The sequence below is a fragment of the Cupressus sempervirens genome, chromosome 1 (genome assembly GCF_028749045.1).
Source record: "Cupressus sempervirens isolate cs-2001-9-10 chromosome 1, ASM2874904v1, whole genome shotgun sequence".
In the NCBI taxonomy this organism is placed as follows: Eukaryota; Viridiplantae; Streptophyta; class Pinopsida; order Cupressales; family Cupressaceae; genus Cupressus; species Cupressus sempervirens.
The window spans coordinates 242,685,463-242,757,551 of record NC_143118.1 but is presented as its reverse complement, the minus strand read 5'-3'; the positions used below and the strand labels follow the sequence as shown (position 1 = coordinate 242,757,551).

Here is a 72,089-nt window from a genome sequence, read left to right as displayed (position 1 = left end):
TAGCATCTTTGGCCAACCTCAGCAATATACAACAGGGATGCCACCCATGGGGCCAAGTAATCAACCTTTCATCACCCCCAGCTTGTTCACTGCAGCCCAAAGCACAATCCCATCATTTCCATTAGGTCTTGGGAGCTCAATACCATTAGCCACAGATCTAAAAGCTACTACCCTCACTCCACAAAGCTATCAAATCCCACAAGCTACTACCAATTTTTTACCAAGCTCCCAAGTGACCCCAGCCCCTGCCACCACTCTACCAAGCTTCCAAATCCAACCACAAAGCTATCAAACCCCATCAGTTCCATTCCCAAGCTTTCAATTCCCACCACCTCCTATAGGACCCATTTGTCGTTGCACCAAAAGCCATGACTGTTAGTGAACATGGAACACCACATAATTAACCACCTGTGGGCAGGGGAGCGAGTCGCATCACCCAACAATCTCCCCCTCGACGCGCATACCAGGTGCTTACGCAGGTCGGGAAGGCACCGGGGAGATTTGAACCCATGACCAGGCCAAAACTAGGCTCTGATACCACTTGTAGGGCCCACTTGCCGTTGCACCAAAAGCCATGACTGTTAGTGAACATGGAACACCACATAATTAACCACCTATGGGCAGGGGAGCGCGTCGCATCACCCAACACCTCCACCATCAACTAATCCATTACCTCCAATTACCAACTACTTTTCAATGCCACTTCTAGGAGGTAATCCACCACCCCAGCCAACCACCAATTATTTGCAGATACCATCCCAAATGGGGGCACAACCCACATATATTGGTCAAACCCCACAAGCCCCCCGATCCTTTCCCCAAGCCTCTCAACCATCTTATACCTTACCTCCACAAAGCAATCCATTTATCCCACAGCCAGCTTATGTTCCTCAATCCCAACCTCAAATCCCATATCAACAGCAAGCCTCGCAGCACATGCAGCAATATGCGCCACCTCCCCTCAGCAACCTGTCATCCACCATGCAGCTGCCCAAACAATGTACAATCCCTATCAACAAATCCCTCATAGCCATCCATATTCAGTGGCCCCATCCAGCACATACCTACCTCAAGGCACTCCTACATTGGGGGCACCCCAGCCATCACCTATCAATTCAGAATGGAAGGAAATGAAGATAGCTCTGAAAGCCATCCAAGAAGGGAATGATCCAAAGACATTCAAGTTTGAGAATGTGTGTCCTTACCCATTTGATAGAGCCATTACCATGAAACCATTTCCCAAACACTTTGAGGTACCCAAATTTGACAAATCCAGAGGAAAAGGAGACCCTGTCACACATATCAAAGAATTTTACATGCACTGCCAGGACATAGCATACAATGATGTCTTCTTCTTGCGCCTTTTTCCCAAAAGCTTGGCTGGACCAGCTCTTGAATGGTTTTATAGAATCCCCTATGGCACAATTAAAAACTTTGCTGAATTATCTAAGGCATTTGTAGCCCAATATGCCCATCTTCTTGAAACAGAGCTATCAATAGTTGATCTTGTCCACACCAAGCAAAGAGGTGGAGAAAGCCTTGCCGAATACCTGCAAAGATGGAAAACCCTTACCACTCGCATATCCTGCACCTTGCCAGAACGCCATGTGGTGAAAATGTTTATTGATAATGCCCATCCTAGCTTGGCTCACCACATGACCATGAACTGTTTGCAGACCTACAAAGATATCAAAGAGAAAGGAATGATCCTTGAGCAAGGACTCATTAAAGATGGTGTGGTCAAGATTTACAAGGAAGCCAACCAAAATCAATCACATTCCAATGACAAGTCTAGGTATTGGAACAAAAACAAGCACATTGCAACAGATGGTGTCACTGACACCAGACATGTGAATATTGTTGGTCCTTCTCACAACCAGTCCAACCCACCATATCAACCAAACAATCAACAAGCTATCAACTACCAACAACAGAATAACCAAAGCTATCAAAACCACAATCCAAGACCCAACTTCCAAGGGTCTAGCAATCAAGCTAATGCCATCAATGTAGCTGCAGGACAAAAGCCTAGATTCCAACCTACACCTAGAAACTATACACCCCTTGGTGAGCCATTGGATGTCATTTTTGAGAAATTAGTCAAGGAAAACCTCATCAAATTTCCTCCTACCCAGCAAATTGACCCAAGCCAATCCAAAGCTGCATGGTACAAAGATAATGAGTACTGCAAATTTCATAGGGTAAAAGGTCACACTACCCTCAGATGCATGAAACTGAAAGACTATGTGCAGGACCTCATTGATCGGAAGGAAATCACTGTTGGTGCCCAAACCTCTCCCAATGTAGGCTTATAGATCTATCAAAATGCTTTTCCTCCACACCACAACCAAAATCTTGGAAAAGCACCTATCCAAACCAACAACCGTCAACCAAACCAACAGCATGGAAAGAACAATGACCACACTTCATCCTATATAGACTATGGTAGCCTTATAGGTTGTATATCCGAGAAAGAGCCTTCCGTCAATGTTATCAATATCCAAGGACCAAACAATGAGTGTGCAGTCACCACTCAAAGAGCATGATTTAACATTGCAGGCCCACCTGTTACACCAACACCATCATCTCCATCAAAAAGCCAGTACAATATCTTGGAACACCTTGGGAACATGCCAGCCCAAATCTCTATTTTAGACCTTCTTCGCACTAGTCCTGTGTACAAGAACATCCTTGACAGTGCTCTCATAGAATCCTGTGTCCCTTCTGATATCAATGCTACTGATTTTCGTAATCTTGTTGGACACCTCTCACCCTCATGTGCCCTATCATTCAAACCCACCGACATACCCGTGGTCGAGCCAGATCACACCCTTCCGCTTCGCATAGCCATCATGGTATCCAACTTTGCTGTGAAAAGAGTAATGATAGATAATGGATCAGCCTTGAATATTTGCACCCTAAAATTCATAAAACAAGCTGGGTATACTGAGGCAGATATCATCAGTGAGGTTATCACCATCAAAGCTTATGACAACTTGGAAAGAACCACAGAAGGAACTATTTTGCTGCCAATCAAGGTTGGGCCAGTCATCCAAGAGACACTCTGCCATGTTATTGATCTAAACCTACCATTTAACATCCTCCTCGGTCGCCCATGGATTCATGCCATGAAAGCCGTTCCATCCACTTACCATCAGTGCGTCAAATTTCTGCATCAAGGCACTGAGGTAACCATCCATGTCGATCCAGAACCCTTTGCTTACTGCAATGTGGTTGAAGCTTCATATACAAACCATTGCCCTGGAATTGATATCGGCACATCCATCGCCAGCTCATCCCACACTTATAATGACCCAGAAACCATCCTCACCTCTACCCTGTCTACCGTGAAGATCAATAACAAAGGTTGTGGAGAGTATAGTCTGTCAGATGCATTTGTTGTTGGGGCACTCCCACTTGATCCACATGCCCATGGACGACTGACATATCACAAAGCTAAGGAGATTCCACCTCCTTGATACAAACAGTTTGGCCCAACAACCTTTGTATCCTCAAAAATCCCTCTTCATGAGGAGCTCACTCCAGATATCAACAAATGGTTACATAAGGATGCACCTCAAAGAAATCAAGCATGCCTTGATCACTTCAGCCAAAAGTATCCCCAAGAACATAAGCTCATCACTGACAAATGGAACTATCAAGGTGGTGGTCTAGGACCAGAAGAAAGAGGCATGCAGTGCCCCATCGACGCACACAAGTGGGAATCGAAGTCAGGTCTTGGCTTTGGCATACCCACAACTGGGGGCACCAATGAGAACGGTCACATTTTTTCGAACATTCACCCCAACCTTGTCGAAGTCGAAGACATTCCTGAGGAAGTTGAAAAGAGAACCTACGACGATATCCTAGACCAAATCTCCCTCGGAGACTCTGTTCTCCAAGAACTATCCATCCACCTCATTGACCTACCACTCGCCCATCCACAACTCATAGATTGGGACCAACCAAGTGTCATACACATCGATGAGTTCACATCAGAGGAGGCACTTCTAAGATTCATGGGAGCTGAAACTCCTCACAAGAAAAAAAAGCCAAATTCTGCCTATATCTACAAGCTAGATCCCAAGGGGTATTTTGGAGAAAATCCCCAACCTAGTTCCAATACACCCAAAACTGGAACTAAGGTGAATCTGAGACTAGCTAAGGCAATGAAGAGAACCCCTCAGCAAGAAAATCCAGAGCCACAAGAAGAACATGAGGATTTAGCATTGCCTCCTCAAGATAATCGACCAGAGGTGTCTTCTATACTAATTGAGGATACTCGAGAAGTCAACATTGGTTCTTCAGAGATCCCCAGACTTGTTCACATTGTTGCATCCCTATCACAAGACCAAGCTGACCTCCTCTTTGAGGTCTTAAGAGAGAACATTGGCCGATTTGCATGGTCATATCAGGACATGCCAGGGCTTGATCCAAAGCTTGTAGTTCATCATCTTGCAGTTGATCCAAAGATCAAGCCCGTTAGACAAAAGCTTAGAAAAATGCACCCCAAGCTGGTATTATTGGTCAAAGCTGAATTAGAAAGAATGTTAGCTGCTAAGGTTATCCGACCTATCGACTACTCAGAGTGGATCTCCAACATGGTCCCTGTCACTAAACCTTCCGGTGACATCAGAATCTGCACTGATTTTAGAGATCTTAACAAAGCTTGTCCAAAAGATGATTTTCCCTTGCCCAACATAGATATGATTGTACATCTTACAGATGGACATGAAATTTTGTCCCTCATGGATGGATTTTCTGGGTATAATCAAATCAAGATTGCAGAAGAGGATCAGCATAAGACAACATTCACTACCCCTTGGGGAACCTTTTGCTACAACACGATGCCTTTTGGCCTAAAGAATGTTGGGGCTACCTATCAAAGAGCTATGACAGCCATTTTTCATGATCTCATCCATAGCATTTTGGAGGATTATGTGGATGATATCTTGTCAAGTCTCATACCTTCATGGATCATCTTGCTGACCTGGAGAAAGTCTTTGATAGGTTAGCCAAATATCATCTCATGCTGAATCCCAAGAAATGTGTCTTTGGGGTCACATTTGGCAAGCTTCTAGGCTTCATAGTTTCTAAATGAGGTATAGAGATTGACCCCAAGAAGGTCAAGGCTATCTTAGACATGCCTCCTCCCCAGACACTGCGACAGCTTCACTCTCTTCAAGGAAAGCTCCAATCTGTTCAGCACTTCATCTCCCAGCTTGCAGATAAGTGTACACCATTTTCACATTTACTGAAGAAGGATGAGAACTTCAAGTGGGATCCTTTATGTCAGCGTAGCTTCGACCATCTCAAGCAGTATCTCATCAATCCCCCTATCTTGGTTCCACCAGTTCTTGGTCGTCCCCTGATTTTGTACATATCAGCAACACCTACTGCTCTAGGGGCACTTCTAGCACAGCTTGATCACTACAATAGAGAAAGAGCCATCTACTACATCAGTAGAACCCTAGTTGGTTATGAACTCAATTACACTCCTATGGAAAAAGCTTGTTTGGCAGTTGTTTTCTCAACTCAAAAGCTTCGCCATTACATGCTAAGTCATACCATCCAACTAGTCTCCAAGATTGACCCTCTCAAGTATATGCTCTCTAGAACAGCACTTACAGACCGTTTGGCCAAATGGGTTATGCTCCTTAGTGAATTTGACATCCAGTATGTGGATAGAAAGGCAATCAAAGGGAAAGCTATAGCAGATCACCTAGCTGATGCACCTCTAATAGATGCTTATCCATTGATCACAGAATTTCCAGATGAGCATATCTGTCTAATTGAAGAACAACCCCCATGGAAACTTTATTTTGATGGCTCATACACATCTCATGGATCAGGGGCAGGAATATTGTTGGTCACACCTGAAGGAGATTACATTCCAAAAGCCTTCAAGCTATAATTCCCTAGCACCAACAATATAGCTGAATATGAGGCCCTCATAGCAAGATTAAAGATAGCTGCAGAATGGAACATTGTTGAGCTACAAATCTTTGGCGATTCTCAGCTCATCATCAAGCAAGCCCTAAATGAATATCAAACCAAAGATGAAAAGCTATTACCCTACAAAGAGCTAGTTGATCAGCTAACCCAACATTTTACAAAGCTTTAGTTTACACAAGTGCCTCGAATACAGAACAAAGCAGCAGATGCTATGGCTACTATAGGCTCGCTCTTGGAAATTCCCCAAGCAGCTACACAGTATGAGTTTTTAGTGGAGCAGCTCCTCACACCCGCCTATGCAAATGAGGATTCAAACCGTGTTTGTATCTTGGTTGGTCCCCAATCCCCTTGGTACCATGAGATTCACTCTTACCTTAACGATGGTATCATATCCCCTCACCTCATACGTACCCAACGCCAGAACCTCATCTGAAAATCATCCCGCTATGTTATCATAGCCAATACCCTATATCGTCGGGGTTATCACGATACTCTCTCTCGATGTTTAGACCAAAATGAGGTTGCGATGGTGTTAAAGGAAGTACACTTTGGACTTTGCGGTGCCCACACGAGTGGTATTGTCCTAGCACGACAAATCCTTAGAGCAGGCTACTATTGGCCTACCATTGAAGAAGACTCTTGTGACTTTGTCAGAAAGTGTCTCCCATGTCAACAGCATGCAAACCTTGTTCACGCTCCAGCACAGGATCTACAGCCTATTGCACCACCTTGGCCTTTTGCTTGTTGGGGCCTTGATCTAGTTGGAACTATCACACCCCTCTCATCTGATGGACATAAATGGATAATAACAGCTACAGACTATTTCACTAAATGGGTGGAAGCAGTCCCCCTAGTCTCAACTACAGGAGTTCAGGTCTCCAAGTTCATCTTGTACCACATTGTTTGCAGCTTCGGCATCCCATCCACCATCTTCACCGACCACGGAGGTAACTTTGAAAATCTCAACATGGAAGAATTATGCACTTCCCTCCGCATCCATCACCGCTTTTCTAGCCCATATTTCCCACAAGGTAACGGCCAGGCAGAGGCAACTAACAAAACCCTCCTCAAAATTCTAAAGAAAGTTGTCAATGATTCCGGCTGTGATTGGCACCTACAAATAAATCTAGCCCTATGGGCCTATCGAACTTCCTTCCGTACATCCACAGGCACAACTCCATACTCCCTAGTCTATAGTGCCGAAGTGGTACTACCTATAGAGGTTGAACTTCCCTCCTTGCGCATATCTTTGCAAGGGCAAATATCAGATGAAGAATATAGAGTAGCTCGACTCACCCAGCTAGATCTCTTAGATGAGAAGCGACAACAAGCCTATGATCATCTCACAGTCTATCAAACTCGTCTCAAAAGGAATTTCAACAAGAAGGTGCTTCCACGACACTTTCAGCCAAGTGACATGGTCCTCAAAGAAAACATGAAAGTCCAAGTAGATCAAGAAAAGAAAGGCAAGTTTGAACCTACATGGCTTGGTCCTTATGTTGTCACCGCTTCCTTTGGCTCTGGAGCTTATCAGCTATCTACACCAAAAGGAGAACTCTTGAATGATCCTACTAACATCATTCATCTCAAGAAGTTCTATGCTTGAAGATCCTTGGTATACCCAGCTTTTGAAAAATACAAAAGAAAAAAAAATAGTAAAGAGAAATAAGTGTCCAATGCTGAAAACTTGGCAATTCAAGCACCTTGGATAGGTACCTTGGTGAAAACCTGGTAATTTAGGCGCCTTGTGTACTAAAGACTAATCTATTATCTATCACTATCCTATCCCTCATCCATTCATCCACCATCCCATAAGACACACTTGCTTGTTCCCTTGGTGTTCCAACCAAATATCCAAAATCTGATGAAGCTTGTAAATACCTCCTGTACAACTTGTAAATCTTGTACCAAAGCTTGTATTATACCTTGTAAATCTTGTACCATACCTTGTATATCCGAATCTTGTCCAAGGTTTGTACCATATTCTAGCCTATAAATAATCCTGTATCCTAGCTTGTATACTATCACATGCACACACAAAACCCCATTTTCACTTAAGCTTTTCGCAAACCATCTACCTATCCATCTATCACCTATTATAGACATCCCATCCTTCACAAACATTTCCATCTCACAAAAACCAAAACATGAACAAACTTGTACATTTGTAACATATCTTGGTCCATCAGCTTGTACATCCTCTTTAGCTTAGTACCATTGTATCTATCTAGTGTTCGTGTCAGTTCGTCCTTGATCAGCATCTTGCACCCATCACACATCTTGGTTAGCTATTCCAACGCATCCTTTAGCTAGATTTCCTGTCACCAAAGTGTTATCTTTCTTAGTTCAGCTTTCCAGATGCATCACTCATCCAAATCCACCAGCTTCGGTGCTCTCCGATAGGTCCTTGCAAGATATAGCTTTCCTCATGTCTGATCTTGGTCCGTTAGTACCTTGTCCTACCCATCTCGTTGGCAAACGGCTCTCTTTTGGATTTTCACTTTCTTTTGATTTGGGATCTTCCCTTTTGGGTCTTGAAGTATCTTTTCCAAGCAATCTCCTTGTTCCCTCCTCAAGGTTGCCACGATCTTCCATATCATGGTATGCTGCGAATGGGGCAATTAGAGCGTAAGGTCTTGGTCAGGTCTTTAGTTTGTTTTTCTTTTCTTCTTGTGGGTTCTCCGGTGTTGTTTCCACGCTGCTTCCTCTAGGACTCATGTGTGATGTTGGGGCAATCCTTGCGTGTTTGTTTTGAGTCATTCCGTCAGTCCTCTGGACAGTTGGTGAAAAGGCCTTGATGTTCTTGGTAACCTTGGCAATTAACCAATAGTCCTATAGCAAATCTAGTGCTCAACTACATGGTGGTACTTCTCTTTGAAGTATCCCCCCACTCAAAAAGCTTCAATGGTTTTCCTTCATCTCCATTATCCTCCATCCATATCCAGCATTTGTCTCGCCTACCCCAGCTTATGCATCAGTATCTCTTTGAATCACTCATCACTCTTAGCTTTAGGGATCCACAATCCTAGTCTTAGGGATCCACCAATCCAAATCAATCCACCAAGCCTCATCTTTCGAGATCCACAATCCTAGTCCTAGGGATCTCCGAAACCCATCTTCCACCAATCTGACTCTTTGAAATCCTGTTGCATTAGCTTTATAATCCCCACATCCATCTCCCTATCCTGGATTCTTTTTTATAGCACTCCACTCCTTCATCCTCTACAATCCCTGAGATCTTAAGCTTGCTTCCTCTTGTGCCTCTGATTCTCCCTTTATCATTCTCCCATAGTGAGAGTTTGAGCTAATTCAGCCCCTTCTCTTTGCCAATCTGAGTTTCCTTGCTCATTCGAGATTCTTGTACTTTTCAAAAAGCCATCGAGCCTCGCTTTCTCTCCCCGCTACCTTCTTGAGGGGGCATCTCACAGTCCATTCTCTCCTCTTCTGCTCTAGCCTTGGGCATCTTATTTTCTTATCTTTGATGCCATGCCACTTGCGGCATCACATCAAAGAGGGGCAAAATGTAGACACCTAAAAATCCTTTAAAAAATAAAGTATTTTTATTTTTTGAAAAAATCCCTGATGACATCATCATTTATTAATTAATTAATTAATTAATTTTTATGCCATTAAATCAATTTATCTTAATTAAAATAATTTAATTAAGGAATCCCTCCCAAAAATGTTTAAATCTTATTTAAACATTATTTCCTTATTTATTAATTATTTAATTAATAAATTGACCAAAAATCCTAAAATAAATAAATAAATTATTTTTTGCCCAACACTTGGCCAATTTCCTTAAGACCACTAATCTCTTCCAAAATCTTCTAATCCTTCTTTAATTTTGTTAGATTAGGTGAAAAACTAATCTCCCAAGAACACTTGCATGCATAAACCTGTCACATGGATGAAGCAAAGAACAAAGGCAAAGAAAAATCAAGGAGGCCAAAAAGCCAGATCCATCTTATGGACATGCAAAGAGCAATATCTCATATAATCCAATAAGTGAATGTATAAAATACAAAGAGGTGAATCCTTATAAAGGAATCATGAAACCCGAAAAGGGAAACTAAAGCCTAAAAAAGCTAGGGTTGCACAATATAATTAATAGAATATTAATTATATGCACCTACAAGATAGCTTAAGAAAACTAGAGTAATAGGCAACTTAATTAATTAAATCAAAGTGATTTAATTAATAAGTTAGAACAAATAATTACTCTAACAAATTTTAATTAAAGGCTAATCCCATCATTTCCTACCCCTAATCCCAACTCAAAATATTTAATTAAGATTAAATATTAATCCTCATGTTTATTAAAAAAGTTTTAATAAATATCTCCTCAACCCAAACCCTTGAAATAAATAAAACTTTATTTATTTCCTAAAAATCTAATTTATCCTCATCCTAAGAAGTTCTAGACTCTTCTAGAAAGTCTTCATCCTCATCCTAGGAAATTCTAGACTATTCTAGAAAGTCTTTATCCTCATCCAAAGTCTAGACTCTTCTAGAAGATGTCTTTAAACCTAATCCTAATCCCCTCCTAACCTTGTCACATTCCCTAAACATGGGTTAAGAATTACTAACCCAAGCCAAAGTTAACAAATATCTCCTCCTTCACCCACCCTCATTAAATGCCATCCACTTGCCTATCCCTAAGCTAATCCTAAACCATCCTAATCCATCCTCTAATCATTTGCACAAGCCTAAACAAGCTTAAAACCTTCCTAATCAAGTCCAAGTCGAAATTGCTCTCATCACCCTCAAAATATCTCAACCATAAAACTTTATGAAGTCCACTAGGTCATAAATGACTCTTACAAGCCCTTTTATTGCTCTTACAAGTCATTATGAGGGTCTTTATGAAGATTTTATCCCTTGAGCCTCCTTTGTTGACTCATCCTTCCCCTTTCCTCCATCCTCTCACCATGTGACATGTGTCACTCCTTGATTGGCTATAAGGAAGCACAATCCATGTGCTCTCTTCTCATGCAATCTGAGCCCTCCATGAGCTTTTTCCCATCCTTGCATCTTAGCCCTCAATCCCTCAAGCCTCTTGCCTATAAATTGGATCCTTCCCCTTTGCAAAATAACACAATCCATGAAGTAAAGTCATAATGCCATTTTGAGAAGCCATTTTACATCAAAACCATACACTCACACCCAAATTCCAACTCCATTTGAAGCCCTTTTTGAAGCATAAGCTTGAGCATACATCCTATCTATTTAGACAAAGCTACTCAACAAGAGAGCTTCTCATTGAGAGAGCCCATTAATGGCTCATATTCTCAATTGAGAGTTCATCTTAGTCTATCTTGAAGTTTATGAATTTTGTTTAGTTTGTAGAAGCTTTATTTAAATTTGGTTTCTATTAGCATACTAACATTGCTCATATACAACTAGAGCTACTTTCAAAAACAAGACATATTCTACTATTGGAATTTTAGATTTGGTTCATACAAATATATTGTTAGAAAGTGTTTTCGTTACACCAAAAGACAAATCTATTAGTGCCCAATATAACCACTCATTTATAGTACAAGAGAGGTGGTCAAGACCTTGTTATGAATCCCAAGGAAATTGATGAACATTTTCCCAACTCCCTCAATATTACCCCAAGATTTGAAGATTCAAACCTATGACCAAGCTCTAATACCACTTGTTAGAGTGGGATTTATGTTACACCAAAAGATCAATTTGTTAGTTCCTAATACAACTACTCAACTTATAGTACACAAGAGTCATTAAATCCCTTGCCATGAATCTCGAGGGGAGCACTAAACATTTTTTCAACATCTATATGTTTTGACTAAGACAAGGACTTGGTATGGTGAGAGATATTTCATTTTGTTCATTGATGATTATTATAGAATGAAGTGGCATCATTTTTTAAGGAATGATCAAAAGATTTTTCAAATTAAAGATATTTAAAGCTAAAGTTGAGAGTTCGACAAGAATGAAGATGAAATGTTTGATATTAGATTATGGAGAGAGTACTTATAGAGAGTTTAATGCTTATTGTGAAGAACATGGAATAAGAAGATAGATAGTTGCCCCTTGAACCCCAAAGCAAAATGGGATAGCAAAGAAAATAAATAGAATGATTATTGATACAACCAAGGGTATGATGTTGGAAGGAAAAGTACCACAAATATATTGGAGAGAAGTTGTTTCTATTGCAATTTCTACATTGAGAAAAGTTCACTTAAAATATAGTATCAGTAAGACGCATTGTAAACTACAGTATGGACATGTGCCTACAATTAAGTATTTCAATTTGGAAGAAAATGTTAGGTTAAGAGAGATGATTAGATAGGAAAGTTTAATCCTAGAAGTGATGAAGGATTTTTTCTTAGTTATTCTACTAAAAGAAAAGCATATCGATGTTATAATCAAGTATTAAAGAAACTTCTTAAGATTTCTAATGTGAAAGTTGATGAAATATTATAGATACAAGAAAGAACATTCAGTAATGACTTAGGTGATGAGGAGAATCGGTTACAAATCATGAAAGAGAAAAATCAAAATCAGAATATTGTTCCAGAAGGTTTGGTTGAAATTATTGATAATGATATTGACGTTAAATAATTTAATGCTCTAAGAACCATGAGGTATGTAAAGCTTAATCATACTAAATATCATATATTGGTAATAAAAATTAGCGAATTGTGATGAGAGGAAATATTTCTAGACATGAAATTTGTTTGATATCACAAGTTGAGCCTAAAATGGATAAAATATGATAATTAGATTAAGACTATGAAAGAAGAACTTAATTAGATTGAGAAGAACAAGACATGGATTTTAGTTATCAAACCTAAAGATAAGAATGTCATTGGAACTACATGGGTTTTTTGGAACAAACTAAATTGGAAAGGTGAAGTGATCAGAAAAAAGATGTATTGGTTTATAAAGGATGTTTATAAATTGAAGGTATAGATTTTGATGAGACATTTTCCCCTACTGTTAGTATTGAGGTGTTACATTGTATCTTGATTGTGTTGCTTATGAGATTTGCAAGGTATATCAAATGGATGTTAAATTAACATTCCTTGATGGAGATCTTGAAGAAGAATTATATGTTGAGAAACCAAATGGATTTAGTGTTGATAATTAGAAGGACATGGTTTACTGATTGAATAAATTTTTATATGGATTAAAAAAAACTCTTAGATCCTGATATGAACGGTGGGATAAATATTTATTTGTATTCAATAAAGGTACTGTAGATAGTAATTTATACTTTAAAGTTGATTTCATAGATATTATAATTGTTGAAGTCTTTGTGGGTGATATTAATTTTGGAGGTGATGTTGAAGATAAGGTAGTTGTGGTAAGATCAACTCGTCTTATTATATAAGATAAACAAGATATCGAGTATGCCTTCATTTTAAAATGATTGAGATACAAATCAATCTGAAGTTGAATTGCTAAGAATTAGTTAGTCATTACTCACTAACTAACCGCATCCTTAATGGAATTTTTACTTAGTAAATACTAACTGATCTAATAAAAGTGCAATCCATTTGCAATGAAAGGACATGAACATTCTAATCGGTCTATAAGATGATATATATGTACCAAACAATGATGGAGTATAGGCATTGAAATTGATAAATGTTCTATAACTTCCTATTTCAAAGACCATCATATCTGCAAAATAATATTTATCCTATTAGAAAACTTTCAACATTAACAAGTGATGATGAGACGATTATAGAATTTTGTAATGATATACAAAAGGAATTTGAGATGTCTATGATAGGTGACATGAAAATTGCTCAAATTAAGACTAGAATTTTCATATCACAAAGCTAGTATGTGCAAAATACGAAAGAAATTTGGGATGGAAGACTCAAAACCAATTGCAACACCCATGGTTATAGGTTGTAAATTGAAAAAAGATTATGAATCTAAGATAACTAATCAAACTAGATATATATCTATGATTGAAGGTTTTTAATATCTAACTCATACAAGACTGGACATATCTAATGTAGTTAGTATCGTTGCTAAAACTGAAGGAATCACATGTGGTTTCTATCAAAAGAACATTCATATATTTGAAAAGAATAATGGATTATGGTATGATAGAGCTAATGATTTTACACTTCATGTATACATTAATGTTGATTGGGTAGGTAATATTAATAACAGAAAGAGATCTAGTGAAGAAGCATTCTTTTTGGGAAAAATATTAGTTTCATGATTGAGTATGAACATGGATTGTACTTCACAATCTACTATTGAAGTCGAATATGTTATTACTGATATCAATTTACACAAGTTATCTAGATGAAGCAATTTTAAAGGATATTATAGTTACTTGTGAGGAACCAATAACTATTCAATGTGATAATTAAAGTGTCATCAATATTTAAAATAACCTTGTATTACATTCAAGGACTAAACATATTTGAGTCAAGTGTCATTTCTTGGGAGAGAAAGTGAGTGAAAAAGAAGTAAAGTTGGAGTGTGTGGCTACTACAGAACAAATAGCTAACATCTTTACAAAAACCTTACTGAAGGATGCCTTTGAATATCTCAGATGTATGCTTGGTGTGATGGCCCCTCCTTTTCAAAATTTAGTGATGCATAAGCAACACAATCAATCAAGATAAGCAACTCAATCTAGAAACATGTTTTGACTAATTTGATTATCTATTGGAGTGCTAGTGTGTTGATTATTGTTCTAAGGGTTCTATATGTGTTCTAGCTGACACTTATGGGATCACATTGGTTTATGTAATTCATTTTGGTAATATATCTCATATTGAGTTGACCTAACATGTGCTTGAAACTTGTATGTGTAAGTGAATTCATTTGTGAACTTGGCATGTTTATGGTTAGATGCGATTTTGTGGATACAAGGCTTGATCAAAGCATAGATTAGAGAAGAGGTATGAGTGGAATGTAATGTGGTGCTTCAAAGGAATCGTATTGGCATAGTTGATGCTTTCAATCGGTTCATTTTAGTAGATTGTTGTCCAAGATGAATTTTTATTCACTCTCTAGGTTGTTGCCCTTATTGTAATTGGATAGTTGTCCAAGTAGGGTTGTTGTCTTTGTTGTATTAGAGAAGTGAGCTCCAAATGAGTGCTAGAATGCATGTGCATTCCCCATTGTATCTTAAACAAGGTTTTATATGTGCTACTACATCATCTTGTGGGTTTGATCTCCACTGGTGTTTTACCCTTTCCTAGGGTTTCCTCAAGAACAAATATTGGTGTTATATGTTATGGTATTATTTTCTTTGCATTGCTATATATTTCATATATGATTGGTAGTGGATAGTTTAATATTTTAATCTACTCACAACTGATTCAACCCCTCCTCTCTTAGTTGTGTATCGTGTATTGTTATTCCTAACATATCATACATGATAGGCTTACCAAAATACACACACACACAATAATTCTCAAATACCATTGTATCCCATAGTCACCATCTACATAAAGCAATATCTAAGTTATCAAAAACTATATAAGGATGAACTCGATTAATCCATATATCAAATCCATCATTCCACATAATTTCCCCTCAATAAATCCACAAAAATCTATATTTTACCAAATCGTAAAAATTGCACAAAACCAATCCAATCTTAATTCCATCAGTGAAGGTTGTCAAGAAAACACAATTAAATCTTCAAGAATGAAAAATGTGAGAGAATGCATTGGTTCCTCATAGAATAGCATTCCAAGAATTTTAATCCATGTTTCACTAAACCAAGCAAATTCGGACAACATATCTCCATCAAAACCCTCATTTTTCACAATCTATTCACACAAATTTTAATAAAATGAAATTAGCTATTTGAATCGATAGGAATGCCTAACAATAGTCCAATAGTTATTTACCAACAATAGAAAGAAAATAAAATAAATAATAAGAGGGGAAACAAAGATCCTATGACCTTAATATTGTTAAAGCCCTTCACAAAGAGGAGAAATCCACACACACCAAGAGATGGAGTAAAATTTGAACCACCAGAAGGAGCCACTCCAACAAATCTTTTAAGTCAATACCCACAAAAGTTTTCCAAGCAATCTCCACTAACCATCAAAACAATTTTCCAACCACAATCATTTGGAGTGAAAAGGCAAGAAAAAGAACCATCTCCACAAAAATGAATTCTCATTTTCTCTTAAAAGTCACTTTTTGGAGAAAACTCATAATATTAAATTAAATATCTAAAACATCTTGATTTCCATCAATTTTTTGCAAATGCTCCCATTAAAATTATTTGGATTCCATTACTTTAATATAATTTATACAACATATTTGTCAGCAACTCCATTTTAACATAGTGATATTGAACTCCAAATAAACACAAAGAAATGCATTATTCAAACACCAACTCATCCACACAAGATTGTTAAATTTTTTGTTGTGACATTTTCACACATCACCTCATTTGAAATGGGAACCTGATATTTTTTTATTTTGGCATTGTCTTTTTGGCTTCTGTTCTTGGTAGTTATGTGCTCAACCCCCTAAGGTTTCCCATAGAATTGGCAAAATTGGCCAAGTCTCGAAATATGGTATCCACCTTGCGCTTAGAATGGAAGCTATGTGTTTGTATGTTAATTAGGTCAAGTATGAATGAGACTTGATCTTTTGGAAAGAATGTTAATGAAAATTTGAATGTCTTGACCTAACAATAATCCAATAGTCATTCCAAGAATTTTAATCCATGCTTCACCCAACCATCCAAATTTGGACAACATATCCCCATCAAAACCCTCTTTTTCACAAACCATTCATACAAATTCAAACAAAATGAAATCAGCTATTTGAATTGACGAGAATGCCTAACAATAGTCCAAAAGTCATTTTCCAAAAATAGAAAGAAAATAAAATAAATGGGTAAGTGCAAGAAGTTAGGTCTCACTTTTGGGCAAAAAGTTGAAGTGTTTTTCCTTTTTTTGTAATTTCTTGCCAATTGATGTCAAAATTTGAGGCATCTAGAGATTGAATATTTTAAAAATTTAGAAATAAAAATTGTAGTGCTCGAAGTCTACTTTTTGAATGTCATATATTTGTATACTCATATGATAGAATTTTTCTTTTTTTGGATCTTTAAAATCTATTTTTTCAAAATGCTTGTTTCAAGACCATACCACACACGTGTACGGACACCATAATTTGACACAAATAAATGAATTCTTGTAAATTCTTTTAAGGAAAGTTACCTAACACGCCAAAGATTGATGAGAATATTTTCCTCAATTCTTTATTGAATAATTTATTTTTATTAATTTTTTATTGGCTATAAAGATAAATTTTAAAACCTCTCATGTACGAACACCATAATTTGATCAAAATTTTACTTGTTCCAAAAATTCTTTTTCTTTTAACATAAAAATAATTGTATGCAGATTGATGACACGTAAATTAAGTTAAGAAAAAACATAAAATTAAAAATTTATTAAAGTTTTAGTGCACCTCACTATTTTACGTTTAGGTACCACCTTTGATTAAAAAATATTAGGACAGTAAGAACTCTAATGAGTTTTTGTTTTATCAAAAATATTGATCGAGAAGACCCTCTAAAAATTATGGCAACGCTTAAATTCGTCATTTCAATGCCTTGGCCAAATCTTGAGAGGTCAATGCATATCCCAACCCGAAATTTGAAGTGAAAGAAAAAGCTCCTGCCCCAGGTTGTAAGAAATGGGTGCCCTAATATTTGAAATTCAAAAAATGGGCACCCATTTTGAAAAAGTAAAATCGACATTTTAAAACACATTTTAAATGCCCTAAAAAAATTATTTTTTCCAAAATGAGCACCTAATTTTTGAAAAACAAGTGCCCATTTTCAAAAAAATTAAATTTTTCATTTTTAAAAAAACAGGACCCATTTTTTGAAAATAAAACATGGGCACCTAATTTTTTTTAAAAAGAGCACCCATTTTTTGAAATTTGGATCGAGTGTCTGAGCTTAATTGGAGCGCCTATTTTTAAAAGAGTATGATCTCAATCCATGAACTTTCGCGGTTTTGAAAGCCAACTTCTTGCTTCTCCCCAAACAATAAGAGGGGAAACAAATATCCTACGACATCAATATTGTTGAAGCCCTTTACAAAGAGGAGAAATTCACACACCAAGAGATGGAGTGAAATTCAAAACACCTGAAGGAGCCACTCCAACAAGTCCTTTAAATCAATACAAACAAAAGCTTTCCAAGCAATCTCCACCAAGCATCAAAATAATTTTCCAACCATAGCCATTTGGAGCAAAAAGGAAAGAAAAAGAACTATCTCCCCAAAAATAAATTATCATTTTCTCTTACAAGTCACTTTTTGGAGAAAATTCAAAATAAAAGAATTTGAACTAAATATAAATTAAAGCTCTTAAACATTTTGATCTCCATCAATTTTTCTACAAATGTTCTCACTAAAATTATTTGAATTCTATTACTTCAATATAATTTATATAACATATTTGTCGACAACTCCATTTTAACATAGTAATATTAAAATCCAAATGATAAACCCAATACAATTAAATTATCTTTTAAAGGTCTCTTAACTATGGCAACCTTGCCCAAAATGTTAATTTAGGAAATTGAACATTTGGGCACAACCAATCATACAGATAGACCATTGAAACCCAAAGAAATGTATCATTTCGAACACCAACTCGTCCACACAAGATGGTTGAATATTGTGTTGTGACATTTTCACACATCACCTCATTTGAAATGGGAACCTACTATTTTTTCTTTTGGCATTGTCTTTTTGGCTTTTGTTCTTGTAGTCTTGTGCTCAATCTCGTAAGGTTACCATAGAATCGTTGAAATTAGCGAAGTCTAGAAATGTGTTGTCCACATTACTCTTAGAATGGAAACTATGTGTTTGTCTATTAATTAGGTCAAGTGTGAACGAGAATTGATCTTTTAGAAAGAATGTTAGTGAAATTTTGAACGTCTTGACGTAATGATATTTTTGAGATTTTATGTGTTTAGTAAGTTTCATTGCCTCCCGAAATGGCCTTATTTTGACTTTGGATAAACTTACTATTTTTAGTAATTTCACTACCTTCCAAATTGACCTTATTTTGACTCTGGAACAACTTACTATTTATAGAAAGTTTATTTTTAGTATATCTATTTATGACAAGAGAGTTATGGTTGATAAATAGATAAAAAGGTATCGAGTTCTATATCCAAAAGAATGAGCAAGTGAGAAAGTCAATTAGAAAATGATTAAGTCAGGAAATGCCCTTGAAATATCCAAAAGTGGAAAGACATGCAAACATTAGAAAAATGGCTAATTTTGGAGGGAGAGAGAGAGAGAGAGAGAGAGAGAGAGAGAGAGAGAGAGAGAGCAAATGTGGATTATTAAAATGAAGGAAAATCCTTCAGAACAAGAAAAAGTCTACCTAAAGCCCAAAACCATGCCCGAGCATGGGTTCCATGAAATAATGAAAAATCCTTCAAATCAAGAAAAAAATTTCCTAAAGCCCAAGATTGAGCCCAAGTACGAATTCCATGGAATAAAGGAAAATCCTTCAAATTGAGAAGAAAAGTTAGCCTAAAACCCAAAACTATGGTCAGGTGCAAAATTTAGTGGGGGGAAATCCATCAAAACAAGAATAGCCTACCTAGACCTCCATTATGCGCTCAAGCACATTTTGTAGAAAAAAATTTAAAAATCTCCTCTATGAAAAAGATGCTTGTTGGAAAATTTCTCCTTCGTGGGGAAAAAGTGGTTGTGCTGAAAAATCTCTCTTTCAAAGATTGAAAAATGGTTATGTTGGAAAATTTCTTCTCTATGGAAGAAATCACAAGGAATAGATAACATTTGATGAAGTATGAAAATCCTCTTTTCAAATCTCAAATTTCACCCTCTTCAAGTGTGCACCTATGGGTTGTGTTGATGAAGATAAACAACAAAAGGGAAATTCTTGGAGAAAAATGAAAAAAATGTGGCAAAGTAAATTTCAAGCATGAGAGGAGGAAGGTGTGGAGTTTTGAAGAGAGAGTTTTTTTAGAGAGAAAATGTCTTTCTAGAGAGACAAATTTTTCAAGAGTTTGAAGAATCAGAGAAAGAGACCTAGGAATGTCAGTGATTTTTTTAAAGAGATAAAGTTCTAGAGAGAAAATATGAAAGATTTTTTATGCGATTCTTATGTCAATTATTTCATTTTGCAGGAGGAAGAATTCTAGTCCTGCTTGATCAAGGATGATATTCAAGTTCCAGAGCTCCAGTTGCAGTGGTGAAGACACCCAAGTTTCAATTGATCTAGTTCAAGGCATCCAAGGTTCAAGACTTTAAAAAATCAAAGTTCAATCAAAAAATCCAAGAGCAAGGCCAAGGAAGTTCTATGTGAAGAAACTCTAGAATGACATAAATATCAATCCATAAATTGTGATTCAAGCATGAAAGAATGGAAACCCTCAAACGAAGAGAGACTTAGAAGAAGCGTTCAAAATTGGATGTGGGTTACAAAATGATGCAATTAGAAAAGAACTAAGCTTACATGACACCAAGCATGTTGACAGTGACTAGTCATCACCACTAGCTAGTCAAAGATCCCAAAGTCAAAGTTCATTGCATTTGACTTTAGAGGATCAAGAATGTACTACTCTAAGAAGGCATGCATTTGATGCATATTGGTCATTCATTTACCGCTCTCATCCTGGACAGACATGCATAATGGGCATTTATTACCCACTAAGATGGTGGATTCCTCTTGATTGGTCAATATGGACCCTTGCATTAATGTAGATTCTTTTTCCCTTGTCCTAACACTAATTAGGGTTGATGTAGCAAAATTTAGATCATCAATTAATTTTGATCTAGGTCATTTATTGTAACGAAGGACCTATATAAAGGCCTTATTTCTCATTTGTAAGCAGTAGAACTTTTAAGACTGATGCTAAGAGATATTGAGATAATAGAATTTTCATTTAAGTTTGGTGATCATTTAATGTCTCTTAATGCTTGCTCGGTTTCATTATTCCCTTATTAAGGTTGTTTAATAAAGTGTTGTGATTTAAATGAAAAATGCAATTGTGTTTAGATGAATTCCAAATTTCCTACTTTTGACAATTTATTGATTATAAGTTGTGCAAAGTTAGCTAAACCCACTTTTATGTATGCTTAGCTTCTATCATTCAATGCATGTTGTTCACTTGTTGTAGTTCAACAAATCACATCAACCATTGACATTATCCATGGTCAACACGACACAGAAGGAAAGTTGGAGTAACCTATATGATATTTTCCAATCTTAACATACACACTACTTTGATCACAAGAGAATAAGATACCTTGGTACTTTGTTCTACTATTGGCAAGTCATGAAACATATACATCAACGTGTTGACATGAGACAATTAGCGAGTGTCTAAGGGAAAATTTGTCATCCAAAAGTTTGAATGACAACTTTGGCTTAGTGCAAGATTGGCAATGTATTATCTCCAATTTCCATTATCGAGGTATAGACACTCAAACTTGCAATTCAAGTGGAATGATGTATATCTATCTATATTATGATAACCGAAGTGTGCGCAGGCACACACATACACACGATGAAGATGAAACAAGACATCATGTACATCTCGCAAGCAACTACAACTTTGTTCATTTTGATGCAAGCACGTCATGAATATATCCTCATAAGCATGTAGCAAAAGCATGTCAATAACCCAAAACATCTTCAATAACATCATCTAATCATTTACCCAATAATTTTATATGAATAGTTCTCATTGAAACCATAAATCTCTTTAATCAACATTGAAACATTACAAGTGCATTTTCATTTAACTTACATGTGTACCATCATTCTCTTGAACATACCATTAGCCACACAAAATAAATCATAAAATGTAATAATCAATAATGTTAAAGCCAAAATATCTACATAGTAAATATATTTGAACATCATCATACAACATCATGGTGCATACGCACAATCATCATGCATACACGATCATCATTGAAATTAAGGTATAACCACTATCCACATCCACGGTGAAACACATGACCAAAAGAATATAACTGTAAAGGGTGCATCTCACAAATGCCAAAACAAAAGAATACTATACGAATAGTCAGGGGTGGAACATAACCTAGTCCAACTCAAATCAAAATAAACAATGACAAAATGCAACCACAAAAGGCACTACAAAGATGAAGTTTTATAGCATTTATATAAATCTCAAGTGTTCCTTGCATACTACATGGTGTGATAGGGAAAAACAGGCATTACAAAGTTGAATTCCTATAGCATTTCTATACATCTAAAGTATTCCTTGCATACTACATGGTGTGATAGGGAAAAACACGTGTGATGGGAAAAACACGAGTTTCTAATCTAGAAGCTTCATAATCAAAAGCTATAACCTTTCAAAGTAGCTCTTTGTAATAGCATGAGTCATTGGATATAACTACTTTTTTGGAACTTTGTGCTTAGTTTGCAAGTTGACTTTACAAATTGTATTACTAAAATGTAACATTTGATTATTATTTATGCACTATGAAGACTGTTCCGAGTTCTATGAAGAATATTAGTTGCAGTAGTTAGAGTTCCCAAAAAAAATCCCAACCTCAAAAGATTCTTCTACTGCAAAACTCCAATACAGCCTCCACTTTATTGATCTCCCTTCTCTGTAATTCTCTTTTGCCGTCGGCTAAAAAACATAACACGTAAAAGTGAGCAATTTAGCTGAATATTTCTTCTCACAATTTGGCCAAACTTGTCTGCTCACACATTCCTTATTTCTGTTGGATTAATTTCTATAGAGTGAGGACTTTTTGTGGTCTGGCTATAACTAATCTGTATCAATAAGATATGTATTGCCTGCCAATATTAAGAGGTTTCAACATGATAGTCAAATTATTACATTTGCTCTCCATCAATCCTGATATCAGATCATGGTGTGATCTGATATTCTGATATGTCAATGCAAAACAATTCTACACAGTTGAATTCGGAAATTAACAGACTAAACATTATGGACAGGAAATCTGATGCCCTCGGTCAAATTCCCATTAAAAATAGGATTTCCCATGATAAATATAATATTAGAGAAAATTTGAATACAAGATGCATAAGTATACATTAAAAAGTCAAAACTGTTCTATACAATGCCATTGAAGCTTCTTGAGAATTTTAAACATTAAAAACACATGGTATATTGCAATTCCTGAAATAGTATCAATTTCCCTCTTCTTATAAAATGGTTTATGGAGATTGAAAATGCTGGTGCTAAGCAATATCTTTACGTTTCAGAGATGAAACAATATCTAATCAGGTGTGGAATAGCATATACAATACAACCCCAGTTCAGAAGACTTGACCGAATTCTAAATGAAAAATATTCTCTGTCAAATTCATCATTTTTCCTTCAGAAGACATGGGATAGAAAGCACCACCAAAACAGAACTGCGAAATTAAGTTCACATATCAAGAGAAAGACGGTATGCTTTGTCAATAACTTGGAAAGTTTTGCAATTTTGAACCAATAAAATACAGCATCAAAAAGAATGATGTGTTTTTATGAGTCCCGATGTTCCAATGGAGGAACTTCTCCAAGCTTCATTGAACTATGATCAAAAGTGCTAAAAAACCCACTATTCATCAAATTTTTTACTTCATCATACAAAACAAGTACCAGAGCAGCCCCTGTACTCCTGAACATGTTTGATAATGCTCCACGATAGAAAGATGTAACACCTTCCATCTTGTAAATTTTTTTCCAACACTCCAAAGTATTTCTATATACCCGATGTTCAAGACCTGATTGCATCATCATTCTTCTTCTAACAGTATCTAGTGGATATGAAAGCAAACCAGCAGAGGTAGTTACAGCTTGAGCAGCAAGCCACCTCTTCCAAAATGCCGGGTGGGAGGCATCCTGCAACATGATATCTTTAATGGTATCGAACCCCCCAAAGTATAACCCGCGATGGACTATCATTCCATGCAATGAAGCAGGAAGACCCCGATAAACTCCTCTGAACCCATCCTTCTGATGTATTGTTTTCAAGAAATGAATGAGACCCTTGAACTGCCTTGTTTCAGTCTTACCTATGTCTGCTGCCAAGCGAGTGTGTGCAATGTCCAGGGGATAAATGATTACTAAGGTTGTGCACCCTGCAGCTGCACCTGCTAAGAAATTACTTGGAGCCTTGGCCAAAGGCTTCTCATGGAGCTGACCAGATATAAGCATAGTTCTGTAAAAATCCTGCAAGAATAAACTTCATTGCGAATACCACCATACATAACTACATGCTAATGATTTTTCATTTGACAAATCCACCAAAACAAAAGTTCATTTAGATCCACTGTTATGTTAAAGCAGATATGCAACAAAGTGAAAATGCCTGATAAATCTAATACAAAATTCAAATTTGTGTACATAGCATAACATATCACTAAATGCCAGCCTAGGGTAGAACATACACAATTATTGATGCTCCATTTGTGTGTACAGAAGAGATATACTCAATCTACTCATCATTCATCAATGGTGATTTTATGTTTTGGTGGTACGTATCTCCGGGCATATATTGCAACTGAAAATTGCACATCTCATAGAAGTCAATCTCTTTCTTACATGAATGTTGTAGCCACAAGCTTCATCTCCACTGTCACTATATTTGATATCAATATCATTATTCTTCATTGATTGTTCTGATGGATTATTACATTTAAAATTATTGATAAATAATCTAAGAGAAGAACATTAACTTCTAACTGATTGTAAAGTAAGCCGATTCACCATTTTAAAGAAGGTTAAATGGCTCTAGCAGAAAGAGAGTGGTTAGACACCTCGATTAGCAAGATTTATTTATGATAATCTGATGCTTTTCAATATGTATCAAGGATGTTTGAAAAAAGATATATATGCAGCACAGAATAGGAAGTAAACATTATTACTCTCTGCTGTAATCATATGTGCGGAGGCTTTGGAATATATTACACTCCTAAGGTATCACGGACTTGAAAAAATTTGTGAAACCTTGCAGAACTAACAATACAGTAAGCAATGCAAACCTAATTCCCTGAGAGGGAGCATATCTTAACCACCCATTATTCCCAGAGAGGAAGCATATCTTAACCACCGATTAAGGAAGAAGACAGCAGCTCATCTATAATTTAAACGCACTATTCTCAGGTTATTCAAAGCACCACCGATTCTCCGTTTTGTTACCTGATAAATTAAAAGGCGAGTTCAAAGATAAAGGAATTATGAAAAGGGCCATGAGACCCATATGCCTGTTTAATTTATCTCACATAGACTGTCCCTCACTTAGGAATTGCATCAATGCCACAGTCCAGAAATTAATTGTATTGCATATAACTACTGAGAATGTAAAAATTAATAAGTAGCCAAGGTACCAATTCAGAAGTGGATGCAGGATGCCGGAAATTTTTTTTTTGGGGATACAGATGCATTTGGAAATGTCTATATATATATGCAAAGAATCTAAGAAACTTATAAATACATGAACTTTAGAAACTGAGAAATATACAAACATGCATCATTTGATAGTATCATATGATAGATAATTCACCATTGATCAAGATTCAAGATATCTCATAAGTCAATTAAATGGTCCAACAAACTTCAAATTAGAACTTCTTAGGCACAAATATTCACATTGAAATTTACTCAAGTTCTAGACTCCAAACTAGAAAATCGAAAACATAGTCCATGATTCAATGTTTGCTAATCAGAATCATAAGGATAAATCTAGATACTCCTCATCTCCAACCGCCGCAAGGTTAATATCATTTGAACCAAGAATGGTTTCACTTGTTCTAGATGCACCATGTGTCATAGACCTATCATCACCACCATCTGTCATCGTAGTAAGATCATGAAGTGTTGCATCCAAGTTTGCACACTCGGGGGCTACATCCCAAAGTTTGTCTGCCCCATGGATAAATGCTAAAATGGAAGCCAAATGAGAAGAGTAAACCCAGCTGCAAACAAAATAGAGATTGAATGGAAGAAAGGTCTCTATTAGGGCTTTTTTAGGGTTTGGCACAAAAAATATATTAAAATGTGCAAATAAGCATGTCTTTTAAGTCTTTTAAGTCAAAAGTCATTTTTTTAAACTTTTTTTGGGCATCAGCTCGTGGATGCACCTGAAGCGCCAGGATGCCCTGTGGATGCCACCCAGATACCACCCACAGGTACCCAGATGCCAGGTGGAACCTGCAGGGCATCCATCTGCCTCCAACATCCATCCATATCAGCTTCTGCCTCCAGTGTTTTCCTGCAAGTATCGTTATCTGAGATAAATAGACTTGGTTAAGTCCGGGGAAATTCCAAGGCAATAACTAAATTTAATAGCAGTCAGAACTCAGGCAGAAGAGTCTGCACCAAGACCTCAAAACTCAGTCTCAGGTGGCATAGGTAGGGCACGCATGCCACAGTTCAGGAATCAATAAACATAGTGTATATCTTGTGCCACCAAGATAATATTAAACAGGTTGGATTAGTTTAAATGAATACTCAAGAGGCAAGATCTAAATCTAGTAGGAGTGAAGCAGGGAAGCAAGAGCCAGGATCTCAATAAAACAAATTAGAATAATCCAATGAAAATTCTGAAGGCAAGAGCTAAATCAGGAGTTTGAAATAAAGCAAGGAAGCATGCACCAAGTCTTCCATAACATTCAGTCTTACATGTCACCTAGATGTTCCAAAGAAAATGCACCACAGAATGGTGCCAAAACATAAAGAAGCTGACACCAAATAATGAGAGTGCTGCATATGGAGAGGCTAGTACCAATTCAAATTAAATGCCAGAGAGAAAATGATTCGGTCAAACCAAAAGAACTGCACCCAAACTACACATACAATAGAACCATCAACTAAGCGTAGCTACAAAACAGTGCAAGGCCAACAAGAACAGCACAAGAACAAATGCCAATACAAAGACTAGCGCCCGATACTGAAGATTATGCCAAATGCATCACCAACCTTATACCAATACTGGATTAAAAAACACAACTCAAAAAATGGAGCCAAAAGGCCACAGCACCAAGCAACACGGAAACTGGCTCCAAAGAGCAGTACCAAGAGACTAGCTCCAAACCAACACCCAAAATTATTACTACACCAACAATTTTGACAGTCTCTTAGAGGAGAAAAAAGTTAACACCCTTTTGGCAGCAAACAAGCACAGCACAAAGTATTGTCTAAGCTTAGGGAGGTAGGGAACAGACAATTGCACTCGGAGCATCAATTTAGTTTGGCATGAGGTGTGATAAAAAGAAACATACAACGGCCCTTTAAATCCCAACCAACTAAAACAAATAATGCAAACTTTGAGGGAAAATTCCATCATGAAGTAACGCATGCTATGTTGGTGACAGGAAACATGAACAGTCGAGTTTCACAATTCTGTACTTAATATCCATCATTTCAGTCATATTTCATCATGCAACCAAAATCTTGGTAGAGATCAAAAGTAGTATTTTTCCTAGCTCTCTAAAACCACCTCGGCTAAAACCTGTTGAATTGAACTGCCAATAAATCCAAAGGGCAGTCTTGTCCCCTTGCATACCACATAACCATGCCTATGAGGGTGGAGCAGATACTGATGAAAATTAAGTGCTGTTGTTGTCAATGTTTAAATATAAACCCTCTGTTTCACTGATATTTTTTAAATTTTACCACTACTGACCAAATACTCTAAGCTGAAGTAAGTGGTCATGAAGTAAGGAAAAGAAGAAAACAGCTAGCCAGAAAAGGAATTTCGCAAAAACAACAATGAAAATGATAGGAGCTCATTACTAAAGTAAGTGGTCATGAATTAAAGAAAAGGAGAAAACAGACAGCCAGAAAGGACTTTCACAAAACCAACAAAGAAAATGATAGTACATTATTACAGAAAAAGCCTCAAGGCTACACACAAAAAGGAGGTGAAATCTAACAAATTCAGAGCAAACGAAGAGCCATGGAGAGGAAGCACAAAGTAATACCAAGGATGAAGGTTAGCAGCACACCTCCGGATGATGTTTTTACCTTCATGCTCTAGCCAAGACCTAAGTTACACTTTTCTCAGGCAGTTTCCTGGATCCAGGCTCAGTTCATTTCAGGTCCAGATTCCTAGTCTGATCCACTGTGCATGCAGACAGAAACTGCAGCCCTTTTTACTTTTTCGGTTACATTTTTTTGAGGGGCTTCTTGTTCACAATCTAAGTTTCCTTTCTCATCATATTTCAGAGAAATAATAAACAAAATGCTCATGAGCTTTTCTGATACATTTATCAGTTAATAGCACAGATACTGTGAAAAAGGTGTAGTGACAGCATGTTACTCTCCTACCCTTAATCATTTCCATTATCTGAGATTGAAGGATGCCAAGAAAAATGTTGTGAGGCCATCAATCCCTGATGGCTTCTCCTCCTTAATTTTCTGTCCAATGATGGCCAATGAATATGTGCATAATAATGTTACTACTACTATTTTGGCTGTATATGATCATATAAATTTAAAAATTAACTAATGTATTATTATAAAGCCATTCATATTGGTTGCATAAAATGCATTATGAAAAATTTATGCAGGGCATGGAGCATGATTTCGTGACTGTACATTAAAACCAAAACCCAACTTCAAAATAACACTTCAAGTAAATGAAAATAGCTCTTCAAACAAAAATAAATAAAAGAATATAAATAAAATTAAACTATTCTTAAATAATTGTAAAGTACTATAAAAACAACTCAAGACTGATATCTCTCAGCAATTTTCAGATAGAAGTATTTAAGATGTATATACTAGTAATGTATTAGTTTTAGAATAATATAGCAAGTTATAATAATAACCACATAACTTTATTGCATTAAGTAATGTATGTTCTGATTATCAGAACTTAATCTCTGTGTATACATGTATATGTATATGCACATGCACATGAATATACATATACATGTGTATGTATGTGTTGAATTTCATGGATCACTACAAATGTACCAAGCACTGCCATGTATTTGATATGTGTTTCCCAATTGCAGCCACCTCTTATATTCATAAGAGAGTGAGAGAATGTACATGTCCCATGATGGGACATGTCTGTTCATTAACATAATTAATATCTTATATATATAAACGATGGTATATATTTCTACTGCATCTTTTATTTCTTATATTTACAACTAGGCTTTGAGACGATGTTGAATTTTATGAATCGCTGCAAAAGTACTAAGCACTGCCATGTATTTGGTATGTGTTTTCCAATTGCAGCCACCTCTCATATTTATAAGAAAGTGAGAGAATGGACATGTCCCTTCATGGCACATGTTTATTCATTAACATAATAAAAATCTTTTAGTTACACACACACACATATATATACAAACGATGGTATATATTTCTGCTGCATCTTTTATTTCCTACATTTGCAACTAGGCTCTGATACTATGTTGAGTTTCATAGATCGCTACAAATGTACTAAGCACTGCCATATATTTGGTATGTGTTTTCTAATTGCCGTCACCTCTTATATTTATAAGAGAGTGAGAGAATGGACATATCCCTTCATGGGACACGTATCTATTCATTAACATAATTAAAATCTTTTAGTTATATATATATATATATATATATATATATATATATATTTATTTATTTATTTATTTATTTATTTATTTAAGATCTTTTAATATAAATATTATATATGTATATATATAAGTGTGTGCGTGTGTGTGTCTTGATGTAATTTATACAAGTAAAGCTACAAAACATCAACAGTGTGTGTGTGTAATTTCTATATGACATATCTGGAAAATAAAAGGATTAAGAATTCCCTCTCATAGCCTACAATATATTTTCATGACATAAGATTTGAACACCCCCCTCGAAGCCCCATCAAAAATTTAATGAAAACAAGAGCCCAACAGTAGCAACGTTATTTAATTCCAGCTAGCTCATAACCTCTTCTTTACACTTTTCCCAACTTGACCCTCCACAAACATGAGCTGTAACATATCTCAACCAAGACATAGCCAACTCAAATTAGCATACCCATAACTAGCATTTTGAATACAAAATGAAGGCATAGAAATCAAGATATCTATAGAGAGAGCTAGAAAGCAACTACAATAGTGAGAGGACATGTGAAAAAAGCAAGAAAAAAAGGAAAGAAAATCATGGGCTACCTCCTTGGTTGAGAAATTCAACCATTACAAGCTTCATACCACAATCAATATGCTCAATCGAAAGCTAAATCCACCACAAACTCTTAAAAATCTCTCATTCAATGTCTTGTAAAACTTCAATTTTGGAGAAAAAGCTGAAACTTTCCTCTATGTGCCACAAACTAATAGTCAATCTCACAATGAAGAAGAAAAAATTTCCTTCTTCTATACAAGATCATTTGCCAATGTAGAGTAATATCAGTTATGGCAGTTTATATGGTTAGGAGTGTTAGTGTTGTGACCTTTGCAAATGGAGACCCCCTCTTCTTGTTTGGTTTGGTAGTTTTGGTTGCAATTATGAGCTTCAGGGCTTGTGCAAGAGCCCTCTTTGGGTCCTAGGTTGAAGTTTACGATTGATTGCTAAAGATTTGATTTGATCAAGTTGTCCATCAGGTGAGAAAGTTGAGTTTAAATGATTTATCAATACCATGTTGGTCGTCACCTTTTCAAGAGTCTTCCTTGCAAGGTTGTTTTTCCACCATTCGAAGGATAATTGAAACCAAGAGTTGAATAATGAAATTTTGCTTCAAGGTGTGAAAGAGAAGGGTGGAATTTCATGGTCAGCCACAAAATTCCACCTTTTGTGAAATGTTCATAATCATGATCAATTTTCCACTCCCAATGAAAAACTATGAGTAAAAATTAGAGAGGAGTTGAATTTCAACATCAACCATGAATTTCCATCCTTTGACAAGTTGAAAATCAAAAACATCCTTGTGCCCCTCATATTTCCACTACCAAAGGTTAAATGTTGATGGAAAATGAAAGTGGAGAGTGGAATTTCATGATCAACCACGAAATTCCACCCTTTGTAAATTTTCCTTGCCATGGTTGGTTTTCCACTATTGAGATAATTTTACAAGTAAAAATGAAAGAGAAGAGTGGAATTTCATCATCAATCACAAAATTCCACCCATCATAAAATTTCATGGTGTGGTTAGACTTTCCACCCTCCATACAAGATGTTGAACAATGCAAGTAAATAGAATGAAGTGTTAGGATTAAGGGCAGATTGTTAAGTGTTAGGATTAAGGGGAGATTGTTAAGTGGTTGGCACTTGGATAGCATGTCTATGTGTTGCACTGATGACAGGTTTGTCATTGATGTCAACATATATGTGATTGGGTATGTGACAGACAGAGATTTTGTACAGCATTGTGGTTGAATTAAACAGCAAAGTTGGGAATCGGCAAGATAAGTTATGCGGGCTTAGATTCATTTTCAGGGATGTGTTCAGATACTATATCAGTGTTTGCGTATGTTTGTATGAAGGATTGGATGAGTTATAGTTGTTTTGGTAAAAACTGGTAGCAGGCCAGCATATAGGAAAATAGTTAACTAGTAATTTGATTATATATGTTGAGCGAGATGGAATAAAGGTGAGCAAGCTTAGAGCATGGTTGAAGACATGTTCATGATGATATGTTTGTGTTAGAAAATACTAGAGATCATTCTGGGAAGGTCGCTGAAGTGTAACGTGTGACATGTTCACTGGCAGTTGACTCTTGTAATGGGAATTATTTTGGAAGTTGTAAAGTGTAATGTAGCGTGCGGAACTTTAATGTAATATATTCATGAGGTCCTCTGCAATTAATTGTTCATTGGGGAAGCTCAAAAGGCCAACCTAATTATTACAATAATAGATAAGACGTCTATTATTAGTTAATGGTTATCTTGTAAATATCTTTAGCTTTAGTTTGCTTTCGTTTTTTGCTTTCTCTGGAATAGAATGTTTCTATTCTTTACGATCGTTTCCTAAGGAAACATCGTCTCTTCCTTTTGTATAAATTGACCTTTCGGTCTCTGTTATTAACAAGCAAGTATTTACCAATTACCTCGTAATACTAATTAGTTCTTAGGACAAGTTATAAAGGAAAGATTGTTTCCTTGGGTTGAAGTGTGATTTGTGATTAGTAGTATTGTGTAATTGATGTTCGTGTATTGAGGATGTCAATTTGATCAGAACATAGCGGAGGATTATGTTGATGTTGGTTTGAGAACTTCAAAGGAACTTTATTGCAGATTTAGTCAATTCACTACTTGGATTTGTTATCCTGAAGATCTGTTTGTATAACAGTTGCTGAAGCAATTTGGATTGTGGGTTGAGTTGTCTTCCTTATTGCTCCTAACAAGGCTAAAAATCTTCTAATAGGGATTCAAAGTCTCCTAACAAAGACTAATATGCTGATTGTATTGTAATTGGCTCCTAACAAGGTCACATACTTTCAAAATGAACTTTTATATTAGTACATCATTTTGTGGGTACCATCCTCACCAGGTTTTCCTTCTAATCAAGGGTTTTCCTAGTTAACAAATCATTGTGTATGTTTTATCTCTTGGCATTGTTCACTATATTGGTTATTGAAGTTGGATTTAAGTTATAGTTGGCAAGATACAATTGGGAGTTCTCAAGCAAGAGGAATTTGCGAAAAGGAAATTACAAGCGAGGAATCCCAAAGTAAGAAGCAAAGGTCTCATGACTCAATCTATCATAAGCATTTCATCCAGCAAGGAAATAGATATGAAAAATGCTTTTGCTATCAAAAACAAGTCAAGAGAAAGGTCTGAGACAGAGCTTCTACCTCAAGGAGCCCATGATGATCATAATCCCAACGTAAGAAGCAAAGGTCTCGTGACCCAATCTACCATAAGCACTTCATCCAGCAAGGAGATAGATATAAAAAATACTTTTGCTATCAAAAACAAGTCAAGAGAAAGGTCTGAGACAAAGCTTCTACCTCAAGGAGCCCATTAGGATCATACATAATTGCAGTTAGTGGAGCAAAAGGATCAAGAAAAAGGTCAAGCGTTTCAAAACATAGATTCTAAGATACAAACATTTGTTCGAGAAGATTTGGGAGAATTTAACATTCCAAATGCAAATGAGGGAGTAGATGAAAGTGTCATTTCCACCTTAAGAGGAATCAATAATAGCAATCAGCTCTAAGATGGAATAGAGTTGTCTACAACACCCAACTCGTTGAGAGAAAGAATGAATAAGAAGTTAATGGAAGAACTTCACCCTATTGAGGATATAGAAAATTAATTTGCAAGAATTGATAAAGCTAAGGACAAGAAGTTCTCCCATATCAGAATGACAACCCAAGTTCTCATACTTTGCATGTGGCAATTCCAAGAGTGGGCAAGCCAAGAGAGGAATAATGATGTCAACGTACTTGACTTGGGGCCATCAACTGAGGCAAGATTTAACAAAGTTGAAGAGAAGATGAGTATGCTAAAATTAGAGAACATGAGACTGACAAAGTACATACAATGGTTAATGAACCCAATAAGCCAAGAAGATGATACATTTGTCCTATTGGTTTCCATCCCACAAGAATCATTTGAAAGTTTTGAGGACATGAAGAGTACAAGAAAAGAAGGAAATGAATTGAGGGTACTCTAAGACAAGTTGAGAAGTTCTTACAAGGATTTATTCATACATGTGATGGGACAGTATTGTTTAAAGGAAGGATCCAAAGTGTAGAGGATCAGTGGGAAGATTTTCCAATGGCACAAGATAAAACAATTCCTCACCTTAAGGTGTTCATGAATTCCCATACAAACATTCATCCAAGAGGATGTAATTGAAGGAAATATGGGTATTGCTCTTGAGTTTAGGATTTCAATCATGGATACTGTTCTTTGATGATGACATGAACAACACTTGACAGAATGAAAAAAGATTGTGAGAAGAACCAATAATGGAGACAATTAAATCCTTGCGTCCTTAGAGGAATTATTTAGCGAAAAAAAGAGCAAAGCTAATGGTTTGAATTTGGAAGAGTAGAACGAAAAGGTGAAAGTCACTTACTTCCAAGGGCTAGGGTCTCTCAAAGAAAATCAGTTGGCCGATCTTCTTTCTTTCATGATTTCAAAGACAACAAGCAAAAAGGAAGAAGACCATTGAAACGTGTAGAGAGGAACTGGATGTGATAGAGTTACAACTTAATGCTCTGCCAGATGTCACCATGGAGGAGCTTGAATTGATTATGTCCAAGTTCATGATTATGCCCTCAGGGAAGAGAATAAAGGAAACATGCTTCTAGAAGAAGATTTTTTATGATCTCGAGTGGCAAGATGTTTTTCTATTAGCCCTATTGTAATGTTATCACACATCACCCCATTGCAAATGGGAACCCCCAGTTTTGTGTTTTATAGGGTTTGGCTAAGGTGTTATTGTTTTAGTCTATGGTCTCTTACAACTATGAAGTCTACGAGTTCAATCAAAGTTTAGAGTTTTGCCAAGTTCAGTAGTGTCATAAAAAAGTGAAAGGGAGAGAGCATGACCAAATGCGTATTCTAATGTCACAAATGTGTTCAGAATGGCCAAGGGATAAAGATCAACATTGCTTGGGATTTTGCTTTTTTATTGCTTTCTTGCAAGTTGCTTTTTTGCTTTTTCAAAGAATCTTTTTTCAGAACTTCCTATTTTGGGGAAAGCTCGCCTACAGCTGCGAAAATTGTGATAATCATAGATTTCAAGAATTCATGGAAATTTGTGGAAATTTTGATTTCGAATACCACGTCTACCTAGGTTTTGAGGATAACTAAAACAAAATTGTTTAGTGTTTGGGATATCTCTATTCAACCCAATGTAAAATGAGAAGTTCAATCAAAAGAAAATCCTTGTTCCACCCAAAGCTAAGATGAGGAAATCCCATAAGAAATGAAGTTTACTCAATTTTGAGGATAAATGACAAAAAAAATTGCTAAAACATATAAACTATTATTCCACCCAAAGTAAAATGAGGAAATTCCACATATGAATAAGATGTCCACTCCAACACAAAAAATTACCAAGGCATGGAAGAATCCTCAATTCAATCCTTATTTCACCTTAGGTGAAATGAGGAAAATCCTCAAAACCATGTGAAGTCTAATCAAGGAAAGAACTCCTAATTTTGCTTGAGGTAAAAAAGGGAAAAATCATAAGTAATTTGCAAAGACTGCTCAACTTTGGAAAAGCATAAAATTTGCATAAGGCATAAAATCCTCATCCTACCCAAGGTAGAAAGAGGAAAATTGCTCAAGCCATGTCCAAGTCCGCCCACAAGGAGAGAAAGTAGGTTTTTAAAACAGTATGGAAATTTGCTTGGAGTGATTTAAGAGGAAACAGACTTAGAGAATTCTAAAAGAAAGCAAAGAGTATTTCAATGGGAAAGAAAGTCAATTCAAAGAAAGCAATCTGAAAGAAAATGAAGGAAAGAAGAAAGAAATCAATTTAGAAATAAGAAGAAAAACTTGTGCAAAGAAAGAAATAGAAAATAAAACACTTCAGAGCAAAAGAAAATCAACTTGAGGGTTAAAAAAGAGACAAAGGGAAAAAAGCAAGAGTTTTTTGTAGAAAAAGAACAAGTGGTGTCTCAAGGGGATCAATCCCTAGAAGAAGGTGAAGTGTTTTTAAAAGAAATCGACCAAGTCCAATAAAACATGCTTGAATAACGAAGCAATATCTTCAAGAAAGAAAACAACCAAGTTTAGAAGAGAAATAAAGAAGTGAAAAATTAGGAAACAAAAACAAAGGAATAATGGAAATTTCGATCTCTCCATGGACATTCATGACTCCTATAAATACATGGACTTAATATTTCATTCTTCACAAATAAGAAAACGCAGCTCTGGAGTCACTAATGTTTTCATGATTTTCAAGCAACGTGAAGGGTTTTGGGGAATTTTTGAAACTTTAAAAAAACAGAGTAATAATTGTATTAACAATGAACCCTTAAATTAGACAAGCCTACAACACAATGGTAAATTGTGAGCCTCTTATATGGGAGGTCTTGGGTTCGAGTCTGCTCAAGTTTCATAAATAATAATAATTAATCACAAAACATAATAATAATAATTAATCTAGGCTTCGGCCTCTTGCCGATCAAAAAAAGAATGCACTCTTAAATAGAGATTACAGATGCTATATAAAGTGTTAACCAAAAAGAAAATTAGTCCAAGTAAAGACAACATCTAAAAATGAAAAATAAGTAAGAAAACTAAAAAGAAAACCTAAATGACCATTAACCAAGGTTCTAGAAGAACAAGCTAAATATAGAAAGAACCTAAGATACTAAAATAATTCAAATACCCTCCCTTACACCTCATTTTATCAACTACCCTACAAAAGATGGTACATGTCTTGTAGTCACAAATACTGCAGAACATTCTACTATTGCTAAGACCCTCCCTGGATCAGCAGAATGTTAGTGACCAAGAGTAGCCTAGAAAAGAAAAGAGAATGTTGTCCCCTTCATCAAATTGGTTTGCAACAAGAGAGTAGAGCCTGCCACTGACTCTCCCAGAATCTGCAAGATTGTTGACCAGAAATCATCATAAAAACATCCAACCTAACGTTGGATAACTGAGTTGCACTTTCCTATAGAAAGAGGCAAAATTTGAGAACAGCTGCCATGAATTTGAAGAAGAATAGGCAAACCCTCCAGAGTATTGCAGGTGATCAGAATGCTCCAAAACAGACTGCAAAAGACCATGTTTTAAAGTTTACACAGCATCATTTTTTTGGAAAAAAGGGTAAAAACCTTGAATCGGAGCTACCTAACATAACATCATACGCAAACTTTGCGAATAATAGAAACTCAAAAAGATTCTTGAGGATAAAATGAACCAAAACCAAACACAATTTTTCAGGTGAAAATTTGATCAAAACCAAACACAATTTTTTAAGTGAAAGATTGATCAAAACCAAACACAATTTTTAAGGTGGAAAATCAATCTTGTGGTGTGAAAAATCTATCAAAACTAAACACAAAATCTGAGACATGAATTTGGGAATACCCAACAAATAATTGAGTAAATTTGTTAAATTCCAACAAAAAAAAATAGAGGAAAATTTATTAAAGCCCTCTACAGTTTTTTTCATGGACTCGGGCTCTCCCGTGAGAGTGCCATACCCAGATCAGCTCCCCTCTCATAACATGAAACATTAAAAAACAGAATTATAATTGTATTAACAATGCACTCCTAAATAGAGTTTGCAGACGTTACATAAAGCATTATCCAAAAAGAAAAGTTGTCTATGTCAAGACAAGATCTAAAAATAGAATTGATTAAGCAAACAAAAAAAGAAAGACTAAATGACCATTAACTAAGCTTCTAAAAGAACGAGCTAAATATAATGAGAACCTAAGATACCAGAATAATTCTAAAAAAATTCAATGGAAATTTAATGCTTGTTGAAGTAATTCCTAGCCACAGATCAGATATATCTGTGAAATTGTCATGATTGTTGAAGGCTTCCATCGAAGAATTTCCATATAATGATTAAAGGCATTTCATATGCTAAATCCCCTGGTTTTTAAAACATTTTTCTAATCTTATTTACAGGTTCTAAAATAAATTGTGCAGACTTGAAGAGATTTTCAATCCATGTTCATAATTTCAATACAGTTTGTGCAGAACTCGTTAATTTAGGACAGATTTTGGACAAATTCATCATTGTTTTTTTATTTCACAGTCCTGATTCTTGATTGAAAATTCAAAAGGACATAAAAAGTAAAGTAAAATCAAAATTGGAATTAGACTAAGTATAAAATTCATACATTGCATTCTCAATAGCCTAACACCTCCCTAACTTAGATTATTCTTACAACAGGTAGATGATAACTCAAGGGGGGATTTTCAGGAAAGCGCAGATGAATTTCAAGAACAAGGGAGCACAGTTTGATTCCAAATTATCATCGAAATGGAGAAGGGTTGGACATACCAACCTTGCCCATGTGGACCTAGTCCATTTCAAGAAAAGAATGTATGCTCTTGACAAACATCTTCCTGCATATATAGCTTAAAGAAATCAAGGAATGGAATTGTCCAAGCAGCTAGAATCTTCCAGCAATACAGTGCAATGAGTTGATTGTGGAATGTGCCAAACATTACAAAATCATAGAAAGGCAAATCATAGCACCTGGTGGACAAGTCTTGGTGTATCTCAAGAAGTGGTCATCAAAGAACTTCTTTTATTTTGGAATAAAACAAGACTAAAGAAGAGGCTACAAGAATTCATCAAGCATGGCCTGATCTCTATGTTGAAATTGTCAACAAGCAATGGTTAGCCAAGAGCTCATCACAGCAAAATGCCCAAGGAACTTTTCAAGGCAGATTTCAAGCAAAAGCATGGTGACCTTGTCTTCTTGCCTAACCCAGTCATGGGTAAGCGTAAGTCCTCAAGCCTAGCCCTTGAACCGTGGACGTTTTATTTAATTGAAGAAATAACAACTAGAATTAAGATGATCAAATGGGCTAGAATTACCAATGATGATTTAGATGAGCAACTAAGAGGGTTGGAACATACAAAAGCTACCAGTATGAGCTCCTACCCCATCTACATGTTGGCAAGATGTTACAAGTATCTGGGCTTGGATTGCATAGGCAAAGTAGGACATCGGAAAGGTCAAATCGAAGTATACAATTGCTGGCCACAATTGCATTTAGAGAAGTCCCGCATCAAACGAGTTAATGATGCAGTTTGAATGCATATCACTAGGAATTTGCAGGGAGGCACTCACCAGCGGTTATCACCAAAGGCCAAGAAGTTGATAAGCAGATTTGAGTTTTGGCATATCCAAGTCCCCAGGTTCATCTTGTTGAAGATAGTAGCTACGATAGAGATCTTTATCTCTAGAAATATGAATGTTATTACCGTTATTGTCATCTTCAGCTGATAAGGACACTTAAAGTTTAATTTGTAATATTATAAATGTAAATGACATGTGTCATTCACTTGCATTGAGGCATGAATATTCGAAGAGTCATATTTAATTATAGGAGTTATGAGAAAGTCAAGAGATCTTCGATTAGAATATGAAGAGTCTCTTCTATTGTTATATATTCGCATCATGCGATAAGCATTGTACACTTGAACATTTCATTATCAATAAAGATATTTGTGTTGTGTGGCTGGGTTTTTCCCTTCATTCTCGAAGGGTTTTCCCAGGATATTTCTGGTGTTCTCTTTTCAGTTTTGTCTCTTTATTATGTCTGATTATTTTTCATGGATTTCTGGGCTCTAGTTTCAACACATCTATGTGAGAATCTAAAGTTTGCAGGATGTCCTTATAGACTGTCAGTATATCCCCCCAATAAGATAATATTGTTTGGAGTCGGAAGACGATTAGAGACATTTGACAAAATTCAAAGAGCCAAAAAGAAGGTTGGAATTTCCTATCCTCTTTTCATGGAAAATATGTTGGAGTCATGTCAATCACCACAAGCAGCAAAGAAAGCAGATCTAGAACTGCGATGGTATCCGCTCCAATTTTACATGCCCGAAGCTAACTTTGATCCTTATCACCACATTGGAATGGTAAATGGAAAGAAATGGATAACGAGGATTTTTGGGCCAACTCAACAAATGAAAATGATACAAGGAGGAGAAAGTGGTCAAGGATATCAGTGAATTTAATCAGGACATCCCAACTTTTCACTGTACCTGACCAGCTAGAAGATGATGGAGAATGCACCCAACCACGCTATGGAGAAGAAAAAGATAAGAATTTTCCTCCAATAAAATGATACGGTTCTGAACTTGCAGATTTGACAACATTATTGAGGCCAGCTACCCAGTATACCAAGTGGCAGGTAGACCAACAAGTCCACAGACTAAGGAAAGGAATCTTGACTTCATCTTATGATTTGATGAGTGACATGGAAGATTATTTCTCCATAATAATGAAGCAACCCACATTGCTGAGAAACGTGAGAGCACAAACTCATAGAAAAGGAAAGATACGGCTGAAAGTTCACCTGGAGCAGAAGGAAAGAAGGTTGTACATGAGAAAAAGAAGTCAATTCCTATGCCAGCAAGCCCAGCACTTCATCCATGAGGGAGATTGATCAAAACAGGATATCAATTGCTGAAAATGAAACACAAGTGGAGATCAAAATTCCTCCTCAAATTTATGAAGAACAGTATGCAAAATGTATACAACAGGAAATTCGGGAGCAATCATCCACCTCAACTATGGAGTTTAGAAATATTGAGATTGATATTCTAGGAGGAGGATTTTAGGAAGGGATGATATCCGCATTCAGAGGAGTTGAGGAAGATAGGAAAGATAGTGACACGTAGTCTACGGTTCCAAATTGGTTGAAAGATAGGATGAGAGCAAAAGTACTTGTACAAGATGAGCAAGAGGATGATACGAAGGAATTCTTAGCCAGATTGACCCAAACCAAAGAAAAGAAGATGGCAAAGAAATATTCAGTGATTGAAAGAAACGAGGCAGGATCTCGTTCATTTCATGAGGCAGTGCTTGTTGGAGATTGTGGCTGAAATAGAGATTATGATAAATTGTAATATTAAATATAAAGACATGTGTCATACACCATGTGTTAAGGCATGGAAATACAAAGAGTTGTATTTGAAAATAAAGAGTTATGTTTTGGAAATTGAAGAGACCTTTGGTTGTAATATGAAGAGTCTCTCTTGTGTTTTTGTAATCTCCTTTATTTTGTTTATCATTGACTTCTGGGTTAATTTCCTAACATGGTATCAGAGCAAGATTAGATAACAGCAATTAGGAGACTCTCTTGTTGCGCTCCCTCTATTTTAGTTACTCTTATTATTTATTCCTGTGATAATTAATTGTGATTATTCTTGTACCCACAATTGCTCTAGTATTGGTTCAGTGACATTAGCTATGCATTCTCTACCATCAGGTAATATAAGATGGTGTAGAGTATGTTGTATCCTCTGCTAATGTGGACCAGTCTTCTGGCAGTTTTTTCGATGTTCTATCTTTTCAATTGGTTCCTGCCATTCATATTTATTATTTCATAGATGTTTCGTGACTTGTAAATGGTGTTGATAGGTAAGCGCTCATTCAGAATGGCACTTTCCTCCTTTACTCGAGCCTTGCGTCTTGTAACTTACTGAGTTCCATTACATATTTTTTTATACTATTTTGATGCATTTATTCCAGAATTAAAGATGAGTGGGTAGAGAGATCTTGGCGTTTTATTCACCCCTATCTACCATTTTTCACTCTGCAAGTCTGTACACTGTGTCCTTATTCACCGAGCGACTGCAATTAAATCTCTACATATACTGGCTTGCAAAATAAAAAATGGAATCTATTCGTCATTGCTGTGATATTTAATAGGATTTTTCGAGTCTCCCCTAATGTTGCTACCTTCTTTGCATGTTGGGCTTATTCAGTCATTTTATTTTGATCTTCGTCATAAAAGGGAATTTATCGAAAGATCATATGATTTCTGTTTTTTTCTGGGTGGATGGTGTCTTGTTTTTACAAACAAATTTCCTCTGTCTTGTTTGGTTCTGCTTTCTTATATGTTCTTGTGAAGGAAAAACTGTAAAGTTTCTGCAATTTCTATGACTGAATATAGACTAGATTCGATCTTCTTCTCCTTGTGATTTGCTGAGAATAACTTCAAAGTATTGCCTTCAATTGAATTAGAAATGTAATTCAGAATTCTGTCTTTTAATTCTGCAATTCGTATGTGGGCAGTAATGACTAAGGAGCAGACTTGTCTTTGTTCTTGTGTGCTCTTAGACTTCATCCTTACCCTCTATAAGTATAGGAATCAAGGGACATGGCCTCAAAAAGGACATGTCTCTTCCAATGTCATTTGCCTAACCTCTAGAAGTTGGTGACTTTCCAAGAACAATTAAGTTTAATTACAAACATAAACAATGCAGTTTAGATTAGTCTTAAACCCAAACCTAAGGATAGGCACCGATCTTATAAAGGGAACAATGCAAAGACTGTGTCCTATTCTTATCATGCTATATCAGATCAAATCGATCTGTTATCAGACCAATATGATAACAAGTTACAGAATTAACACTCCCTCTTAACTTGATAATCATACTAAGAGATATCATATCTAGCAACATCAATAAAGATGAACAAGCAAGAATTGATACTCTATATCTATCTAAATCTCCTTAGCATGCGGTACCATAGAACACATGATACAATGTCATATTACTAAACTTGTAGTATGACAAATCACTGCTACTAGTGATAATAGTATTGCAAAGAATACAATGTACAGGATAAATCTGAAGAGTAATTTAATTTCTTCATTTATCCAAGTTGTTACTCATAAATACTGGTATCTCTATATCACAATATGATCCTGAGTTTTAAGATCTACCAGAATACAGGATAAACCCAGAGAATAATAAAATTCTTCCTTTATCCAAATTGTGACTTATTGACCTAGCAATATCAACATCACAATATGATCTTGAACTCATCTAGATCTTACAGTAGAACTCTACTGTTTAGCACATTATCTAAGAGATCATCATCTCTCATAATGTCTTTTATACAAATATTCATTATCTCTGAGAGATCGTCACCTCTTAAATAATGAATACAAATGGTGAAGCCTATAACAGTCAATAGCCTGACAAATAAAACAATTTAAAGAATACAAATAGATTGCAATTCAATCATACCAAGTCTTCTCCTGAAGTGGTCTATCTTCACTCTACATAGAGGTTTGGTGAGTATGTCTAATGTCTGATCTGCAATACAAATGTATTCTAATTTTACAGAATTCTTGTCTACCATATCTCTTACATAATGGTAAGGAATTTCAATATGCTTGGACCTGTCATGAAAAATTGAATTCACTAAAAGCTTGATGGAACTCTGATTATCACAATGAATAATCATAGGATTCATGGCTTGCCCAAATAATCCCACAAGTAACTTCCTTAGCCAAACTGCTTCTCAAGAGGCCATTGTTGTTGCAATGTATTTAGCTTCTGTGGAGCTTTGAGCTCCTAAAGACTACTTTCTGCATATCCAAGATATCATTGCTGATCCTAAACTGAAACAACATCCTGAAGTACTTTTCCTGTCTTTAACACTTCCACCCCAATCTGAGTCAGTGAATCCATGTAAATCAAGAAACATGTCCTTAGAAAGGACATGTCTCTTCCAAAGTTATTTGCCTAACCTCTAGAAGTCAGCAACTTTCCAAGAATAATTAAGTTTAATTACAAACATAAACAATGCAGTTTAGATTAGTCTTAAACCAAAACCTAAGGATAGGCACGGATCTTATAAAGGGAACAATGCAAAGACTTGTCCTATTCTTATCAAAATTTAAATCCATTATGTAAACCTTGACACACACACCACCCTTTTTAATGTCTTTTTTTCTCTGTTCATGTCATCTTTAGCTTTCGTCACATCTTGCCATAAACTCATTTAAACCCTAAGGACTCAACTACATAGGTATCTCTATTGATCCAAAAAGACCTAGCTGTGAAACCCTGAAAAAACAGCATCAAAATGGTCTCAAGTTCTCAAAAATGCACATGTATCTTTTAAATGTCAAAAGTAAAATATAGAATTATTATTTTTTAAATGACATTGCTTCCAGGAAGCCCTTATGAAATCATACGAAGACTCAAACAAGGTGAACACTTGTAAATTTCCTTGAGTTATTGACCCATAAAATTAGTTTGAAATCCCAAGCAATGAAAAGGAATTGATCTGCGCATTTTTGGTATTAACACAAACTGGAAATATAAAAAAGTGTTAAAAGTTGTAGCTTCCGTCGGATAAATTCGATCTGAGATACATTGTTGTTATTGGTAAATCATCATTTTTTATATACATATTCATGTAATAATAATATATATTATTATATATATTATAGTATATAATATATATTATTATATATATTATAGTATATAATATATATAATATGTATACACATTATATTATATATAATATATTTATATATATATATATATATATATAAAGTACATACATACACACACATATATATTATACTAATTATTATTATGAAATATATATATTAATTAAATGATGATTAAACCTTGGAGACATGTCTCTTGTCTCACCTCTCATATTTATATGAGATCCAAATCTGCATTTGGAACACATAAATTACATTTGCCAAAGTCAGTACATTTGCAAAAAACGATCCATGTTATTGAACATGGTATCAAAGCCTAGTTACTACAAATAAAAAACTATTAATAACGGAATGTGTTAATTCAGTGACTGAGTAAATTAAATTGGATGAAGCATGATTTAAGGAACTGATGGATTGAGATTTAAGTACATTACAAACGACAATGATGGATTAGGCTTTGAATACTCAGATATTTGTGCGATGGCTACTGGGCAATATCTCCAATGTTGGGATCAGACTGAGATACTTGTTTGCTAATATCGCTGGATAGATCAATAGATTTGTGCCTGAAAATGATCATATCCAAATGTCTTTGCGAGCTAACAGGGTCAGATGGACCAAAGATCAATATAAAAGCGGAAGATTGGACTGTCTTATCATCTGTTTGGAACTATGGTAATGTGAATACAAAGGATCAAATGTTTGCCTCAAATCAGGAATGCCAGAGAGCTCACAAATCTATTACATCCCAATTTTTGACCTAACTTGAAATATAGCCGTTGAGGTTCGCATGAAGTCAGTTGGTAGTTTAATTTGTTATAATCTGGCAAAATGGTAAGATAGTCGTTATGATTTCAAGTGAAGATGACATGTTAGTTGATCGTTAATTACAAATTCATGGAATTGAGATGAAGGTTAATCGATATGATTATTTATGATTAAATAATTTATAATTTAATTACGGAGAACTTCCTTGCAAAAAACATGTCGAAGGGGGGAACATTGTCAGAAAGGAATTAGACACAGGAGCATCACCATTACTGAGCAAACGGGTAGAGGACCTAGTGATTTGAAACAGAATACATCTGTGGAACTGCATGAGTTATTTAAATCAAAGTAACAAGAATCGGAATCGGATCGAAATCGGCAAGGCCGAATCAAATCGTGAATCGGCCATGAATCGGAATCGAATCGGCCATGAATCGGAAAATTTTAAAAACCCTTGAAATTTAGTGAGTAACTTATTTCATAAACCCTTTATCGCTGATTCGATTCACCGATTCACAAAAAATCGGTTGGCTTGAATCGAATCGCGTGAATCGCATGAATCGCCGTGATTCTTGGAACTATGATTTAAATAATTAATTTAATTAAAATAATTGAGTTAAAATATAAAACTTATCTTAAAGGATTTTAATTTATCTTTCATCATATTAATTTTAATATTTATTTATATACATGCATTTAAATATAAAAATGATTTGGCATCTTTATATTTTAATAATTTAATAAAGCAATTCTTTCATGTACATTTATAAATATAAGATTATAATGAAATATAATAACATTTGAATTATAACGTTCAAATTTTAATAATAATGGAATTATTATTATCTTCCAACTTTATTCTTTTCAATTTAATATTCTTTGTTTTTAAATGATAACACTTGGCATAATTAATCGATTTAAACATTTGGCAATTTGAGTTGTCTTTTAATCTTTTCACCTTCTCTTCCAACTCTAATCTTTTCGTTTTAATATTCTTTTCTTTTTTTTACTACCTAGGAATTCGAAAAGTTTATTAATCTTTTTGTAACCGGTGAAGCCAAGAAGTCATGGCTAGTTCTCTATAATGAAAGACATGAAAGGAGTCAAGAAGATATATATTTTTTTGCTATGTTTTTTTCCTTTGAAGATTTATTATTGCCTCCCATATCATTCAACCTTCATTAATTTTTTCTCTAGAGTCAGGTTAGACAATGGATGCAAGAACTCTCATTCGCGTTCCTTTTTAAGTCAAAATCTTCTTTATTATTGGCAGCTCCATTCCTAATCAGGACTCTGCTTCAAGTCTGCGTACATTGTTATTACTGCTGAAGCCGTGAGAAGAGGCAGGGATCTTTTTCAAAGTCATCGATTACTCTACTTTGGCTATGTCTTCCAGTATTCATTTCTGTTCTTCCATAATTCTCATTCTTATATTTCAATGCCGACTTTCTCTGCTGGAATGAATCTGCACTCTTCTCCTCACGACTTCATTCCAATTGGACATACTGCTGGAAATTCGTAGAGTTATATGAAGCCGTCTGTAGTTGATGGATATTATACTCTCACCCGAACTTGTCTCTGATCAAGCTACTTGTTTTATGCACCCTGGCATACAAGTATTTCTGCCTGAGAATAATAAATCATATGCATTATGGTAACGTCCTCAAGCAACTGGAATGAAACTGATTTCAAATCACTTTGCAAGATTTCAGGTAATATCAAATTTATATCACGTCTTGAGTTACCTATCTAATTTATTTTTTTTCAAATTCAATAGCAGCTGGCTAGGCACAGGAATCTCTCTACTTTAAGATTGTGTTCACGATACTTATCGTGCTGAATAATCCTTGTGAATTATAATGATTTTCCTTCTTATTTTCAAAGTATTCAGTTCATCATAATGAAGTTGGATAGTATCTCTTTAAGAAGAGTTTCCAAGTGTAACCGGAACCACAGTATGGATTATTATGTCACTGGATATTAGAATCAATTCTGTAATCTTTAAAAGATCATAATCATGTAATCACAGAATGTGATAAGCTGAAATATGTATTAATTATGGAACAGTTGAGAATCATCAGAAAAAACAGGATGTTACAAAATCAATGGAGGAATGAATAAGCAGCCCCTTGACATCGATGCCTGTAGGTACAGTCAGATCCGATGGGCCAACTTAGCAGGAAGCATGCATTTGTTTCTCCAAACACTTCAACATTTGTTTGTTGAACAGTCTACTAGTTGGTGGTCCAAATATCGCAGTGTGCTCGGGTGAATGTTTGAATGTGATCCATTTTGGAACAAATTCATTACAACATTTGAAAAACATTTATATGAAAAGCAATTGCCTGAAAGCATTTATAGGACCCATTGATAATATCAGTCCCGCTATCGGAAGGAGGAGATATTAAAAGGAGGAAGGAGGTCAAAAACAAATTCTTGGCACCGTATAGCAACACCTTGAAGAATGTAAAATGGAGTTGAAGACCAATAACAAATGAATATATTAAAATTGCAAACTACCACATAAGATAAGGACTATGCGAACTAACGGATTTTTTTCCAAATTACATATTTGTTTGCACCTAAGATGGGGATGGAATATATTTGAGGAGTCAAAAATTGTTATCAATATCAAAGTCATTATTTCAATAAAGATCACCCAGATTGTGATAAAGCATGATATTAGGCGGAGTTTGATTGAACAGAAAAGGAGAACAATTTAAGATATTATTATGGAGTCGATAACATTTACAACACAAAGATAAAGTACTGCCAACATCAATAACTACAAGTTCATAAGTTACGAGGATAGAATTAAAATAAAATTGCATATACCGAATGATATATCCTATGCACCTATGAGTCCAGCGGACATCAAAAGACGATGCCAACACCCTCAGCTCTCCGCCAAAACAAACAAACAAAAAAAATACAGGGTATCAATGCACATATATTCAAATATAAAAGCAAGCATATATAAATGGCGACACCGGATTGGATCATCCCGTGATTTTGGGGAAACGAGTTATCTCCAGTAATCACATGTGGTAATATGGTAGAAGATAAAACGATACAAATGCCATGCCCTATAAGATTAGCAATGTTGTTATTATTTTATAAGGTACTTATTAAATAAAGGATCACAGGCCATGTGGGAGGGGATATCAACCAAGCAGCCCCACCTTATAGTGAAATATACAAGTGCCTCTCACTGATAGAAAAAGGGGATATAAGGGCTTTTATATATATAGGAAAGAGCTTTAGAATAATATATGGCAGCGGGTGTGTAGAAGATATGAAGCATTTTAAGGGCATATAGTAATTGAAGGTACAAGGAAATAAAGTACACTAATTTATATATATAAATATGTATTGTGGAATGAAAGTATTGGTTAAAACAAGTCAATCATCCACTTATTAATTCGGTATAGAGAACCATTGCAATCATCGAATCATATAATATGGAAAAATAATCAAGTGGTCATCTTTGTGAAAGAATTTTAAAAGAAAGAAGGATATTGAGGTTCTACTGATAGATTAAAGTCATAAACAAGAGATTATCATTCTTGGTTAATAGAAGAAAAAGATTCCCACACATATCTATCCTTAATTATAGTACAAGAGATTAATCATTTCATAATTGTGTAGAGAAGCAAACGAAAAATATAAGGAATATACATTCAGATATTTCTATCTGATATCTATTTAATCAGAATAATAGTTGAAGTGTGCGGATCAAAGAAGAATGAATAGAACAGAGAAGTGTGTTATAAAAAGAATATGTGAGCCAGAAATGAAAATATAAAAAGATAAGAAAATAAGAAGTTAAGAGAAGAATTAAAAAAATAAGAAAGTGAAAATAAAGAAATATATAAGAGAAATAGGAGATGTGTTAAAAAGAAAAATATTTGTAATCAGATTATAATTTTGATTTATATATATAAAGTCAAGAATATACATTTGGGAGTTGACTTGAGGTAAAAGAAAATTAAAGAGAAGAGTATGGGCAGAAATTAAATTTCAAATTGAAATGGAAATTGTACGTTCAAAGTATCCATCATCGATGAATAAGCAACATTGACAAAGTGGAAGTCGTGCTCTTTTCAAAGCTATTGAACTAGACTATTTGATGGTTCAAATTATTAATGAAGCATGTGGGAATTCTACATTGTGGGGGGTGAATAATTAACCAATGTTGCAATCCCACTTGATCCTTTATTTAGAGAGGAGATGTTCCATTCTCAAATAATCTAAGAAGACAATGTATGAATCTTCATGTGCAGATAAGTATTCTTATCGTTTACATTTATCTACTCTTTGTAGTCTCTCTCTTATTTGTAATTCTATACATACTATAAGGGTTATTTGCCTTGAGTTTTTCCTTTATGGTTGAGGATATTCTTACAAGAAAAGAAGGTTGATTTGTTACATAATGCTACGCAATATTGTGCAGACTCAATCTAATGATAGTAGCTCCAAAGACCCTAGTGATCAAGACAAATAAAATGAGGCTCTTGAAGCAAACATCTTTGATGATCGAGATTATGAGATTCTTCTACATTAAGAGGGAGTATGACACTTCTTCTAAAGCAATGAAGGAGCTTAGAAGATTGATACTCAGAGGGAGTCTAAAAATTTATGTGACTGCATGATTTTGATAGGCCTACCCCTATATACATCATGAGGAAATAAGGACTTATCACTGAAGGTGGGAATATTAATATCATATTCAGAGAGAGTCCGAGAGGCATCCTTGGGTGAAGAAAGTCTCAAAGGGAGTAACTACAGGACCTGACTTTCCAAGACCATTGTTCAGAGGGAGAAATTTTGAGATGCAATCCTTTGTGGATGATATCTTCTCTATGAGAAGTTCTACGTGAAATTCTTTGTAATGTGCCTTCCTCCATGAGAGAGAAGTCTAAGGTGAAAACACCTTGTTCCACCCTCTAGTAGCAACTATGGTGGGTCCACCCTTTGACTTGGTTCATGGTGGATATCATGTGAGTTATTACATGATGTTGTTATGATTATGTCATGAAAGGTGAAGATCTTTCATTGATGTATATATTTGGAGGGGAGCTATTGAAAAGTGACACTCTTATCAATAGTTGGACCTATTATCATAAGAAACTACATTAAGTTGTTGTCCTAGAGTGTTAGAAGTTATGATAACGAACAAAATGTAACTATTGTAAGGTGACAATCTTATCAATAGTTTGACCTATCTCCTAGATATGCTACATTAACCTGTAGCACCAAAATGTGTTGGATGTCTAGGAGCAAGTGTTATCATGGTTCTTTGGGTTGGATTTTGCTGGACACCATGAAAATCAATTTGTTATGATTCTTCGGGCCAGATCTTGTCGAACACCATAACTTAAATCTATCATAGACCACACTTAAGGTGGTATTCAAATCTTGTATTATAATTGCTGAAATTCTCTCCTTGCTAAAGAGGGAGTGTTGAGAAATTTAGCCTCATAGTGAATTGAAGCAAATTCCATATGTCATATATATATTAATATGTGTGGGTGTGTGTGTGTGTTGATGTTGATATCCTTATATATGTTGTTCCAGGAATATCATACTGAGACGATATCTCTTCATATACTTGAGAGAAGAAGGTGTTCTACAAATCCTCCCTAGCTAAGAGGGAGTGTTTAAGTTGTAGCTTCAGTCGGATAAATTCGATCTGAGATACATTGTTGTTATTGGTAAATCATCATTTTCTATATACGTATTCATGCAATAATAATATATATTATTATATATTATAATATATAATATTATAGTGTATAATATATATATATATTATACGTATACATATATTAATACATATATATGTATATATGTATATGTATATGTATATACATATATATACATACATACATACATACATACATACATATATATATATACTAATTATTATTATGAAATATAGATATTAATTATATGATGATTAAACCTTGGAGGCATGTCTCCTCCTCTCATATTTATATGAGATCCAAATTTGCATTTGGAACACATCAATTACATTTGGCAATGTCAGTACATTTGCAGAAAACAATCCATGTTATTCAACAAAAAGATGAGGTAGAAAGCAAAAATATTTTCTCAAACCTTGAGAAAACTGGAAGACACATTTGTAAGGCAAGACTGATCCTTCATACAACACCATAAAATAGATGCAAGATATGTTGCAGAACTAAAAAACTTCAAAGATGAAAGGCATCCCCAAAGAGTCAAGACTCAAGGTTAGGTGCCAGAACAGTTTGAAATTTGTTAGCTTGGGGCAGAATGAGCAAAGCACAAGTAAACAAACCAAAACATTTCTTTTACACAATGTATGTCATCAAATCTGATGCTTGTAAGTGATATTTTGGTCCCTGCGAACCAAATCATCTGTTTGGGTTTATACTTTATAATCTTTTGTAGATTTCACTGCTCTCTTCTAAAAGGAGCTGCGTCAACCCTGCTATATTCAATCATCAAGGTGTTCTGGCTTTTGCAGAGAGGAACTGTGGGCATAATAGCAAGCTTCCCATCCAAAAGGGAACTAGAAAGGAATCAGCTATTTGTACGTTTAAAGTAAAATTATATACTAATTTGGATGGCATGTTACTCACTGTCCTGAACATTAGTTTTGTAATATAATGCAACATTCTTTTAACCAAACACTGTCTTTGTAATCTTCGCAAACTCTTCAGACAGTAATTTCTGCATGATATAACGAAAACATTTTTTTGAACCAAAAAGATTTAACAGTCTGAGCAAATTCTCCAGAGAGGAAAGGTTTTTCCATTTACCATTTAGAAGCAACTTAAAAGCTTTTGGCAATACAACTTACAAAGGAGTTCTTATTGTTGAGTTAATCAAGTCTACAGATGATATGGATTTCTAATTAGACCATGTGTTTGGTCCAGGTAAAAGGGAGTCTTCAAAGAAATGCAAGAAATAAACATCCAGACACATTAAATATTAGGCAACACACAGCCAGAATGACACAACATTTTAGAAATATGCGACACAAGATTCACAGATTATTCATTATTCGATAAGGCAGCTCTAAAATGGTTGCATAAGATGCTGTTTTCTTTCAAAACAGAAGTATTCTTTTTAATCAAAGAATTATATACATCATGGTGAAATCTCCGTTGCTTTCCATATTCATTGGGCCGCCTGGTTTGATAGCACTAGTGGTAGGGGTAATAAATGGGTGGCCTGAGAATGATTGTCAATGGACTATAGACTTATATTTGACAAAATCTAGCACAACCCTTCAGATTTCAATACGATTACTCAGGTAATTAGTTTATTGATCAATTGGATATTATCCCTAAGCTCTCCCAACTATTATTGCAAACTGATCGTCCCTTAGCAGGGCCTTGATACAGTCTGTTTGGGATCAAGTTGCTCAGTTCTTCTGGCCACTTCGGTAAGGCTGTGATTAACTTCATAAGAATTCATAGTCCATAATTACTGAACTTAATTTTGCAAATTGATAGAGAGGAAAATATTTGGTTTTGCATGAGAAGCAAACCCCTATATTGTTAAAGTAAATTAAAAATTGGGAAGACAATTCAAGATATTATTGCGAACGTATTGGAAGCAGATCCTGCCAGCTTGTGAAAGAGAACTATTGAATACAGAAACCCATATGCAAGAGCATGCCCAAATGGCAAAGATCTAGTCAAAATCTGATTGACAAAAGATGTGTTTATTTATATGCTGGGTGAAATGGCTGACTAGCATGCATTTTAAACATATCTATATCCTGAGTTGTACGGCTTACTAGCATGCATTTTAAACTCATAAATAGGTAACACAGCCAACAATATTTGTCAAAGATAAGCATTTATATTTATAGAAGGGCACATCAATTCCCAATACTTGTGCCCCTTCAAACTAAAGAGCTCTATTTATAACAAAACCGATGACCAGGTAAAGGAAAATCAAGTCCAAAATAACAGAAATCAACAGTTGGAAAGCAAGAAATATATGTGGGTGGAATGTCCCTAGGGCTTTCTGCAGGCCGCTTTAAGTTTTAACCAATACCCAAAGAAACTTCACAGAAGACAGCACTTCAAATTATTCAACCATAGAAAAATATGTATTTGACTCGGTAAAAACTCGATCATTGTCTAAGCAATTTTCTCCAAATCAGCAGTCTTTTCAAAAACATTTATCACTAATTCAGCCTGGAGAGCAAACGGACTATAAAAATATTTGCCTATCATGTGAAATATACAGATGATAATTCTTACAAATATCGCAGCTAGGGGTTCTGCTTCTCTTTGCAACTCAGACCAGTTAGCTCACAAAATCATGTGCCAAGATTCTGTAGAACTGAGTATCGGTCTGCTCCATGAGGTGCTGATGCCTCGAGGGAAGATTTGAGGCATGGGACCCTCAGGTCTAGGCTGCTGAATTAATGTAGATTGCTCCAGGAAGTTGCAGATCTATAAATCAGATAGGCAACATTGTAATAGTGTATGCAAGCCCTACTTGAAAACTCAGATTTGCAGCAATCTGAATATAACACACGAACTGAATATAATAGACCAATGAATATATAATTCTTATTTCCCAGCACTTAGAACGATGGCGCTCTAGTGATCAGGTTGAAGAATTGTGTGATTCTCTTTGATTCAATATGTCGAGTGCTATACGATTTTCCTCGGCTCTTTATACAGCGCTCAATATGAATGTCTAGCAGGTTTTGGACTAATTGAAGGAATCTCCACAGCCCAAGTCTAACACCACCTTGATATCACTCCTGGTGCCAAAAAGTGTATAGATCTGTAGCAAGAAATAGGTAGGATAGCTCTGGAATAAGTTAGGGTTCCATCCAACATTTCCAATTGAACAGGGTTTTTGTCCTGCAAGCTCCAAACATTGGATAAATTAACCAACCTCTGCTCCCTTTCCAATTGAAAATACATGATCTTACTTACAACTTCCCAAAAGAGGTATTGGTCCCAAAAAATCACATCAAACTTGAGCCCAGAATTTAAATTCAAAAGGTAAATTCTTTACTAAATGCTTATATTTAGTTCATGATTCGTAGATTAGGGGTGTCTTAAAAAACACCTAGTCCAAATCAGCTGTAGCCAACCTGATTGGAAGGGTTGTGATGATCTCCACCTCCCAAATCGGCTTGTCCTCGAGCCATTTCAAACTCGGATGCTTTAAGATCTCCACTCCTCAAAATGTTGCATCTTCAAGTGGAATATTCTTCCATTTCGCTAAATACTTTGGAGTACTCATGTTCCTTAATTTCTTTTCCCTTTGTATCTAAAATTGCTTCAAACTCTAGAATCAATTTTCTTTCACCATCAAGTGGGGCCAATCTATCCAAGGGTCCTTCTCAAACATGACACATAAAAAATGGTTGTACTCTACTGTTCTCCAAGACTTCCAGTTCATACGCAACCTCACCAATCTTCCTTTTGTGATTATATGATCCATAAAAGTGTGGCTTCAACTTCTCAGCTCTGAGTGAAGATTGCCTATAAGGCTGCAATCTCAAAAATATCATGTATCCCACTTCAAAAACCCTCTCAATTCAGTGATAATCAGCATCTTTTGTTGGTTTTGGATCTCTCAAAATGTTCCACGAGGATGGTAGTAAAAAAATCATGAATTTTTCAACTTTCCTTATCAATCATATATGCATTTTCAATAGAAAAATAAAATTAGTAAATTTTATTTTGTTTTCTAAAGTTGAACTAAAAGTTAATATATTTTTTGTTTTACATTTAGAATTTTTATTTTGTTTTTATAGATTGAAGCAAAAAATATATGATTCAAATTTTTACATAAAAATTAGTGATTGTTTTATTTTTAAAATTAAATTTAGTTATTCTTTTATATTATTTCAAATATATAATGATTTCGAACCCATTTAGTAATGTTAAACTATTTTGATGATTTTGTGGGTACATTACTTAATTTATTGAAAGAAAAAAATAAAACAAATTTATTTATTGCAAATCCAAACTTTCAGCAGAACTTCATCCAGTTTTTTTGTTGCCAAACTAAAACTCGAATTTGAACCTTAAGACTCAGGTCATAACTAGTTTACCTTTCATGGGGCACTTGTAGAGATGTTATATTGCAGATTTTGTCTTGAAGATATGAATTCACCCCAATTTGTAATATCAGCACCCCCACAGTCACTCTGCCGCTGTTCCCTTATCATCTCCAAATTTTAGCCCTTGGTTCCCACATCCCCCTGTCGAGAAAATCCATGGAACTATGATATATTGTAAGTTGTCTTCAAGAGCATTCACAATGTCCATAATATGTTGCACCACACATCTCTCGTGCAAGGCACTAACAATCTACAAGACTCAAACCCATGAATAAAGTAAAGTCATATCCATTAATGTCTTCAAAGGAATCATACCAATTGACATGTGAGGTGTGCAGCAATACTCTCCAAGGTACCTCCACTAAATCCATGAGGTTTGCCATCTTGAACAAGGTTCCTCAAGTAACCTGCTATTCATTTTTTCACAAATTTAGTTCCCATTAGTTTGCAGATGATAGCTAGTGCTTGGGTTAATTTAGTATTTTTCAATCAAAGGAGCCAAAACAAGTTGATAGACCTGCTGCCATTACACTCACAATGTTCTTTGGCAAGCTCGGTAGTCTGAAAATCTCTATAAAAAATAGATCAGCAACTTGTGGAGTTTTGTACTGTTAAGAAATTACATGCGGATGACCATTATAGGTGAGCCTATCAACAACCACATGTATACAATCCTTCTATTTTATGTTTGGAAATCCACTAATGAAATCCATCAAGAAGCTCTCTCATTTCTGATTTGGAATGTACAGGGACCAACAAACTAGCTGGATATATGCTCTAATTTATTTTATTGGCATACAAAACACTCTCTAACATCCTGCAACACATACTTTTTGAGCCTTTTCCATGAAAAACATTCCCTTGCTTGTATATCTTGTAGAAACCTTGATGACCAACGAGTGGTGTGGGACAACATGCTCTCAGAATTCTTTCCTTCGACTTGGATTCTAGTATAAGACACACCTGATGTTTGTAGACGATGAGCTCATCAACCATCTTGAACCTATTGTCTTGCAACTTCCCAATCATAATATTAGTAGCAACTGTGTTCTTAGCATATTCAGCCATTATGGCAGCCTTCCAATCAGTAGATATATCAGTTATAGAGTAGTAAAAATGGGGCTTCCTAGAGAGAGCATCAACCACCAAATTGCTATTTCCCTTTTCATGCTTAATATCTTAATCGTAGGCTTGGAGTTTCCTTACCCATTTCAGATATATCTCATTCAAATCCTACTGACTGAGAAAAAACTTCAAGTTGTTATGATCCGTTTTGACAGCAAAACAAGTATTGCCAGATTTGGCTAGTGAATGCATGATGGCCAACATATCCTTGTCATAAATAAAGAAACTCCACTTATCCTTGAGCTTCCTACCCTCAAATGCTATGGGTGTCGATTTTGCATCAAGACCATTGCAATGCCCTCTACCAATGTCTTAAAAAGGAAGTGAGAAGTTCAAAATATCCAAAATAGGGCATGAACTCATTACCTCCTTAAGTTTATCAAAGTTTGTTGTGTTGTTGGCTTCCAAGAGAATGCCCCCTTCTTCATCAAATTGATCAATGGAGCTGCAAGAAAACCCTTTCACAAACCTCCTATAGTTGCTGCAAAGTCCCATAAATCCCCTCAAATGTAATAAATTCCTTGATCAAAGCCAATCTTATATTGCCTTGAGCTACCCTCATCCACACTAACCCCTTGGGGTGCTAATCTTTTGCCCCAAGTATAATATTTTAGTCAACCAAAACTCACACTTGAATGCTTAAGCATAAAATGAATGCCACTCAAATATGCCAAGCACTACATCTATATGCTTCAAATGATCCTTCTGTGTCTTACTGTAAATCAAAATGTCATATAAGAAAACCTATACAAATTTCCTCCATGTTGAAAGAGCACTCGATTCGTTCATGATTGGAACGTGGTAGGTGCAATGGTCAAACTAAATGGCATGACCAAGAACTCACAACGCCCATAATGAAACCTGAAAGTTGTTTTGTGCACATGCTCCTCCCTAACCCTTATGTAGAGATATCATGGTCATAATACAATCTTGAAGAATTACCATGCACCATGAAACTCATCTATCAATTCATTAATTACAAGCAAGGTTGCATGGGGATGGGGGTACTTGGGGTACTTAGGGTACCGCTACAAGTACGGGTATGACTATTTTTCATAATAAGGGACGGGGGGGTACTTGGGTATGTCAAACTTTATTTTTAATTATACTTTTATATTATAGAAAATCTGAAATTATAAGTCATGACAATGGTTTATCAAAACAAGAACTGTGATAAAGTTTGTAAATGTAATGTATTGTTTTCAGTTTCAGATTTGTTATATGTTTGTAATAATAATATATGATAAATGATTAGATGCATAACAGAGAAGGCAGACTTTAAACATGAACAAGAAGATCATAAATCATATGACAATGACATATTGCAAATGATAAACTTCTGACTTGATTTATTGTTAATCAATATTGTATCAAAGTTTCAAACTGATTAGGTATTGAATTAAGCTTGATAAACAACAAGCTGATACACAAACAAAAAACCAAAAACAATCAAAAATCTTAATCAAGGTCCTTAGCTAAGGTCCTTAGCCATGATGCTCTCTATGGCGTACCTAGTACTAAGGATATGTGTATCCAGTACTTGGGTACGAGTACCAAGTGTGTTGGTACGAGTGCCCATGCAACCTTGATTCCAAGTATGGGATAGCAGTTTTTTATTGTATTTTTGTTAAGTGCACTATAATTGATGCACAACCTCAGAGTTCTATCTTTTTTCTTAACAAATACCATAGATAGAGCAAATGGGCTAAACTAGGTTTTATGTGTCCCATATCCAATAACTCCTTAATAACCTTTTCAATCTCTTGCTTCCATCTCTTAGGGTGATGATACGGAGTACTAATGATTGGTTTTGCTCCCTCCTCAAACTCAATCACATGCTGAAAATATCTATCCAATGATAGACCATGAGGAATGTCGCTAAATACCTTGTGTTTTTTGAAAATGGACTGAATATCAACATGGTACAATCTCCCATTCTTGGAAGGACTCATATCTTTAACCAAACATCCAGCTGCCCGCACAACCTGATCTCTAATAAAAAGCTCTCTACTCTCCTCTTCGTTGAAACCATCACAGGGCCCCTATAGGAAAGGCCACAAATAACTACTTCTTCCCATTAGATTTGAACTTCAATGGCATAGTTTGATAACCATGTATATTAACCAAGTGGGTGCAGCCATTATGCATCCAAGACCAGTTCTATATCCTTGATGCCAATCACATAGAAATCAGTATCCCCCTAAAGTCACCTCCAATTGTTGAATTCTTCAATTGCAGAGAAAAGTGCACTTGTTTGCTAATATAACATTAAACAATTTGAAGTCAATAGCTCTTTTGTCTTCAATCCATCCTAGACATTAGCCCTTCGTCGATAAAATTGTGGGTAACTCCACTATCAAGACTCCTCTAACAAGGAAAGCATGACATCTAGGTAGCCCTGGTAATGTTGCAAGTATACCCCCGATGCTTTCCTTCTTGGTCCTCATGCTCAATCTCATCCACGGCTACCTCAAGTTCAAGTTCATCATCCTCTGAATCCTCATTGGAGACCACCTCTATATGGTGTATTCTGCCCCTCTCAAACACACCTGTAGCTTGGCTACCATAGCTCTCCACATGTCAAACATATAGTTCATTCTTGGATAGTTCAATTTGGTTTGGCTTGGGAGCAATGCCTTGGGTGGAGGCACGATGTTCTAATGAGACTTCTTTGACAAAATAGTAAGTGCCAATAAGCCCTTAGTAGCTGAATCCTCCAGATTTAGAGCTCTCTTGATAGGTTCTTGCAAAGAAATTGGATTGAATGCCCTTGTTAAAAATTATGCCATCATTCATGTCAAAAGAGTGGATGACGATTAATGACAATAGTGCTTGATTTCAAGTGTTCAGTAGTTACAGCAATTTTAGTTGCTTCTAACATGACATGTCTAATCATTGGAGTTCTGAAAGGATAGTGACAAGTTATTTGGATAGCTCTCTTGCAAAATGTTAATGATATCGTGGTACAGCAATTCCAGTTATTGAAGGTAATTGAGAAGTATCCACAATATGTTTATGAGGTTTGTAACCTAGACACCGTGTACACACTAGTAACTTGTTTTGTCCTGCATTCTACCATGATAATGTTCCATGGCATGCAGTTTGGAAGTTAAGCTGAACTAATGTATAAGGTGTCAAATTCCAAAGTTGTACAAGCTAAGCTTCAGCCTATAAGATAATAGCAGTAAAATAATGATCATTGTAACAAGTCACAATCTGCAATAACATATGCATCAAATTCTTGGATTGAGCGCCAGCCATATGAAGCATGTGTTAGAAATAGATAATACTAAGAGAGGGGTGAATTAGTATTCTACAAACTTTTGCCCACAACTGAATATTGTTAATTACTTTATAACTTGCATATGAAAGTAAACCAACAATGTTGAACAGTAAATATAACCATAAACAAAAAAACCTCATAACACCATTATTTGTTAACTAGGGAAATCCTGGCCAAGGGAAAACCCTGGTGGGGATGGTACCCACAAGATGATCCACTAAACAAAAGAATCCTGTTAAGAATATTGACCCTATTAGGAGTCTGTGAAATACATATTGTGTCTTGAGTCCTTGTTAGAGGACTAGGCCCAGTTAAAAGCCTCAAACCTATTAGGAGTTGGTAGATCAAATGTATGCAAGAATAGCCCACTGCCCTAACATGCAATATACAATTAAGTTTCTTCATGAGAGTAGATATACATACAATATTGTCTTACTATTGTATCTTGCACTTGCTCTGATCATACATCAGATTTCACATCACACATGGCTCACATATAATTTAAGCTTTCTTCACATATAGTTTGCATCACATTATCTGTGCAAGCTATGATCTTTACTTATATCTTGCAAATCAATATATCTTTGCTTTGTCGACCTTGATGCTTTCACACGCTTGACCAAATATAAAATAACTTTGGGTAAACATCTAGGATGTCGGCCCAACATGATTAAGTAATTATTCTGTCTCCAAAATAATTCCTTAAGTCGTACACTTCAATTAGTTGTCGTGCTCTATTTTGCTCTGCTAACTGTAACTTGCGTCATACTATCCGTACAGGTCTGCGCACTGACATACATCATTGTGACACTGTCATCTATCACTTCTCAACTGCACATGAACTAACTCGAAGTCTGTTATTCGTACATACCGTATCTATCTCTGTACTACTACAAATTGTCTAACACTTAGACAATTTTCTAACTCTAATAACATCATGAAATATCAAAAGTATATGTTGTCATAAATGACAACACTCATACATCTACCTAGCCATATTGCTAACAATCTCTCCCTTTGGCATTGATGGCAACATTTGGGAAAATTGACTAAGTCCCAAAATGATGTCATACAAAACAAAAGAAATACAAAAAGAAATGCCTTCAAAACATAAAAATTTAGGATCATTACATTCCTTATCACTCCTTTACAATACATAGCTAAACTCCCCCTTAGAGATACATATACAATTTTACATACTTCTCCCATACATATACAAAAATGTACATATACAATTTTCCTTACATACTTCTCCCCCTTTGAAATCAATGGTAAAGGTGTCAAAATTTGTACCCGCAATATTGTGTTGCCTTCTGATCAACTTGACATTTTGGATATGCAATCTGTAAAATCATGTTTCAGTTTGTCAAAGTCCTTCTAGTTTTCCTTGACTATATCAGATATAATGATGAGTGCACAAAGTGCATAAGATGTCACTTCTACCACACTCAAGTCAGTATAGGCAAATTTATCATGGGATGTCTTCGCTACAAGACACTCCTCCAATTGCCTCAGCAAAATGATAACTTTATGAGATAAATATTCTCTAAGGACAAAGAATTCAATGCTTCTGATAGCATTGTGAATTTTTTCCATCTCTATACCAAAGTCTTCAAAGCTTGCCTCTGGTTGCTACAATCTGATAGTGAGTGTTTGAAGCTCACTCATTTGGCCTTTGATCTGATTGTCAAAATCTAATAGATGATTGTATGACATTGTGCATTGTCCATACAACTTCTTATCTTCATCTATGTTTTTCCTTAGCTCTTTAATGCACACATTCAATGCCAACAAGTCATTCTTGGCATTGCTACATATTGTATCAAACAGTGATGCATCATGCTTCATCTGTGCTTGAATTGAAGCAATTTCAAACAAGGTTGTGAATTCTTCATCAAAAGATTTCACCAATTCTTTCGCTTTTACCTATAAGTCTGGATTTGTGACAGTTGACCGTATTGTCTTTTGCAATCTGTCCAAAACTTCTACCAATGTTCTTTCCACGATCTTTACAAACCTGTTCTTCTCAAGAAGTTTTCTCAAAGAGCTTATTAATCCTTTCTGATCATCATCATCATCTGATAATAATGGCAATAGTTTAACTGTTGATGTTGGGGTAGTTGTTGATGATGCAATAGGTATAACTGTTGGTGAAACATAAGGTATGTCAACTTCATGTTGAAACTCTACCTTCCCATATTTTGTTTCCACATGTTTCAGAGTGGGCAAGAATGCTGACTCTTGCATCACAATCTTCCATTTATGCTTCAATTTAGAAGATTCTTCTACTTTCTTTCTTGCTTCTTCTAAACTTGCTTTCTCCTTCTCTGTTTCTTTCCTTCTCTCTTCTTCTTCCTCCTTAATCTTTTCAGCATTTTTCTTTGCTTCTTCATCGTCCTCTTCATCCGAGCTAGAGTAAGCAGTAATATTGCAACAATGTTGGACCCATATCCTACAAAAGGATTCTCCTTAGCATCTAGAGCTATGTGTGTACTATCCACTTGCATGGATTCAGTACCAATAACTATATGAGGAGGTGAATAAGTTTGTTGTGCCTCTTCAACTTCTTCTTCACCATCAGTAGGAGTGCTCGCCTCCACATAAACTGGAATTCCTTGATGACCTTAGGCATGGAAATATATATTTTACCATCGCTTCTTCAATTTCCTTCTTAACCTCTTCATAGTTGCCTCCCATAAGAAGAATTGCTCCTCTTGTTCCTTAGCAAAGGTTCAATACCTTTCAAGATCTTTTCAATGTCTTCCTTTGTGCTTACTTCACACAATTTATTAATCATATTCTCTCTCAATTTAGTATATTCTTCTACTACTCTTCTCTTCCTGTTTATCAATCTATTGTACAAATCTTTTGGAATCTTATTTTGGATGCTATCAAATCTCTTATTTCTCAAAATCATATTTCTCACTATAGCATTCTCTGTCTCCTATCCATGTTACTATAAACTATAATACTTATTCAATTGAACAAAACTGTCATTATTTATAATTTGTATTTTCAGATTTCCAACTTTAGGTTTCCAAGCTTTCTTACTAATTGGTGTCCTTCCTTCTCCAACTGCCTGTTCCACTGGCTTTTCTTGAGTCTCTTCCTCTCACTCCTCAAACTCACTGATTTGCAGTGTCTTTCTCCTCTTTCCGGGTCCACTAGCAGTTTCCTTGACCCTTGGGAGATGATGTTGGTTCTTGCTTAACCTTCACCAACCTCTCTGATTTCCTCTGTGCAGATGTTGTTGTCACCTCAACATCATCAAATTTCCTCTTTTATCAACCGGATTGTACTCTGACAGGTTGTACTTGTGCAACTGCTACATAAGGTGTAGTAGGTATTTGTGAAGTAGACTCTGCTACTGTTACTCCTTCAAATGGCACTGCAATAGCAATAGGTGTGGCTGCCAACACCTCAGATTGCCCACTGGCTTTCATCTCGACTGCTATACCTTTGATTTCATTAAATTCTTCTCTTGTCATGCCTGACTCCTTAAGCATGGATTAAATTTTCTTTTCCACATTCTTCTTGATCTCTTTACTATGAAGTTCAGAATGAACTTCCCTTATCTTCTCTTCATAAGTACCCCATCTTGGACATTCAGTGTCCCTTTCAGACTACAATATAATCTTTGCACAACCTTTAATGAGTTCTTCACTCATTTCATATCCCATGGGTTCAATAAACTTTACTCTAGGTTCCACTACCTCCATACAAGTACTGTCAGTCTCTACCATGAAACATAGTTCATCTTTATATTTCTCCACCATAGAGGGAGGGATTCTATATCTTTGCTTCATCTCAGATTGGAAACTCTTCATCACTCTATCAATCTCTCTGTCTCTGACATTCTCTAGTCTGGCCCTGTAATACTATGTAACCATCTTCATCGAACACTCATTACTATCCCAACTTGTCATACTGAAAAACTACTTGGTTGCATAGAAAAACAAATGTGTCAATAGAGATTTGAATCTAAAAAATACATTCTTAGACTTCTTCAGCTCCACAATGTTGTCTAATAACTACACTCTAACAATCTCACACATTTACTTTCTTTTTCTCAACTGCCATTACATAGGCCGCATGTAAAAATCCTACTGGCACTAAGTTCACTCTAGAGCTATGATTCAATTTATAACCTACAATTTTGCTCAACACTCTGACTCCATTGTCCTGGATCAGATCAACTCTCATATTCCTTCCATCAAACTTAGTTTTCAGGTTTGTTTCAACTGTCTTTCCCACATTCATGTCATTCACTGGATTACACCCTTCATTGCTTAAACCTATGACCTTATGGATCAGGTCATTGTCAATTATGATAGGCACATCACCTACCCAAAACATTTCTTCATGAACTCGACTTAGGATAATCCTGCTCCACTCATGATTATCGAATTCCGTATAAAACCTATACTTAATCAGGTTCAGTTCATTCAAGTATGCACACTCAAATTTTAGGGTTAGGTCTCCATTACACATAACTCCTAAATCCTTGTGAATATCTTCATCTCCAACACTCTCAAATTTGCAATGAATGTAGCTTCTAACATCTTCTACGTGAAGTACATTTGGCGGGATTTGACAAAACGCTCCTAACGGATCATCAATAAGAGAAACAAACAGGTGCTTCTTGAATGCGTACCTAGGTCTCTCATTTATATCACAAACAGACTGGTTTTCCATACTACTAACTATCGATACTAAAAATTCCAACTTAAAGCTTCGTAAAATACCTTTAATATCGCGTATTAGGGCTTCTACAACTTCGCACTCGAACGCTTCACTTCATACTTGAATTTTTTGTCAAATTGCTCACTAATTTGCTCCAAACTCTTCGCATGTTCAAATGGTACTAAATATCTTACTCGCAATCCTTAAATCATTTCAAATTTAACTCCGCATTAAATGTGCATCTGCTTCATCTTCAAAAGCTGTCACTAATTACCAGTAAACACATTTTCTTTCGTACGACTTACTACGATCACACAAATGCTTGCGCACTCAACCATAGCTTCCTCTCTATGTCGTCTACCTTCTTCTAACTACGCAACTTCTAATGCGCATTCTATCATCAATTCTAATTAACTAACACTCTACCTCTTTTGGAAATGCTTAATTTAAATAGGATGGGTCACAAACAATTGTTGATTTCAATCTTCCATCAGGTGCATCGAAATACTGTTCTTCCAAAACTGTATGAGAACTTTATGGATTAATAGCTTTTAGAAATGCTTCCTTGACTTCATCAACATGTTCTTTAATTGCTTCCTTTTGACTGTTGTCGTTGCCATTATCATTTCTTCTATCATTTTTGTTATTCTTCCTTCTATGATTAGGATTCCTATTGAAGTTCCTTCTATCCATTATGCAAAATCTTGTTGTGTGTCCAAATGCATAACTGACATACAGGTGCATTCCTTTTCTGATCGGTTCCATTCTAACTTTCAGGTACTCTGCAGTTCCTTGCAATATGTCCAGGATTTTTACACTTGTAACATACAAACTATTTCCTTTCACCATTAGATTTCTCTCCATCATTGGCTTTGCTTTGTGATCTTCCTCTTTCATTACCTGCAAGGTTAGTATTCCTAAACATTCTACTATTCCTCTTTATGTCCATAACCATGACAATACAAATTAGTAATAGGTTTAAAAGACTTACCTGTGTAATCCCTTTTCATATGACCAACTTCATTGCATATGAAACATCTACCTCTGAATTCATGTCTAACTTGCATAGGTTCATCAACTTGCTCTATTTTCTTTGGTTCATCATGTTTGCTCATATGGTTAAGCTTGTTTAAGGTTGATAATTGTGATAATAGTTGGATAACTAATTCACCCCCTTCCCCCCCCCCCCCTCCCCCCCCAACTCCTCAGTTATATTGGTGGACTATATATTCTAACAATTTGTTAGAAATAGATAAAACTGGGGGGTGGGGTGAATCAGTATTCTACAAACTTTTGCCCGCAATTGAATATTGTTAATTACTTTATAACTTGCATCTAAAAGTAAACCAACAATGTTGAACAGTAAATATAACCATACACAAAGAGAACTCATAACACCATTATTTGTTAACTAGGGAAACCCTGGCCAAGGGAAAAACCCCATGGGGATGGTACCCACAAGATGATCCACTAAACAAAAGAACCTTGTTAAGAATATTGACCCTGTTAGGAGTCTGTAAAATACATATAGTGACTCGAGTCCTTGTTAGAGGACTAGGCCCTATTAAAAGCCTCAACCCTGTTAGGAGTTAGTAGATCAAATACAATGTATGCAAGAAAAGTCCACTGCCCTAACATGCAATATACAATTAAGTTTCTTCACAAGAGTAGAAATACATACAATACTGTGTTACTATTGTATCTTGCACTTGCTCTGATCATACATCAGATTTTGCATCAGACATGGCTCGCATTCATTTAAGCTTTCTTCACATATAGTTCGCATCACATTCGTACTCCACATTATCTGCGCAAGATATGATCTTTACTTATATCTCACAAATCAATAAATCTCTGCTTAGTTGCCCTTGATGCTTTCACACGATTGACTAAATATAAACTAACTCTGGGTAAACATCTAGGATTCGGCCCAACATGATCAAGTAATTATTTTGTCTCCAAAATAATTCCTTAAGCCGTACACTTCAATTAGCTGCCATGCTCAGTTCTAATCTGCTGATCACCTGAACTGGTAATTTAACTGTAACATGTGTCGTAATGTCCGTACAGGTCTGCGCACTGACATACGTCATCGTGACACTGTCGTCTATCACTCCTCAACTGCGCATGAACTAACTTGAAGTCTGTTATTCGTACATATCGTATCTGTCTCTGTACTGCTGCAAACTGTCTAACACTTAGACAATCTTCTAACTCTAATTAAACATCATGAAATATCAAAAGTATATGTTGCCATAAATGACAACACACATACATCTACCTAGCCATATTGCCAACAACATTGCATCTTCATTTGGGCCAAATGAGAATGTGTTGGATAACGCGTGGGATTTAGGACCCAGTCAACTAAACATTTGATTGATAGTTTTGCAAGCTGTTTGACTTACAAAAAGTCATTTAATATGTTGGAATGGTAATCACAACTTAAATGCATATATGTTGATGATTAAATTCATTTCAAGATGAGGAGTTGGCCCAAAATTGCGGTGGAGGTGTAAGTATGTGGATGACGATGTTGAACAAGTAGCCTGACAATGGCAGCAACACTTGTTCAAATTGTCTACTCAATCGTTGCTGTGGTTTCATTTAAAGATCTTATGCACAGTGTGAGGATATTCTGAAGTTGATCTAATCAGGAACTACTTAAGTATTCACCTTTGAAAATCCAAACTCCAAATATAGCAGGATATCAGGTCCACTCCAACCCCCATACACCTTGGAGGCTGATAATCCTCCTCAATCAAGCCCAAGATCACTCATTTTTGCAAAATCTCCAATCTGTTCATTTTGGAGTAGTGTGCTTACTAAGACATTTGAAGATTGCCTTCCTCAACACACCCAAAGGCATTCATTCAACTCCCACCCCATGCACATGACAGGACCTCCAATCCATCCATCTCAGGGTGGTGTACTTATGAAGAATGGCCTGTACTTGAACTCTCATGAAATCAAAAAGCTAGTAGTTCTTCCTGTTTGAAACACATTTATAATAAATTCTAAAAAGATTGCTAAAGAAATATTTTATATGCATTGCTAATGATGCCATTAAAGAGAAGCAATAGAATTACTTAAAAATAGCTGTGTATATATATATATATATACACAGCTATTCTGAAAATTGAATTTCTAAGTATTATTCTTTTATTGGAAATCAACATTTCTCTCACATATATATTTTATATCTCAATTTTCACTTGATTTTAAAAAATTGTAATTGCTCCAATGATAACACTCTCAAATGAGATTTCTCTACCTCTATATCTCCTATCGTGGCGGAAGAGATACCCCTTCATTTGGGAAGGGATAACTCCCTTTAAGAAGTACTGCATGCACAATATGTTTGTTAGTTGCTGCCTTAAGACATTTTAGTTGGCCCTTTTCATAAATAGCTAACTTGAAACCTTTTCCCTAAAATTTGTGTATGATGCAAGATACGAGGATTTTCTATCCTGCAGGAACAGAATCAGACTTCATAGAGCTGTGCATGACTAGCAATCAAGAAAGGTAACCCAAGAGAGCACTACTTCAAGACAATTTCAGGAGTTCAGCCATTGTTCAGGGGGAAGGTCTCATTGAAATTTTAAACTGATCAGAGATTGAGGAATGTTGAAAGAAATGACATGCGTTAGGAATATTCATCCTCTCCACTTGCATTGGCTCGTTTGCAAATTAGCATCAATTGCAAAGGTTGCAACTCTTTTCTTTGAAAGATGAAATAGGGGTACAGTTGCAGGAGGTTTTCATCTCATTATTGGTTAAATAGATTGTAACTGTACAATATTTACTGAAGATCTAATTATTTTAGTTTGTCTGCACTGACATGAACAGGGGAATCACGATCACTTAAACTAGGCTGCTATCTGGACGATGATATAGATAAGAAAAAGTTGTAAAGACGTGCAAGATTGCCAAGCCTGTTAAAAACTTGCAACTTTTTAGTTCTGTACTTTTATAGTCTAGTTATTCCCAGTCTGACTCTATCCGGGCTCACCAGACCATGTGACAACAATTTTAGGAATTTTGCAGTACCGCCTAGAATATTTAAATGATGCCCTATTTTGTTGTTACCACCTGATCCACAATGTGGCTGCAATATAGAACTGTGTATAACAAAGTGCCCCTCATAACCAGCATATCCCGCACTGTTATTAACTATATACACAATTCTCCGCGACTAACCTCAACCCTTAAGCGTACTAATTGAATTTCTCACTGGTTGCACAATACTTGCACTTAACTTCAACTTAATTTTCTGAAGTGCCTATGGACTGCCCAGCTTTTCTAATGTGTTTTACACAATATTTTAAAATAATTTCCAAATCCATTCACAGGCGCTAAATGATGCATCATTTCGAAGTTTCAGCTATTTAAATGCAATTCTTGAATTTCTCAAGGGTCCACTTGGCTTTTTAATGCTTTTTCTGGGCGTAATTCTCTGAAGGGTCCATGCAATTCTTCATTTTATGAAAGACTCACTTGGTTTACTAAATCTTTTTCTAGTTGCGAAAAATTGCGACAACTATTTGCAGAAATAGCGAAATGAAAGTGACTCACAATAAATTGAATCAAATATCACCACATCTAACAACACAAAGGACCCGCATCCCTACTAAATTTGTCATCCAGCAGAGCAACGGAATAAATGACACATACCTTCAAAGAAAAATTAAGAGCGACAGATGGGTAATACCGAAGCACACTGCTGCCATTGCCCCTCCACAGAGAAAGCGCGCCCTCGTCCCTGACAGTCCTGAGAATGCAGTCCAACATTCCCTTAAACCTTCTGTGTTTTCCTCCTGTAATGGCGAGATTGCTCTCTTGGGTCTGCAAGAGCAATTTGGCCCTCTCTACGGGGGCCACAATTGTATGTGCCACCCCACCCATTAGGGCACCTGCCAACAAATCTCTTGGGAAATTTGTCCATGCTTCTTCTCTGCTCATAATTCCCCAATCTTGCCGCCACCTCAATACAAATATATTGAATTTATGCTCGTCATCATCAACAGCAACAACAGGAGGATCATGTCCATGACCTAAAAACAACTACTACGATAAAGTCATAAAAAACTCCAGCCTTCGCAATTAAAGAAGATCGAGTACAGGAAAACTATAAATAGGGAATGTCATTGTCGTCGTGCGCTTAATTTTCATGTTTATCCTAACTACTTTTTTTCTCCTCACTTGGTTTGACTTCTCAACAATTGAAATTAAAACAAAATAGTGTCATCGGAATCTCCCTTTTTGGGCCTACTCTTCTCCATCATTACTTACCCTTCTCGTGCTGAGAGACAATTGGACACTGAACGTTTTATATCCTATTTGTTTTATTTTTTCATATTATTTTTTTAATATCAAATATAAAAACAACTTCTTAAATATTCATCTAAAATGTAATTAATAAATTTATAGTAGTCCAATTTATTTGTGTGAAGTTTATAAATGATTTTAATAGCTTTTAACAATCATATATATTGTTGTCTCTAACATTTATATCTAAGAGAAAATCATTAAATAACTAAATAGAAAACTCCTAAATTTGTTGTTATGAGAACAATGTATTATTATTCAAAAAATTATTTTATTCAACTTTTCTTAATTATCAATATTTTTGAAAACTTTTTACATTTTATGATAAATTATAATTGTGGAGTCTACAAAACAACTTCTTAAAGATTCATCTAAAATGTAATTATGAAATTTGTAATAGTCGAATTTCTTTGTGTGAAGTTTAAATGATTTAATAGCTTTTGGCAATCATATATCTTGTTGTCTTTAACATTTATAGTTCGGGGGAATCATTCAATAACTAAATAGAAAACTACTAAATTTGTTGCTATAAGAAAATACATTATTATTCAAAAAAATCTTTTATTCAATTTTGCATAATCATCAATATTTTTTAAAACTTTTATATTTTGTGATACCAATACAAGATTTTTTTTGTGTTGGCCTCTTATATTTGTAATAAGGCAAGCATGTAATATAAAGTACTCCAATGAGAATGCATTGCCTCCCCAATAGTTGTTGGCTTAGAATAAATTGTTTTCACCTAACAATAATACTTGTTTAGTGAACGTGTTATTCAATAAATTACATGTTTATATTGGATAGTTGTGATATTTAATATGAAGAAAAGAGTAATTATTTCCTTTGTTAAGGAGTGTATTTATAATTTTTTTGTAAGACATTCAACAGCACCTATTTTCTCAAACATTTATTCATTTCTTGATTTACATTAAAACTAGTGTTGATAGTATATTGTATGAATAGATTATAAGACTAGAACATGAAATCATGAGTATTAAATCAATAATAGTATCCCACCCAACTATTGGCCCCTCCTCCCTATCAAAACTTTGGAATAAGTTTCAAACTTTAGGAAATAATGCATCGATACCTAGTTCATTTAATCTAATTCCTATATAAGCCATGAGAGAAAAACATGCATACAAGTTTATGTAATAATCATAATGCATCAATCAAATAGACAAGCTACAAGATAACATGATGTACCATAGGAAACCCTCTAGAGGGAAAAAATCAAACCTCCAGAAGCATCCATACTTTGTCTAATATTCAACAAATAAGTAATCTGTGCAGTTACATATTTACAACAAATAACTATAATTCATCAAGCCTATATAATGAATCCTTCATGTGTTCAAGAATGAATCCATAGATTCAATGCCACATTTCACAAATGCACTCCTAAGAAAGACCTTAAAATATGACAATCAACTCATCCAACCAACCTTAACCACTACATGCTTATTCTTGTACAAACATAAGCTGACACAAATACAACTAAGTGGTAAAGTAAAATCATGTGACAAGTTCACAAAATCATTGTCCCCTTATTTACTATCAAGTATTAAGCTTTCACTTTATTAATTAATTTATTTGAGTTTTAAAGTATTATCTTGTGCCTCTCTTGCATAAAATATTTAACCCAAGATTGCAATACAGCTAACAAGTGGTATCTGAATTACTGTCTATTGTAGCATACTCTCGTCTCCAAGATGTACCATAACTAAATACGTATTTTATTACAACCTTGGGTAATCAAGTACAATAGTGGATCCCAAAGTGTAGATATCAAATAAAAATTTAAGTCAAAGGGAAAGCAATTGTATTAAGCTTCATTAAAAGATAAGCCTTCGAGAAAGGTGTTCAAGGAGCCTTCATTCAAAGGTGTTCTTTTACTCTTTTTTCTATTAATTTAAAAAAATCACACAAAGGTGACCTTTGTTGAAATTTTTTTGTTTATTATTTTCTAGAAAAAGTATAAGTCGTGAAAACCACAGAGTGACTAACATTTTCACAAACAATCATGAAAGTAGACCAATGTGTATTGTATGTGAGAGGTGTTGGAAATTTAGCTAATGTAAAGTATTAGGGTTGTTATTTATGGCAACATATAGTCTACTTTGAGATAGCAAAAGCTAATATGAAAGATAAAGTATCAAATTATTAAGTATGATGAAGATAAACAATGAACAGTCAAATAGTTTGGTTTGACACGCTTCACTGGAAGCACCTAAAGACTTGCGCACTTCAGGGAAGATAGTACAGACAATGTACATCACATGTCTAAGAGTGCTAAGTGTAATGTTAAGTTTGCGTGAGTTATGGTGGATTTACCAACTATAGGTGGATTTACCAGATTGCAATTCATTATGTGCATGGGTACCTAACATGGCCTAGTAGTTGGGACCCATCATGCATTTCATTATAGCTTTCGTAAGCTTAAGTGCATTCCCCTAAGTTGCACTTAAGGGGGGGTGTTGGTGTAAATAAGTATTTACTATATACACTTTACTTAAGTTTACTTAGGTTAATGCATTATTTTATTATTTATTTGGTGAGATGCTTAGGAGTTTGCGCACTCTTATGAGTTGTCATGTCAACAACACTGGAGTAAGCAACTCTAATTCAACACATGGTCTCTACAACACTAGAGTTTGCATAATTAATTGAGTTGTCATGTAGACAACACAGTTATTCGCACTCCTAATTTAGCATATGGTGTCTACAACATTATTTTGCATGCTACACCTTTGAAGGCTTATCCTCTCATCGTCACACTTATTCTCGTGCTTAATGGAGGATAACCCATATCTAGTAGACATGTGCCTGGTTGTATGACTTATCATGTTGCTAAATTCTATGCATTCTAGAAGCTTTCTAGAGGCCTTTATATACAGGCACTCCTAGTGTACTTTTAACCAATATTGAATGAATATATCGTCATTTTGATCATACTCTTTGGTCTACTATTGTGTGTTTGTTTGAGTTCCTTGATCTTGGGTGAATTTTGCCCTAAGGAAAATT

The 72,089-nt window shown here is 35.5% G+C and overlaps 1 protein-coding gene across 1 annotated transcript; it reads right to left on the bottom strand.

Moving 5' to 3' along the window:
* Positions 1–23,125: 23,125 nt before the first annotated feature.
* On the bottom strand, positions 23,126–68,895 carry PM-ANT (Mitochondrial substrate carrier family protein). The gene is made up of 2 exons (XM_089821925.1): positions 68,412–68,895; positions 23,126–24,160 (listed from the first exon to the last, which is right to left on the bottom strand). Exons 1-2 carry the CDS (start codon positions 68,697–68,699, stop codon positions 23,471–23,473), a joined length of 978 nt encoding a protein of 325 aa, XP_089678051.1. The 5' UTR covers positions 68,700–68,895; the 3' UTR covers positions 23,126–23,470.
* Positions 68,896–72,089: the final 3,194 nt, after the last annotated feature.

Excerpts from the sequence above, each read along its gene's own strand:
- PM-ANT (XM_089821925.1), bottom strand. The coding sequence starts at position 68,699 with ATGAGCAGAGAAGAAGCATGGACAAATTTCCCAAGAGATTTGTTGGCA. Across the intron at positions 24,161-68,411 it reads CTCTTAATTTTTCTTTGAAG|GATTTTTACAGAACTATGCT; the intron begins GTATGTGTCATT and ends TTATTCTTGCAG.